The sequence below is a fragment of the Artibeus jamaicensis genome, unplaced genomic scaffold, assembly GCF_021234435.1.
Source record: "Artibeus jamaicensis isolate MK-2021 breed Jamaican fruit bat unplaced genomic scaffold, CSHL_Jam_final contig_240, whole genome shotgun sequence".
Classification (NCBI taxonomy): domain Eukaryota; kingdom Metazoa; phylum Chordata; class Mammalia; order Chiroptera; family Phyllostomidae; genus Artibeus; species Artibeus jamaicensis.
The window spans coordinates 17,531,185-17,603,273 of record NW_026521506.1 but is presented as its reverse complement, the minus strand read 5'-3'; the positions used below and the strand labels follow the sequence as shown (position 1 = coordinate 17,603,273).

Genomic DNA, 72,089 nt, shown 5'->3' with positions numbered 1-72,089 from the left:
CGACAGTGAAGCAATACTGGTTGCCCTGGGGTACATGAAGAAATTATGGGAACTATAGAAGAATTGGAAAAGGTGGGGATAATTAGGGCCACCACAGTCCCTTTAAGTACCCCATGTAGCCAGTGAGGAACCCAGATGGCACATGAAGAATGACAGTAGATTACTGGGAGATCAATAAGGTTGTTCCTGCAATACATGGAGCAGTCCTTTCTGTGGTGGATTTGATGGATCAGTTAACTAATGAGCTGGGAACTTACCACTTTGTAGCTGACCTAGCAAATGACTTTTCCTCCATTGTTGTTGCTCCAGAGAGTCAAGATCAGTTTTCCTTCACACGAGAAGGCTGACAATGAACATTTACAGTGCTACCTCAAGGATACTTACACAGCCTGACCATCTGTCACAGGCTTGTGGTGGAGGACTTGGCTAAGCAGCCAAGGCCTGCAGAAGTGCACCTCTTTCATTGCATAGATGACATTTCATTCACCAGTGATGCTCTTACAGAGGTAGAGAAGGCAGTGCCACAAGTGTTGTCACACCTGAAGTCATGTGGTTGGGCAGTCAATGAAGCCAAACTTCAAGGGCCTGGATTATTTGTCATATTTTTGAGGGTTGTCCAGTCATGTAAGACAAAAGTCATCCCTGATGTGGTGATAGATAAAATTCAGGTGTATTGAGCCCCTACTACTGTGAAACAGCTCCATACATTTTTGGGCTTGATGGGGTACAAGAGAGTGCTCATGATCCACCTCACTCAAGTTGTTCACCCCTTGTATGCTTTGGTTAAAAAGGGAGTGAACTGGGACTGGACCTGACCTTGGAAAAGTGTTCTAAGGAGTGAAGCACATCATTAAGCATGCCCAGGCCTTGCATAGTTTGGATTCTGCTAGACCCTGTGAGCTAGATGTGCATGTGACACAGGAAGGTTTTGGGTGAGGTCTGTGGCAGTGATTGGAATGGCTATATCAACCCTTGGGTTTCTGTTCCCAACTATGGAAGGTAGCAGAGGTGCAGTACTCCTTGACTGAAAAGCAACTGGCTGCAGTGTATGCTGCTCTGTTGGCCATGGAGGCTATAACAGAAACTTCCCCTGTGACAGTAAGGACCACTTACCCCATTGCAGGGTGGGTCTGGGACTGGATGGCCAAGCCTCACAGTGGGACAGATCACACTTCAACATTGGCTAAGTGGGGGGGCTTATCTGCAACAAAGGAGCACTTGGTCGACAAGCCCTCCATGGGCTGTGTTGCAGGAAGTGTTGGGCCCTGTTACCCTTGTAGATGAGAAATCTACTGCTTCTGCCCCTACAGAAGAAGTGGAAGCTAGCCCCTTCCATGAAGGGCAAGCACCTATTACCTCAAATGCATGGTACACTGATGGGTCCAGCAGGGATCAGCCTGCTATGTGGACTGCTGTGGCAATTCAACCAGAAACAGACACAATATTGTTTGGCACTGTAGTAGTCAGAGTAGCCAGTGGGCAGAACTGAGAGCTGCGTGGCTCATGGTTGCCAATGAAGCGCTGGCCCTGATTATTAGCACAGATAGTTGGGCAGTGTACAGGGTGCTAACATTACAGATCTCTACATGGCATACAAATAAGTGGATGATTATGCATATGCCATTGTGGGGACAGGCCTTGTGGCAAGCCCTCTGGGAGTTAGGCCACCAGAAACAAATCACTGTATATCATGTGACCAAGTATGTACCCATTGCTTCCTCTGGGAATGATGAGGCTGATATTCCAGCTAAAGTGTACTGGCTGGAAATGGTGCCTGCTGGCCTGTCAGGAAGGGACATCACCCAGTGGTTGGACTGTTGCCTCCTACATAATGGACAGAAGATTATGTGGTCTACTATAAAAACTTGGGGATGACCTGTCACCTTAGCAGAGGTACAGGAAGCTTCTGAGACCTGTGTTGTCTGCTTGCGAGAGCATCCCTGGAGGCCTGTGGGAACTACTCAGCAAGTGGTATGGGTACAAGTACCTGTGGCCTGAAGGCAAGTTTGCTTGGTTGGACCCCTGCCTAGTTCAAAGAGGTATAAGTATATGGTCACATGTGTGGGCGCTTACCACCTGAATCATATAGTGATGGTTGCTGCACTGGAGCACGTGTGCTGCCTATGGGCAACACTTAATCATTGAAAATGGTCAAGGGATGCACTTTTCTAAAACCAGGCATGGGAAGACTTCCACCAAGATGGAGGCATAGGTGGAAATACCTTGCGTCCGCGCACAACCAAATCTAAAAACAACAAATTTTTAACAATAAAAAACACAACCAAACCACACATAAAATTGACAATACGGAGTCCGAAAACAACAATATGCTCAGCTAAACTGGTAAGAGGGGCAAAGCCAGCAGCAGAGCAGGTTGGCCAAAAAGATCCCTGACTGGGTGGTACGCAAGCAGCCGAAGGCATGGATCCCAGGTGCGGGCTAGCTACGGGAGGACACAGGGAAGAGGCGTGACTGGCTGTCTGCTGTCGGTAGCGCATTTGCATGCAGATAAACCAGCGAAGAGGTGAGCATTGAGACCACACGGCACAGGGCGGCGGGCTCTCACAATTCCACTTGGATAAACAGGCCAAGGTGAGTGATGGGACGGACTAGGCTAGCAGAAAGGACTGCCGTTGCTCCCTCTCTGACCCTGCCCCCACATACAGCATCACAAACCAGCAACCTGGGTGGCCCCGCCCTGGTAAACAACTAAAGCTCCGCTCCTCATACTTAACGGGCGCTAACGGACCAAAAATGGCTCAAGAACAACTCAGAGCCCCAGAGCCGATAAATCTAAGCGATGAAGAAATAGCCAAACTTTCAGATGCACAGTTCAAAACACTGGTGATCAGGATGCTCACAGAACTGGTTGATTTTAGTCACAAATTAGAGAAACATATGAAAGCTAAATTAATTGAAATGAATGGTAATGCACAGGAAGCCAATAGTAATGGAAAGGAGACTGGGACTCAAATCAAGGGAGGAGACCAGAAGGAAGGAAAAAATGACCAAACAGAAAAGAATGAAGAAACAAGAATTCAAAAAAATGAGGAAAAGCTTAGGAACCTCCAGGACATCTTTAAACGTTCCAACATTCAAATTATAGGGGTACCAGAAGGAGAAGAAGAAGAGCAACAACTGGAAAACTTATTTGAACAAATAATAAAAGAGAACTTCCCCGTTCTGGTAGAGAAAATAGACTTCCAGGAAATCCAGGAAGTTCAGAGAGTCCCAAAGAAGTTGGACCCAAGAAGGAACACACCAAGGCACATCATCATTATATTAGCCAAGATTAAAATGAAAGAGAGAATCCTAGAAGCAGCAAGAGATAAGGGGACTGTCACCTACAAAGGAGTTCCCATCAGACTGTCAGCAGATTTCTCAAAAGAGACTTTCCAGGCAAGAAGCGGCTGGAAAGAGGTATTCCAAGTCATGAAAACCAAAGACCTATAACCAAGATTGCTCTATCCAGCAAAGTTTTCATTTAGAATGGAAGGGCAGATAAAGTGCTTCTCAGATAAGACCAAATTCAAGGATTTCATTATCACCAAGCCCTTAATATATGAAATGTTAAAGGGACTTACTTAAGAAAAAGAAGATAAAAAAGATGAACAGTGAAAGGACAGCAAACTCACAGTTATCAATAACCACACCTAAAACAAAAGCAAATTAAGAGGACAGCTAGATCAGGAGTGAACCATAGAAATGAAGATCACGTGGAGGGTTAGCAACAGGGGAGTGGGAGGAGGAGAAGGGGAGAGAAGGTACAGAAAATAAGTAGCATAGATGGTAGGTAGAAAATAGATAGGAGGGAGGGTAAAAATAGTAGGGGAAATACAGAATCTAAAGAACTTGAGACACATGTTCATGAACTAAAGGGGGGGAATGGTGGGGGAGGGGTGTGCAGGGTGGAGAGGAACGGAGGGGGGAATAGAACAAATGTAATGGCATAATCAATAAAAAATGTTAAAAAATAAAAATAAAATGTAAAAAAAAGTTTATAACTGTATTTTAGCTAGAAAAATGCTAAACAAATAAAATGGAAATGAAAGTACCACTATAACATTACCCATTTTTCCAAAGAGTATAGTGTCCTGAATGTCACATGGAAGCTAACTAACAATCCTCCAAATCCAGTTTCTCATTTTTTTATTGAAAGTTTGAGGTAAAAAATTACATAACATGAATCCATGATAAATAATAATCACAATCTAAAAATATTCTTAAAGAATAACTCAACAATGTAAAAAAAACCTCATTCATTGGAACCTTCTCTTTATTCCTAAAATATAATATTTTCAAGACCCAGTGTTTGAAAAACTTAACATGAGTTTTTGTCTTTTCTATGTGATGCTAAGCATCCAGATCAAAATAGAGAAAATATGTTTCTTGGCTACACAAGAGAAAACATTTGCAAATATCCATAGCATTCACTGTTCCAGTCAATTGTGTTTGCGTAGAAAGAGCAAATGTTATGTGCACAAATATGTCAACTATTCAATAATATCCCAGATTTATTTTCTTTCTGAATTAGCATTGTATTCATGAATTTGACAGTGTATCTATTGTTGCTTTCAATGAAAACTCATATACAAATTACTCCTGGCTGAATTTTAAATACAATCCTGAAGCACATTAGAATCGATCATTCATCTAATGGTGGTAAATTCATTATTTTTCTTTTATTTCAAAAATTTACTTTAGTTATAGCATGGTCTTTCCCTCTGAGTCTGTAGGCACATTGCTAATAAATGCTTTTGCAAATATGATTATGCAAAGAACAAATGAATATTGATTAAACTGAATAATGCATTATTTTCTAGGATAAGTATATTGAATTAACTCTCAGTGAACAAACAGCATGAATTAGGCTAGGTAATTTTTTGAAGCTGTAACTAGCTTATTCTACTCTGCTATGAATATTCAGACTGAAGGTTGAAACACTTACACTGCTTTTGCTCTTCTTTTTTATTATAATTTTTTTAAATGTGTATAAGTACTGTAGGTTCCTTAAAGGAAAGTTGGAAGCTGCACATGTGTTGGAAAAAGAAAGAACAGCTATCTCCTCACCAGTCAGACACAAACATTGTTAGTATTTGTGCTTTCTAGTTTCATTGTGGATGACACTACATTTCTTTTTAAACATTTACCTCTTTTTATGCATTAGGATATAAATTTCAAAATTAGGTTTTATCGTTTTTCCAATTTTAATATTTACCTTGATTACAGATACTTATTACTGAGCAAAGTCAGTCAATTAGAAAAGAAATCAGTTATTCCATGACTCCAAGTTTCGGTTATAGGCTAATCTTGTTTGAGGTCATTTACACCAGAGAATTTAAATCTTTAAAAGTGTTTGTAGCAATAAGAAGATAACAAATGGATGGGGGTGGGTAGTTTGAATTGCCTGATGGTTTGGTTATAGGTAATGTAAACATTCAATAACTACTATTAACATGATGTGCCAGGTACTTGGCATGTACCATCCCATTTTACCCTCACAACAATTCTGTGAAGTGGGTAATATTAGCATCTTTATTTTCAAATAAGTAAATGAATGCTCAGACAGTTTGAGTTATCCAATGTCATACAGTTAAGTGGCAGTGTTACATTTTGAATTTAGGCAGTGTAACACTTGAGTGCATTCAAAAACTATGCCATGTGGGTAGAAGGGTGTGATTCCAGGAAGGATGTTCAATGCCCTGAGCATGTTTTGGCCAGGGCCTCCAACCTGTGAACACTAATAAATCTTAAAGCATAGGAGTCCACAGAAGGGATTTTGAAAGCATTATTGTCTCCAAAAATCTACCCTATTACTACTCTACCTGTTAGTTATGAACAGAATCAAATCCTTCATTCTTCCTATACCTCCCAGTCTTGAGAAATCCTGTGTCAACTTATGAAGATACAGCCTCTCTCTGTGGGTCCCCCAACCCCTTCTCCAACCCCATAAACATTGCATTTCTCCAATTCCTGTCAGTCTGATAGAAGTATAGCCCAAAATGCAATATTGGGGCTTGCAAGCCTCCCCACTTATCACTGATGGTTGCAAGTGCTTCCAAGCAATTCAGAATATCAGGGTATAGAACAGACTTAGAGGTCTTAATTGAAAGGTGTTTTTTAAACTGGTCTTTTTTTTATGGCACAGGGACAAGGTCTCTTTTCTATTACATGTCCCAAATGGCCTACAGTCAAGAAAGGATGAATCTTTGTCTCTTGAGAGAGGAAATAAGACACCTTCTATTGTTATAAATGATTATGGTTTCAACATAGGCTTAAGGTGGAGAGGGGGAGGAAGTAGATAAGTTGCTCCTCCTTCACATTAACATCACCAGATGGCATGGCAGCCATTTCCCCTGTGATGGTTGTGGCAGGAACATGACTGCCTGCTCTCCTCACTTGACATTCCCTCTCTTATCCACACTGTACCCAGCAGTCAATGCTCTTTCTCAATACAAATCTGATTATGTAGTGTGCTGTTTAAAACCTCTCAATGTCTTCCCATTGCAACTTTACCTGATCTACAGGCCACTCTCCACATTATTTCCCCTTATACTCCATGGTCCCCCAACCCAGGTCTTCACACATGCTTTCTCCCTGCCAGGTCTTCCCTTCTTCCACTCCCACCTTTCTCATTCTACTTCTACTTCTCTATCAGTTCTTGATGTACATACGGCTGCTTCCAGTATTCTTCCCTAATGTACTCCACCACCACTTATGACTAGATTAGATTTCCTTGCAGTACCTTCCCATAGCACCCTGCACTTCTCCTTCGAGGTGCTCATCCTACTCTATTCCCATTACTTGTTTGCTGTCTAAATTCCCTGGCTAGACCATAAGCTCAAGGAGGGCATGGGCCAGGTGTCTATTTTCATTCAGGGAAAGGCACAGAACTAAGAAGTATGATTAAAGTTTAGCTAAGTAACAGGGGCAAGAGATGAAGATGAAGTTCTTCAGGGTAGAAGAGACTGCATGAGCAAAAAGTTGGAAGTGGGAAATCACTGAGTAGGTGCAGTGGTCTGTATCAGAGTCCAATACCATTAGATATAAATTACCTGGTAGGTAGTGAGTGGAAGCCCCAGAGGGCTTATGAAAGTGTGTGTGTGTGTGTGTGTGTGTGTGTGTGTGTGTGTGTGTGGCTTATTCTGAGGAGATCAATAGTTTTGATTACAATCTCAAAAGGATTAAGGAGGGACATGTGGAGACAGATTTTCAGATCTGCCAACTCATCCTCAAGCATATTCATGTACCCCAGTTAAAACCCTTTAGGAAACCTGTGTTGCTACCACAAGCCACAGACCACAGCTGAAATGGGATATAGAGTGTGTATATTTTTGTTCATTATTTAATCCTCAGTACATAGAATAGATATCTCAAGTGTAATATGGCTTATGTCAAATTCATGGATTTCTATAACACACCCCTACCTCTGGTAATGACTCCACCACTCATAGTTCCTCACACCCTTGATTCTTTGCTTTTCACCACTCCCAATAAATGAGCAAATCCTGAATCCATCCATCTGTCTCTAGTCTGAGCAACATCCTTTCCTGTCAGAACTATCTACTTTGATGGCTACCTGGCCAGTCACCTTGCTTTCTACTAATTTCCTTCTGTCCATTCCTCATGTTTTGGCTAGATTGTGTGAATCCCTCAAACCCTCTAGTTTTCTAAGGCCCACAGAATAAAATTCAAACTCTCTATACTGGTCTCTAAATCCCTCTATATCTGGCCCTTGTCCAGCTGTTGGATCTCATCTTCTTCCATTCTTCTTTCTTCATTCACTACCATCTGGTCACATTGTCCTTTGAACACTCTATCTTCATATGGAGCTCAGTCCTCCCTTAGGGCTTATGCCCTTGCTACTCCCTCTGCCTGGAAACTCTTCCTCCTTGTCTATCAGGTGGTTTCAGCTCAATTGCCTCCTCCTCAGAAAAGTTTTCCATCTTTTATTGTCTTTCTAACACTTATCTCTATGGGAAATTAACTTATCAATGAAGGTTTTGCAAATTATTTTATCCCTTCTCTAGAATGTTTGTGCCCCAGGGCTTACATGTTGGTGGCTTTTTAAAAAATTTATTTTTAGAGAGGAAGGGAAGAAGAGAAGGAGAGAAACATCAATGTATGGTTGCCTTTCATGCACCCCCTGCTGGGAACTGGCCTACAGGGAACCGGCCTGCAACTTAGGCATGTGCCCTGACTGGGAATTGAACTGCCATCGTGTGGGTTGCAGGCCCACACTCAATCCACTGAGCTACACCAGCCAGGTGTTGGTGGCTTTTATTGTTATTCATCTGTGCATCCCCTTCTCCTAGAACAAGTCTAGTGGTTTGTGGTTGTTCAATATATTTGTTGAGCTAATAAATATATTTTTGAAACATTTTTGAGACACTAGCAGGTACATACCATTCACTGTGACTTTGAGTATGTCCTTATACCTTTCCAGGCTCCAAATTCTTTATCTGTAAAATGTGATTAATCATAATTATTCTTCCCTATGGTGATGGCTTGAGATTGAAAGTAGATACCACTCCTAACTGTGTACTGCATTCTTGGAGGAAAGCAGCTATAAGGACTGAACCCAGAGGGGCTGTCTCCAGGCACTGGCTCTCACAGACGCTTGGGATTTCTCAGAGGCAGCATGAAGTGGAGGACAAATTGAAAGACACACTCTACATAAGGCCACCTGGAGACTGTGGTCCTGAAGCCTGGTTTGCCAATTGCCCAATTCTGTCAGGCAAGCCTCTTCTCTGTCAAGGGCCCTGGCATAATTTTTCTTTACCCATCCATTTTTCCTACCATTTCTGCTTTGAGTAGTTATCTAGCTTGTTCTGTCCTAGGTTTTTCCTTTGGGAAGAAGGAAGAATAAAAGTAGAAATATTTATGTTTTCCAATTCACAGAGAGCTTTTACATATATCATCTTGTTTAACCATCCCCAAAAACCTTCGAAGATGGCTTATTCTGATTTTACTGAAGAAGGTGAGTCTCAGAGAGGTTGTGTAACACACCTAAGGTCACAATGTTTGAAATCAGTAAAACTAATATTTACCAGGTCTGCCTATACACTTTGCATAACACAGCACTGGATTTCCTGTGTGTCGCAGTGTTGGGCTCTTGAGGTGAAATTCTGGTAAAAGTTTCCCTTCCCTCTCCAGAGTCCTCTTTCTGCAGCTCCCAGTGTGATATGGCAGCAGAGTCTGGGGCTCTCATGTTGTTGGGAAAGACAGCCCCAGGCTGCTGGTCACATCTAGCTAGAGGTTTATCTAGGAGCAGGTCCAATGTGATGCACATGGGGATCCACCACAGGTAGAGATGGGCATTTCTTTGGAGGTCTGTTAACATATTTTAAATACAATAAAATGATTATTTCTAGTAAATTGCCCTAAGGCATGCATTTTGTGTTTTCACCTTTTTGGTCGGCTGCTAAGACCATGACCTACGTGGTCACCAGTGAAAGGTCTGGCCAGTAGCTGTCCCTGGAAAGTTGCACAGGCCTGTGCAAACAATATCAACAAAGATGAGTGTTTATTTTATTTTATTGTAGTTTAGTTTAGTTTAATTTTTTTAGAGAGAGGGGAAGGGAGGGACAAAGAGAAGGCAAGAAACATTGAATGGTTGTGATTGGTTGTCTCTCATACAAAGCCTGACTGACCAGGAATCGAACCCCAAACCCAGGCATGTGCCCTGACCAGGAATCAAACTGGCAACCTTTTGCTTTGTGGGACACTGTCCAACCAACTGAGCCACACTGGTCAGAGCCATGCATGTGTATTTAAAATCTATATTTTAGGACTCCTTTGAGCAGGGACAGAAGCTATTTACATTTTGCCAGCTGTGTGAGGAAAACATAATAAAAACATGAGGTAACTAGAACAATATTTTGATTCATTCAAGGGCATTTGGTGTTTCTTCAAAATTATTAGGTGGCCAAGAGGAATAGGGCCAACATCAACATCTGTAATGACACCCTGGGGGATTCTCTCTTTATCCTGCTTTTCCAGATTTGAACTTAAGAGCCTCTTCACCTCAGGCTGCAGCTAAGTCTCCAATAGTTGTGCTGAACACATGACCCCTGAGACCATATCTTCCCCAAACCCCACAGCACCAGCAGCCTTCATCTTGTATGCTGTCTCACTCTCTAAGCTTCCTGGGTCTTACAAAAACCCAAATAACCTTTTATCTGGCTTCAAGAGAAGCTCCCTTACAGCATCAAGGCCACTTCTCCTTGAAAGCCTTTAGAGCCTTCCTTACCTTCTCCAACTCTCATCCAGACTGGGTGAAGGTCCCTGCTCTGGGTTTCCTGAAGCCTGTGTCTCTCTCAGTGTGGACTGTCATTATCCCACCACTTGACAATTTCTGGTCCTGGACATTGGTTCTTTGAGGCCTGTGGTCTTTCTCCCTGCTTCTGGTGCACAGCACAGACCAGATGATTTGTAAATAATCATTTACTGAATGCATTAATGAGTATAGTAACACATAATCACCATGGAACATTTTTTAAAATATATTTTACTATTGAGCGCGGGCCTGCAAACCAGACAATCGTGGTTCGATTCCCAGTCAGGGCACATACCAGGGTTGCAAGCTGGTTCCCTGCAGGCCAATTCCCAGCAGGGGATGCATGAAAGGCAACCATACATTGATGTTTCTCTCCCTCTCTCCCGCCCTTCCCCTCTAAAGATAAATAAATAAAATCTTAAAATATATATATATATATATATATATATATATATATATATATATATTTTACTGATTATGCCATTACAGTTGTTCTATTCCCCCCCTTCATTCCCCTCCACCCTGCACACCCCTCCCCCCATTCCCCCACTTTAGTTTATGACCACGTGTTTCAAGTTCTTTAGATTCTATATCTCCTCTACTATTCTTGCCCTCCCCCTTATCTATTTTCTACCTACCATCTATGCTACTTATTTTCTGTACCTTCTCCCCCCTTCTCCTCATCCCACTCCCCTGTTGCTAACCCTCCATGAGATCTTCATTTCTATGGTTCTGCTCCTGATCTAGCTGTCCTCTTAGTTTGCTTTTGTTTTAGGTGTGGTTGTTAATAACTGAGTTTGCTGACCTTTCACTGTTCATATTTTTTATCTTCTTTTTCTTAGATAAGTCCCTTTAACATTTCATATAATAAGGGCTTGGTGATGATGAACTCCTTGAATTTGATCTTATCTGAGAAGAACTTTATCTGCCCTTCCATTCTAAATGAAAGTTTTGCTGGGTAGAGCAATCTTGGATGTAGGTCTTTGGATTTCATGACTTGGAATACCTCTTTCCAGCCCCTTCTTGCCTGTAAGGTCTCTTTTGAGAAATCTGCTGACAGTCTGATGGGAACTCCTTTGTAGGTGACTGTTCCCTTAGCTCTTGCTGCTTCTAGAATTCTCTCTTTCATTTTAATCTTGGCTAATATAATGATGATGTGCCTTGGTGTGTTCCTTCTTGGGTCCAACTTCTTTGGGACTCTCTGAGCTTCCTGGATTTCCTGGAAGTCTATTTCCTATGCCAGATTGGGGAAATTCTCCTTTATTATTTGTTCAAATAAGTTTTCCACTTGTTGCTCTTCCTCTTCCCCTTCTGGTACCCCTATAATTTGGATGTTGGAGCCTTTAAAGATGTCCTGGAGGTTCCTAAGCCTCTCCTCTTTTTTTGAATTCTTGTTTCTACATTCTTTTCTGTTGGGTCATTTTTTTCCCTCTTTCTGGTCCACTCCTTTGATTTGAGTCCCAGTTTCCTTTCCATTACTATTGGTTTCCTGTGCATTTCCATTCATTTCCATTAGTTAGCCTTCATATGTTCCTCTAATTTGTGACTAAAATCAACCAGTTCTATGAGCATCCTGATCACCAGTGTTTTGAACTGTGCATCTGAAAGTTTGGCTATTTCTTCATCGCTTAGATTTATCGGCTCTGGGGCTCTGAGTTGTTCTTGAGCCATGTTTTGATCTGTTCATGCCTGTTAGGTATGAGGAGCAGAGCCTTATCTGTTCACCAGGGCGGGGCCACCCAGTTTGCTGGTTTGTGATGCTGTATGTGGGGTCGGGGTCAGAGAGGGACAATGGCGGTCCCCTCTGCCGCTTCCTGCCACTGGGGCCTGCATGGTCTGTCTCACTACACCCTCTTTCACCAGTTTATCTGTGCACAAATGTGTGACCATGGTCAGCCTTCAGTGAGTTCGCTGCCTTGCACCCTCAGTGGGTCCACCCGCTTCTCCACACCTGGGATCCACCTACAGCTGCTGGTGTGCCTGGGTCAAATGCCCGGGTCAGTCTGGTGGATCTTTCCTGCCCAACCCCGCTCTGCTGCTGGCTTTGCCCCTCTTACTGGTTTGGCTGAAGTGTTCATTGTTGTCAGACTTCCGTGAAGTTCAATTTTCTGTGGTTTTGGCTCTGTTTTGTTGCTAAAACTTTGTTGTTTTTAAACTTGGTTGTGGGAGGAGGTACAGTGCTTCCATCTATGCCTCCATCTTGGCGGCAGTCCTCCATTTTTAAATTATGGATTTTTTAGAATAGCTGTTGAATGGACGGGTGTATTTGTATTCCCTTAGCACTGATTACACTTTTGGAATTCTATTTACTTGTCTCGCTCTTACAATAGATGACTCTGGATTCTGTGATCAATGATTTATTTGCCTTGTTCTGCATCACCTGAATGAATGGTGCTTAATAAATACCCGATGAGTAAATGAATGAATGAATGAATGGGGAGAGGAAGAGGTCCCCAAAGATCACTCTTTTTTTTTTAGTTTTTTAAAAATTTTATTTAGTTATTTTTCAAGTACAGTTTTTTGTCTATTTTTCCCATCCCAGCCTCCCCCGCCCCTTGCTCCCCACCTCCCTCCCATTTCCACCCCCCTTAGTTCTCACAAAGATCACTCTTGCACAGTCAAACTTAGTGGAGGACTGTCATTTGTTGGACTCATGTCTCAGACTGAATTATAAACTGCACAATCTCAGGAGCTTAACTCTGAGTACCCTGAAGTCTTGGAGATCATCAGAGATATTGGTAAAGAAGGGCATGGCACCGTGGAACTAATCACACTGTTCATGCCACACTCTGACTAGAACATTGGCTGGGAAACTTAACTCTGTGACCAAAAATCATAGGCCTGAATGCTAGCACTGGAGGCAAAGAAAAGGAGTGGAGTTTTTTTTCCAATTTGTTTTCTCACTGAATTCAGTTTCAGTGAAGTCTGCTGACATCTGGAGTTCAACAATTTCTGCTTGTATTTGTCAAATGTGTTTAACTGCAGTTATGAACAACTTAAGAAAGTCAAACTTCATAGATGGAGTGTGAAATAGGCCATCAGTTTGGCCCAATGAACAAATGAAAACAAGGAGATAATGGAAAGTGAGTACTCAGTCAGGTCTCAGAGACTTCTGTGTTTGCTGGGGGTAAGTTGGGGACAGGAGAGTAAAGTGGTTAGTGGCACTGGTTTATTGAGTTCCTTACTTTGACACAGGCTGTGTGTTTTGGGGCAAGTAAATGAACTTCTCAATACCTTGACTTCTTTATATGTAACTTATTGATAATAATATCTATTTTACAAAGATCAATTACTGGCAAATTCAAATAGTGCATATAAAACAGCACACAGTCTAAATGCTCAATAAAGTTAGCAATTATTATTATCTAATGAAAAACCTTATGTTATAGCATGGTAAACTTTATGGAATGGACCTTCGTGGCTTAAAGAGATTGATAAGGTCTCTGAGAATAAGCTTAATTATTCCACTGCTGCCTGCTCCATATTCTGCTGAAGGGAGAAATGTCAGATTATGTAAGATATTTGAGAATAGCTAGGGAAGATTTATAAAATCTTACCAAAACTTAGAAACCCATAAGTTCATATTTAAATCAATAAATAAATAAGGAGAAAGAAAAGCTTTCCCTTATGTAAAAAAACTACTAATAAATGTTTTAGGGATGATTGAATTAGAAGATTACTATTTGGAAACCATCATAGTAATAATTAATTCAGCCAAGAAACATTAATGGATACTAAAATTGGTGAGTGACAGTTTGATGAGGAATGGGATATTGGCGTAGTCTCGGAATACCTCTTCTCCCCACAGAATACCTATTAATTATAAAGGGAATAACTTTACAGTAGTGAAGCTTGGCACATACTGCCACTTTAATAAAGTGACCAAAGTGAAGATCATTAGTAAAGAGGCAAATTTAAATCATGGGCCACCTGATAGGATGTGATAAGAACAAAGCATCACTTTTGTGCTATTCCTACAAAAGTTGTATAACTTGAACTTAATAATGAGGAAAAATCAGACAAACTTAAATCAGGAAACATTCTACAAAAGAAATGGTCTGTACTCTTCAAAAGTGTGAAGATCATGAAAAGCAAGGAAAAACTGAGGAACTGTTCCATACTGAAGGAGACTAAAGAGATATTAAAATTAGATGTTACTTATGATTCTGGATTGGATTCTTTTGCTGTATAAAACAGTATTTAGACAAATATGAATGGAGTTTGAGGATACATAGCAATGTTGTATCAGTGTGAATATCCTGGTATTAATGGTTGTATTGTTGTTATGTAGGAGAATGTCCTTTGCAAGAAACACTTGTACATACCAAAACCTTCAAGAGTGATGGGACATCAGGTTGACAGCTTAGTATGAAATTATTCTTAGAGGAAACATATTGCTAATATTCTTGCAACTTTCGTGTGAGTTGAAAAAAATTAAACACATATTTTTGCATTTTACATAATCTTATTGAAATGTATGCTCTAGTTACAATTAATAGCGTAAGAGGTGGAATTACAGATATTGTGCCTATGTATTGGTAGTGCAAGTTGTAGGAAAAGAGGTAATGTGTGGCCAAACACAAACACTTAAATCCCCACACTCACATGAGGCTCATATCTGCTTCAGGAGTTAGGAGAGGACTGGGGCAGAAAAAGAGGATAAGGCATTATTATCCCCATTATATAGCTGGGTAAAATAAGGTTTCTCAGGATACAGTATAATGGTAGATTGAGCTAGAAGTCACCACCATATTCTTTAATGGATAAAAAAGTTAATTAAGGAACTCACAGAATTTGCCAAGACCTTATAGCCATGGCAGAAAGAGAATCCAAAGGCCAATACCACACTGCTCCCACCAAACTATGTCTCATTAAAAATACGCGATCTGGAAAAAATTGGAAGCATTTCTAGAGTACTTACTATTTGTTATCTTAATGCTTACAATAACCCTGTGATATGGGTATTCATGTATCTCTATTTTACAAATGAAGGCACTGAGAGTTATAGGTTAAATAGTTTTTGTAAGATCACACATCTGGTAAATGGTATGTGAATAATAAATTTATAGAGGGTCTGGCACAAATAATGTTCCTTTTTATTACAAAATATTTTATTAAAAATCATAAGCATGTAATTATGTAACATAACAATATCACACTCAAGCATACCATATGACAGTTTAGGTAAAATGTTCAAATTAAAACTATAAATTATTACACTCATATTACTATCCTACAACTATGCTCAAGCATGTGTTGCTTCTGCCAGACCCTGTATGTGTGTTAATTTTATTTGTTCATAATACTATCACGTTTTAGTACATTTAGTCATAGAAATAGTTGGAATAAAATAGAAAAATTCAGAGCAAAAACACAAGAATAAGGATTTTGTCCACTTTTGTTCACTACCATGTCTCCAGGCTAGAAAAGTACTTTGCATATTGTAAGTGCTCTATGAAGAATTGTTGAATCAACGAATGTTGTGGGGCAAAGGGTCAAAAGTAAATCTTTTAGGGAAAAAAGTAAATAATCAGGGAAATTATTTGCTCACCACTACAAAGCCTCAACTGTTTTTTTTTTCCCTCCAGGAGATCATATTTATAACCCCAGGCAAAACTGGCCATGAGAACTACCCCAAGGGAAACTGCAAAACTTTCTACAAAGATGAAGGTGGTTCTGCCTACAGATCTACATCATGGTTGGTTCTCAAGCCTTTGGGAGCTAGCTTTCCCACACAGGTAATATCCTGTGATGTTCTTAAATGCATGGTAACTGGAGCCAAATTGCCCATGTTTATTTGAATAATAGCTCTACCATTTACCATATTTGTGATCTCAGACAAGCTACTTAACCTGTGACTCTCAGTTTCCACATTTGTAAAATACAGATAATAAGAATACTCATATCACAGGGTTGTTGTGAGGGTTAAGCTAGAATATAGTAAGTACTGTAGAAGTGTGTACAATTATTTCCAGATCACTGAGAGCTTGTTTAAGACCAGCCTTTAGTAAAGTTCCCCTCAGAATATTCTCCTAGACTCTCCTCTAGCACATCCACCATAAATGAGTCCTGCTTGCCTAGCTTTCAGGGGCAATGTCAAAGGAGGAGATATTTGAAGTATGTAATGATGGATGAGTAAAAGTTCACAAGATGGAAAAAGAAGGCATTGGAACACTGCTCAAAGAGTGCCCAGTGAGCCAGAGTCTCATAAGAAACATCTCCCCAGCCCCGTGTGGCCAAATCTTGGGCTGAAAGTCACTTATGAAGAATGCATTCTACTGTCATCATTTCTAGCTACTCACTGCTCTGGCATACTCTACAGTTAGCAGTTTGATGTGATGTAAAATGGAACTTTGAAAACCTTTAGAAGCCAAACTAGTGAAGTGACTCAGAGACAGCATAGTGCAGTAATTTGAGGATGGACTGCCTGAGGAAAAATCTTCCTAGTTGTGTAACCTTGGACAAGTTCATTAATCTTTCTGTACTCCAGATGTCTATACTGTCTTTACCCCACTTCAGTGCACAGTCTGAGGGTGGAGTAGGGGGATAAAAACTCTCTCATTACCAAAAAGACAGAAATAAGTTTAAAGTAAATTATTAATCACATATTACCAATCTAAAAAAACACAACCCGGCCTAGCTGGTGTGGCTCAGTGGATTTGCTCTGGCCTATGAATCAAAGGGTCACTGGTTCGACTCCTAGTCAGGGCAAATGCCTGGATTGCAGGCCAGGACTCCAGTTGGGGGTGCACGAGAGACAACCACACAGTGATGTTCCTTTCCTTCTCTTCCTTCTTTCCCCTCTCTGTAAATACATACATACATACATACATACATACCAAAACCAGAGTGGGAAATGTTTTTATTGCTTACAAATGTGAAGACTCATCAGTACAAATAGGTACTGATGACTAACTCATTTTTATCTCTTTGCAAGCAGCATTTTAGAAACCCCAGCACTGAGCAGAGAAAATACTTTTTTGAAAGATTTTATTTATTTATATTTAGAACGAAGGGAAGAGAGGGAGAAAGAGAGGAAAAGAAACATCAATGTGTGGTTGCCTCTTGTACACCCTCTACTGGTGACCTGGCCTGCCACCCAGGTATGTGCCCTGACTGGGAACTGAACCAGTGACCCTTTGGCTCACAGGCTGGTGCTCAATCCACTGAGCCACAACAGCCAGGGCTCATTGTTTCCTATAAAAAAAATTAAAATGAAAGGAATGGAAAACTAAAACCCACTAAATGTATTTTTACCACCATCATTACCTTTAGGGAGAGGAAAATATTTCTAGTGATCAGTATGGTATGAATAAACACCTACTTCATTTACTTATATACTCCTAGGATAATCCAATGTAATTCAAGATGCTGTGAATTCCGGCACATTTCTGACTGTGCTGTTGGCCTCCTGAAGCTGCTAGACAAGGCTCCAAGTTTTGTTTTATGCCCTCCCAAGTTGATTCAGATTAAAAGTCACTGAAGCACAGCAGGAAGGACTGGGATGTATGAGCTGACTGGCAGCTTTTGCACAGCTTTTCTGGAACACTTGGTTGCCTGAGGAACTACACACTGAGTAAGTGACAGGCACGATTAGGAAGACTCTGAAAGTCAAGTTTTAAAGGCACATGCCAAAGTGCACCTACAAACGGGTAAACTCTGTTGTAGCTCTTTGCAGATGTCACCCAAATGCAAAAATCTTGGAAGAGTTTTCTTTCCAAAGCTGGCAGAGTTATCAATGGTATCAATTGTTCTGCCCATAAAAATGATAAAATGTCAGTTAATGTGAGTCCTTTGGTAAGACCAATAGCTGGAGCCTCTGTGCTGGCAGAAGGGGGTGACTTGTATAATCAAGCAGAGTTTAACTCTTATGAGCATGAAAATATGCACCTCTCAATACATTTGCTTGTAAGGATGCGTTCATGCTGCACTAGGACATCCCTTTCCCTGCTACAATTATACAGCCCCACAAGGAGTCCAGGCAACTTTGTTGTGTAGGATTTGTGGAACCAGATTTGTACTTTATGGTCACATCTGTCTCAGTTTCATTGTGCCAATAGTAAGTATTATGATGCGGAAACCAAGTTCATCAAATTACAAAGATAAAAAGATGGAACTGCTAGTGAATTTTTATTCTTTAGTGCCTCCCTACTCCACAAAGAGTGAGAATTCACAGGGTAATGCATGAGGATGCTGTTGCCAGGTGTACATTGATATCCAACTATGAGTGTTACAATTATTATTACTTAGTAGATTCTCAGCAAGAACAAACCAAAAGAGACTTATAAATCTCTAAATGTTTAATAGCCCTGAGGCTACAGTAAGTCTGTATAATCTTATTAACTCTAAATAATATTTTAATTTATTATAGTCATTTGAAAATCAGTTGGGGTAGTAAATATTGTGTTCATTCTTCCTTTCATCATCTCACTTCTTAGAAAAGTTGTATATATTTCCTGCCTTCACTTCCTTAATCCCTTGTGATTTAGCTTCTGCCCTCACCATTCTACTCAAAGTTCAGTCAGTGTGTTAGTTATCTGTAGCTGCATAGCAAATCGCTCCAAAATTTAGTAACTTAAGACAACATACATTTATTATCTCAGTTTTTGTGGGTCAGGAAACTGGGCATGGTATGACTGAAGCCTCATGCTGAAGGTCTCTCACAGATTGTAATTAAGATGTTAGTTAGGGCAATACTTTTCTTAAAGCTTGTCTCAGGAAGGATTCCTTGCCAAGCTCTGTTATGTAGTTGTTGGCTGGATTCAATTTTTCATAGGCAGCTGGACTGAAGGCCTCATTTTTCTTACTGATTGTTGGCCAGAGGCCACCACTAGCTCCTTAACACATGGGTTTCTCCTCAAGTTAGCTTATAACATGGCAGTTGGATTTATCAGAGTGAACAACTGAGAGTGCAAGAGAGAAAGAATGTGAGTTAGATAGAATTCACAGTCTTTTAAACTTAATCTTAGAAGTAATATCCCATCAATTTCACTATATTCTTAGAAGGTATTGTATTTGTTAGAAGCAAGTCACTAGGTCTAGCCCCACTAAAATGGAAAGGGTTATACAAGGATGTGAGTACCTGGAGGTCAGGATCATTGGGGACTGTCTTAGAAGTCTGTTTATCACATAAAGATCACTTAGACTTCGTTGCCAAATCCCCTGAACTCTTTCTGTTTTATCCATTCTGACCTTTCTGGAGCCTGTCATTTATGCCAGATACTCAGCTTGAAATGCTCTCTTCACTGATATTGCCCTTTAGTTTCCCATCTATTAGTTCTTTCTCATTCTCATCTCTGTCCCTCTTCCTCCTCCTGCTCACTAAGTATGTGGCCTAACTCAAAGTAGGCACATTAACAAAAATGTGAACATTGACTGACTAAGTATTGAAAGAGTGTCTCAAAGGGTCAGTCCTTGACTTTCATGACCATATCTTCTTCTTTTTTTATTTTACTGTTTTTGCCATGGCAATACCATCCTACTTTCCCCCATTTAATAATATCTCTTCACTTATAATCTTTATAGAAATGTCTTAAATCTTCGTCTGCAACTTTGGTGACTCTTCTTGAGCCATGCTTACACTATCTAACTGCTTGTGATATATTCAAAAAGATGGTGTCCTGGGATTTCAAAATCAGCATATCTTTCCCCCACCTTCACTACACCCTGCTCCTCCACTATTTCCCAATTTCTGACATTGCCATTTACTCAATCACTCAGGTCTAAAATGTCAACATTATATTTGATTCTTCTTTTTCCTTTATTTTTTACATTTAGTTAATCACTAAATTTTGTCTTTTCTAACCCTGAATCATCTGTCCTCTCCTTTCTGTCCCCATAGACTATGGTTATTGGTCACCCTGCCTCTAGACTCTATCCCTCCTCATCTATTCTGCACATTATTTTCAAATGAATCTTCCTGAAGCACACCTGTGATCATTCCGCTCCTTGCTCACACACTATCAATGGTTGCTCATTGATTTATAGAACAATGTTCAAATTCCTTAATTTGTCTGTCATTTAAGCTTGCCACTATTTGCTCCTCTCCATGATCTCCACTCATTTAATGTACTGTGTCCTCCAATCATGTGGAATCTGTATCTGTTGCTAATCTAGCTCTCATAATTTTCTGCCTCCATGGCTTTGTTCTTGTTCTTTCTTCCCTTAGCCTGAAATCATATTTGCACCCCTTACCATAGTTATCCAGAGTTAGCTCCTACTTATTCTCCATGGCTTGCTTCAAATGACATTGGCTAAACAGAAGTTTCCCTGAGTATTCAAACTTCTGCAAAATCTGACTCGAAGGAAATAATTCTGTGCTGTGAAATCCTAGAGTCTTTTACCTATCTATTTTATGGCTATTGACCTAGGTATTTCTGTTCAAATGTGCTCTTTCCTACTAGACTGAGAACTTATTGATGGTAGAGTATATGTTTGATTCCTTTTTGTCCTCTTCAAACTTATACATACATATCAATTTAAAATCTTTTTATAGTACTCACATTAAATATGTATGCCTATTTGCCTCAGGGTCACAGAAAAAATAGGGCAGATTCAGTTAATATAGTGGTATTATTTACAGTTTAATATTAGGGTTGGGTGATAAGTCATAGCTCATTATTTTCTTTTATGTTCTCCTTGATTACATCTCAATTATCTCCAAGGATAAGCAAAGGCATGTTGTGACCCTAAGGAATGTGTTTACATTTTCCTGTTGCAAATACTAATAAATGTATGAGTCACATCTTTTCATGTGAATACAATTGTAGTATTCAGTTCTACAAGTAGTCATCAGGCATCTACAATGTACAATAGAGAAGTAATACCTCATTCCTCCTTGGAAGATCTTTCAGTGGGGAATGGGAGTATAAGACAAGGCTACAAGTAATAGTACACTTTGAATATCTCCCCTGCAGTGAAGACATCAATTAAGGTATATAAACTAATTTGCTACAATATGGGAGAATCTCAAAGCAAAAGTTAATTAATTACAGAGGTATGTGCAGTAACTCCCATGATTAACTTGAGTTAGCTTAGAGCGTTGGTTTTTGGTATGGTGCCTGGACCAGCACCATCATCACCTGGGAGTTTACAAGTAATACAAATTCTTGGGCCCAACTCAAGACCTGCTGAACTGGACATTTTATTGGTGGAGCCAAACAATCTGTGTCTTAACAAGCCCCCCGCCCCAGGTGATTCTTGTTCACATTACTTTTAGAAAGTACTCACTTAGGACCAGTTTGAAATTCCCCTTCTTAAGGAAACCTCATTAATCTTCAAACTGAGGTCTGTGTTTTCCTGTGAGTACATGAAGACTTTCTGTGAAGTTTGAAGTGAACCTAGTTCCATATCCTCAATTTCAACTTGTATATTTTTCCATAAAATTTGTCTGCTTGAGAAAGTGTCCATGGTGGGGGCAGCAAGCCAGTTATATTTTACTAGTTCTCCTCTCACCACAAACCTTTTCAAATTCTGCTAAAGAACAAAGAATGGTGTGAAATTAAAACATTATCTAAAGGTTTATGGCAGGTAGTCATGTCCTAGACTAGAATCTTCTCTGACAAAGGTCAATCTTTATTTTTTTGTCTTTTTAAAAAAGATTGTATTTATTTAGTTTTAGAGAGAGGGGAAGGGAGGGAGAAAAAGGGAGAGAAACAGCAATGTGTGAGAGCTACATGGATCAGTTGCCTCTTACACACCCCCAGCCAGGGACCTGGCCCACAACCTAGGCATGTACCCTGACTCAGAATTGAACTGGTGACCTTTCAGTTTGCAGGCCAGCACTCAATTCACTGAGCCACACCAGCCAGGGAAGAAAAGGCAATCTTTAATTATGTTAGTGTATTTGTATTTTTGCATCTACAATATCATACCTTTGGAATGTTAAATTTCTTTTTTCTGGACCCCATAAAGCACATACGTCACACAAAAGGGACACCCCATATCCCCTCATTGTTATTGATCTCACGTTAATTGTTGATTGTTAACTATCCTGTACCCAGTTATGTAAAAGAAGTATGTGTCTGTCATTTTCCTTTTAATCCACTCCCAGAGGTTTCTCTGCTTTGCTTTCTTCCACCTCCCTAACCTATCACCAGTGGATTTCATGCAACCCACTTATGTCTTCTCTTTTGATTGTAATATGTAAAATAAGGTGCAAAATTGCCATTTTCTGGAGCATTTTCTCAATCAATTAAGATTTTGCTTCCTGGCAATTGTTCTCAGTTTAGCTCAAATAAACTCACAAAATTCTCTCTCTCTAAAAAAAGCTAACTTTCACCCACCTTAATTCTCACTATGGTGCATTGCCCCATGGATATAAATACCTCTGGGAAAACAAAGAGACAATTTGAAATAATGTGCTAGTGTTAAAAAAAGTGGATGACTAATCAAGACTGGGTAACAAATCTCTTTGCAAGTAGGCAATATCCATTTTTTTGCATTCAACAATATTGAAGACTGATTAAGCATTAAAAGTATTTTTCAGTGGAACTCTTGTGCATTGCTAGTGGGAATGTGAAATGGCATAGCCACTGTGGAAGATAGTATGAAGTTCTTCAAAAAAAATTAAAATAAAGTACACTACAATCCAACAACTCCACTTCTGAGTATAAACCCAAAAGAACCGAAAGCATGGACTACAATATTTGGATACCCATTATTTACAATAGCCAAAATGTGAAAGAAGCATTATTTACAATTGCTAAAGGGCAACTGAACTGTCCATTAATGGATAAGTGAATTAAAAAAATGTAGACTATACATACAATGGAATATTATTCAGCCTTAAAAAGGAAAGAAGCTCTGACATATGCTACAACATAGATTAACCATGAAGATATTATGCTAAGTGAAATAAATTGGGAACAAAAAGACAAATGTTATATGGCTTTATTTATCTGAGGTACCTACAGTACTCAAGTTCACTGACACAGAAAGTAGAATGGTGGTTGCCAGGGGTAGAAGGAAATAGGGAGTTATTGTTTTGTGAATATAGAGTTCCATTTTGGGAAGATGAAAAATTTCAGATATGGATGGTGGTGATAGTTGCATAACAATGTGAATGTGCTTAATGCCACAGAACTGTATACTTAAAATGGTTAAAGTAGTAAATTTTCTGATGTACACTTTACCACAATTCTTAAAAATTCTCATTGATAATCATTATGGGATTTGAAGGACATGGAACATGAAAAGAGTTTTTAAAATATCAGGTGACATTGCCCCAACAAAACTCTATTCCTTCTTCTAGTACAATATACTTATCTATGTAAATAAGGTTTCTTTGCACTTAACATCTATAAAAATGTTGAATCCTGTCTCATTTGAGCAATAAGTAGTACTTATCTTAGGTACATGAACTAATCAGGCAGAAAAGCCTCATCAACAAATATTGGGAAGGCTGTGGATAAAAGAAAACCCTTTGTTCACTGTTGGTGGGAATGTAACTTGGTGCAGCCATTATAAAAACAGTATGGAGAGTCCCCCAAAAATTTGAAAAGAACTACCAATTCATCCACCAATTCCACTTCTGGGTACAGATCCAAAGAAATTAAAATCAGGATCTCGTAAAGATATTTGCACTCTCATGTTCATTGGAGCATTATTCACAATAGTCAAGATATGGAAACAACCTGAGTACCCACTGATGGAAGAGTAGATTATTCGGCTATGCAAAAGAAGGAAATTCAACCTTTTGCAACAAAATTGATAGACCTACATAATAATATTTCACTTATTATGCTAAGAGAAATAAGCCAGTCAGAGAGAGACCATACTGTAAATTCTCATTTATATGTGGAACCTAAAAAAGCTAAAGTCATGAAATAGAAAGTATAATGATGGTTGCTAGGGGAATAGGGAGATGTGGGTTAAAGGGTACAGATTTCTACCTATAAGAAAAATAAGTTCTAGGGATCTAATATACAACATAGTAACTATAATGAACAATAATGTATTGTATTATATACATAAAAGTATTTAAAAGAGTAGATCTTAAGTGTTACCACCACAAAAATGTGTATATATAATTTATATTTATATTTATATTTATATTTATATTTATATTTATATTTATATTTATATTTATATTTATATTTATATTTATATTTATATTTATATTTATATTTATATTTATATTTATATAATATTATACCCTAAACTTATATAGGTTGATTCCTGGGTTCTTTGTTCAGTTCCATTGATCTATCTGTCTGTTCTGGTTCCAGTACCAGTCTACTTCTAGTTCAGTGGCCTTTTAGAATAGTTGGATATCAGGAGTTGTGATATCTCCAGCTTGGTCCTTCTTTTGCAAGATTGCTGAGGCTTTTCAAGGTCTTTTTTGGTTTCATATAAATCTTTGGAGCATTTGTTCTAGTTCTGTGAAGAACTTTAATTGGTATTAAAATACCAATGACCATTGGTATTTTAATAGGAATTGCATTGAATGTATAGATTGCTTTGGATAGAATGGTCATTTTAATGATGTTATTCTTCCAGTCCATGAACATGGTATCTATTTCCCCTTATTTGTATCTTCCTTGATTTCCTCCTTCAGTGGCCTATAGTTTTCCAAGTACAGGTCCTTTACGTCTTTGGTTAAACTTATTCCTGGACAAAGCCCTGGCTGGTGTAGCTCAGTGGATTGAGCGTGGGCCTGTGAACCACACAATCGTGGTTTGATTCCCACTCAGGGCACATGCCTGGGTTGCAGGCCAGTTCCCAGCAGGGAATGCACAAGAGGCAACCATACATTGACGTTTCTCTTCTTCTCTCCTTCCCTTCCTCTCTAAAAATAAATAAATAAAATCTTTAAAAAATTTATTCCTGGACACCTAGCCCTGGCTGGTGTAGCTCAGTGGATTGAGAGCAGGCCTGCAAACCAGACAATCGCGGTTCGATTCCCAGTCAGGGCACATTCCTGGGTTGCAGGCCAGTTCCCTGCAGGCCAATTCCCAGCAGGGGATGCATGAAAGGCAACCATACATTGATGTTTCTCTCGCTCTCTCCTTCCATTCCCCTCTAAAGATAAATAAATAAAATTTTTAAAAAAAGAAAAAAAAATTATTCCTGGACACCTAATTTTTTTTTGTTGCAAGAGTAAATGGAATTATATATATATTTTAATTTATTTCTCTTTTAAAAAATTTTTATTTATTTATTTTTAGAGAGAGGAGAAGCAAGGGAGGAAGAGAGGGAGAGAAACATCAATGTATGGTTGCCTCTTATGCTCCCCACTGGGGACCTGGCCCACAACCCAGGTGCGTGCCCTGACTGGGAATTGAACCAGCAAACCTTTGGTTCTCAGTCCAGTGCTCAATCCACTGAGCCACACCAGCCAGGGTTTAGTTTCTCTTTCTGATAGCTCATTATTGGTGTATATAAATGCCATCAATTTCTGGGTATTAATTTTGTATCCTGCTGCTTTGCTGAATTCATTTAGTAGGTCTAGTAATTTCTAGGAGGACTCTATAGGGTTTTCTATGTATGATATCATGTTCTCTATGAATACTGACAGCTTTACTTCCTTCTTTCCAATTTGGATACCTTTTTTTTGGTTCTACATGTCTGATAAACTCATGCCTGTATGAGCAATTGATATTTGACAAAGGTGGGAAAAGCATAAAATGGAGCAAAGACAGTGTCTTCAATAAATGGTGTTGGGGAACCTGGACTGGTACATGCAAAACAAATGAAACTAGACTTCTGGCCAAGATGGAGGTATAGGTAGATACACTGTGCTTCCTCACACAACTAAAAGGACAACCACAAATTTAAAAACAAAAAACAATCAGAACTACCAGAAAATCAAACTGTAGGGAAATCTGACAACCTAAGAGTTAAAGAAGAAACATTCATGCTGACCAGCAAGAAGGCAGGAGATGAAAAGTCAGGGTGCAGAGGACTCACGGCAATGTGGCAGCTGGAAGATTGGGGCAGGCATCAGTTGGGAGACTGGGAGAGGCAGTGGCTGGCAGAGCAGGTGGTCCCACATTGACATGTAGACAAACTGGGAGGAACAACTGGGGAGCAAGGCAAATGGAGCAACCCAGGTTTCCAGCATGGTGAAATAAAGCCTCAAAACCTTTAACTGAAAAAACCTGTGGGTGTTGCAGCAGTGGGAGAAACTCCCAGCCACACAGGAGAGTTCATTGGAGAGATTCATAGGGTCCTAGAACATACACAAACCCACCCGCACAGGAATCAGTACCAGAAGAGCCTAATTTGCTTGTGGGTAGTGGAGGAAGTGACTGAAAGTTGACAAGAACTGAGCAAGCAGCACTGTTGCCTCTCATACCCCTCCTCCACATACAGCACCAAATCATAGCAATGTGTGTTGCCCCACCCTGGCAAATACTAAGATTTCACCCCTTAGTACATAATAGGCACACTGAGACAAAAAAAAATACAGCCCAAATGAAACGACAGGTCAAAGCTCCAGAAAAATTACAACTAAGCCCTGAAGAGATAGCCAACCTATCAGATGCAGAGTTCAAAACACTGATAATCAGGATGCTCAGAGAACTGGTTGAGTGTGGCCACAAAATAGAGGAAAAAGTGAAGACTATGAAAAGTGAAATAAAGGGAATATGCACAGGGAATCAACAGTGACGGGAAGGAAACCAAGACTCAAATCAACATTTTGAAGCAGAAGGAAGAAATAAACATTCAACCAGAACAGAATGAAGAAACAAGAATTCAGAAATATGAGGAGGGGCTCAGGGACCTCCAGGACAACTTTAAACATTCCAACATCTGAATTATAGGGGTACCAGAAGGAGAAGAGGAAGAGTAACAAGTGGAAAACTTATCTGAACAAATAATAAAGGAGAACTTCCCCAATCTGGCAAAGAAAATAGACTTCCAGGAAGTCCAGGAAGCTCAGAGACTCCCAAAGTAGTTGGACCCAAGGAAGCACATACCAAGGTACATCATAATTACATTAGCCAGGATTAAAGATAAGGAGAGAATCCTTTTTAAAAAGATTTTTATTTATTCATTTTTAGAGAATGGGGAAGAGAAGGAGAAAGAGAGGAAGAAAAATATCAGTGTGTGGTTGCCTCTTGAGTGCCCTGATTGGGGATCAAACTGGCAACCCTTTGGTTTGCAGCCTGCGCTCAATCCATTGAGCTACACCAGTCAGGGTAATAAAGAGAGAATCTTAAAGGCAGCAAGAGAAAAGGAGACAGTTACCTACAAAGGAGTTTCCAAAAGACTATCAACTGATTTCTCAAAAGAGAACTTACAGGCAGGAAGAGGCTGGAAAGAATATTTGAACTCATGAAAGGCAAGGACCTACATCCAAAACTACTCTATCCAGCAAAGCTATCATTTAGAATGCTAGGGCAGATAAATTCTTCCCAGATAAGGTCAAGTTAAAGGAGTTCATCATCACCAAGCTCATATTATATGAAATGTTAAAGGAATTTGCCTAAGAAAAACTAGATGATCAAAAATATGAACAGTAAAATAACAACAAACACACAAGTATCCACAACGAGACCTAAAAACAAAAACAAAAACAAAAATACACTAAGGAAACAACTAGAACATGAACAAAATCACAGAAATGGAGATCATATGGAGAGTTATCAGTGGGGAGGTGGAAGAAGGAAAGAGGAGAAAAGATACAGGGAATTAGAAGCATAAATAGTGGGTAGAAAACAGACAGGTGGAGGTGATAAATAGTATAATAGAGAAGCCAAATAACTTATATGTACAACCCATGGACATGAAATAAGATGGGATGGGGAATGGTGGTGGAAGCGGGAGTGCAGGGTGGAGGGGAATGAAATGGAGAAAAATGGTACAACTGTAATAGCATAATCAATAAAATATATTAACTGAAACTGGACCACTAACTTACACAACACACAAAAATAAAGCCAAAACTGATAAAAGACTTAAAAATGTAAGCCTTGAAACCATAAAAACCATAGATGAAAACAGAGATAGTAAAATCTCAGATATTCAGCATAGAAATATTTTTACCAATATATATCCTAAGGCACTTAAATGAAGCAGAAAATAAAGAAGTGGTAGTACATCAACCTAAAAACCTTTTGTACAGCTAAAGAAATCATCAGCAAGACAAATATAGAACATTTTTGCCAATAATAGATTTAACAAGGACTTAATCTACAAAACATACAATTAACTAATACAACTCAATGCCAGGGAGACAAACAACCCAATTAAGAAATTGGCAAAAGACCTGAATAGACATGCATCCAAAGAGGACAGACAGAGGGCCCATATGAAAAAAAAATGCTAAGCATCACTGATCATCAGAGAAATGAAAATTAAAATCTTGATGAGATATTACCTTACACCTATCAGAATGGCTAGTATCATTAAATCAACAAACAAGTGTTGGCGAGGATGTGGAGAAAAGAAAAGCTCAGTGCCCTGTTGGTAGGAATGCAGACTGGCGCTACCACTGTGGAAAACAGTATGAAGTATCATTAAAATTTTTTAAATGGGGGCACAAAATGGTGGAGGAGTGAATGGAAGCCACTAACCTCCTCCCAGGACCAATCTGGATTTACAACTAAATTGGTGAGATATCACCCAGAACAAACAACTGAACAATAGAGAGAAGCCTCATAACCTCAGACAGATGGAAGAATCAGCTTCAGCACTAACTGACTGATCAGGAGTGTGATGGAGACTCAAGAAGGCTGGTTGAGTGCCCATAAGTGGCAGAACAGGAGGGATAATTATGCAACTGGTTGAATCCCCCTGAGAAGAAGTGTGGGCTCTAAACCCTAAGCTGGGATCCCCAGCCTAGAGCACCAGAGCCAAAAAAGTACACATAACAACCAGCAGTGAAAACCAGCAGGATTGTTCTCTGCCAGAGACAGATGATTGGAGATGCAAAGAGCCATTTAAAGGGCCAACATAAAAATTTTTTTGTTAGAACAACTCAGCAAAATAAAATTCTGGTTTATTGTTGGACAACACTGTTTTACACATACATCAAACAGGCAAATAAATAAATAAATAAATAAGCAGCAACTTCACAGACAAAAAGGGAAAAAAGCAATCTTTTATCTTTGGCCTGTTTAACCATGTCATACAAACCAATTACTTATAGTACAGCTAAATACATACACAAAAAGTAACTGGAATGCTGGGAATAAGATTGTTTTTCTCTTGTTGCTTTGCTTTTTTTTTTACAAGTTTTTTTTTTCTCCTTTGAGATTATAATGAACATGGTCACACCACAAGTAAAGTCGGAAGTAGGACAGAGAACGCTCTGTAGTCTGGTTTGGTCATGCTAAGATGATTAAAAATGGCGGACCACTAACAATATGTATGAAAATATAAAATGTAAATAAAAAATACAAACAAGTTTTCCTTTTTAAAGGACTTTTAAGAAAAAAATAGGGCCTTGGAAGTTTTGTTTTCTTCTTCCCCAGTTGCAAATGCACATTGTGGTTTTGGTTGGGTGACAGAGAATGTATGTGATCTGTGAGTGGTGCTGCCTACAGTGGGTGGGCGGGAATCTCTACTTGCAGGTGACCACGTTTAAGTGCTGAAACGGGGAGTGGAGGGTGAATAGATCACAGTGGCCTTTTTCTTTAAGTTTAACTTTTCCTTTTCTGCTTTACAGTCATTCTCATCGGTCTTCTGCTTCTTGCTCTCAACATTGTTATCCTCATCATCTTTAGCTGTCCATTTGCCAATGGCTGCCTCAGCCTCCTCATCTTCATCTCTATCCTCTTTCTCACCATTACCTTCCTCCTCCTTTTTCTCCTCCCCCCTTTCTTCTTCCTCTTCTTCATCTACCTTCTTGTCAACCCCCTGCTCCCCATTTTTCTCATTAGCATTGCCATTAGCAGGTGCATTCCTTCCATTCTCTGCCTCTTCCACAACTTCCTTCTTCTTTAAGTCCTTGGTGGTGATCTTGGAGCTAATATCCAAAGTCAAATCTGACATTGTGGGCATACCAGTGATTCTATGCAGCAGACTTTTTAAAAAGTGAGACTTTGAGGACTCTGGCAAAAATGCTGTGGGAGTCCATGGCGACTTAGGAGGCATGTGGCAGAGGTGGCTGCAGCAAGTGGAAAAGCAGAAACAGGAACAATGCAAAGATGCCTTTTCAGAGTGGCTGGTCTCAACATAAAAATTTTCACTTGTGGCCACTTACCCTGGGCTTTGGCAAAGGCAGGGGCAGAGTGGGCTAGAGATGCCTGAGGAGGGAATGGAAGCTTTGAGGAGAGAACTGAGAGAGTAGCCATGGGATCCTGGTGCTAAGTCATCACCCCTATGGCAGCAGCCATACTGCTCAGGCAGACCACTCCCCTTTGAGCAGCAGCAGCCTGAAGGGAAACAATAGCCCTGACCCAAGAATAGACTCTACCCCACCTGTGGTGCTTAAGCCTAGCTGCTGAGTGCAGAGTAACTAAATTAACAACTGCAGGAGACAGCCACAGACAGTAGATCCCTGGCAGTCTTGGAGCAGGCTGCCTAAGGTCAGATGGAGTCACCATCTGACATCACCATAGGAGGATCCAGAAAGAAAAAAAACAGTGGTAAATACTAAAGGCTACTGAGACAAAATCCATTGTGGTCTTCTCCATGATTGGTGATATTTTCTTCCCTGCATAGCTTTGAACATCCATTTCTTGTCCATCAAGTTTGTGCCTATTAAGTTACTAGATTTTATACTATAGTTTATTTCTCTCATTTCTTTTTTTTGTTGTTGTTGTAACATGTTTTTTGTTTCATTCTTTCCTTCTTTTTTTTAATTTTATTTAGTTATTTTTCAAGTACAGTTTTTTGTCTATTTTTTCCCATCCCAGCCTCCCCTGCCCCTTGCTCCCCACCTCCCTCCCATTTCCTCCCCCCCTTAGTTCTCGTCCCTGTGTCCTTCCTATTTGTTCCTCCAAATCCCTCCCCCTTTTTCCCCTTAACTTCCCTTCCTTCTCCCCTCTGGTCACTATCCCCTTGTTCTCTATTTCAGTGTCTTTGTTTTTTGGGGTTTTTTTTTCTGCTTACTTGTTTGTTTTGTTGTTTAGCTTCCTGTTAAAGGTGAGATCATATGGTATTTGTCTTTCAGCACCTGGCCTATTTCACTCAGCATAATGCTTTCCAGTTCCATCCATGTTGTTGCAAAGGGTAGTAGCTCCTTCTTTCTCTCTGCAGCATAGAATTCCATTGTGTATATGTACCACAATTTTTGGATCCATTCATTTACTGATGGGCACCTAGGTTGCTTCCAACTCTTGGCTATTGTAAATTGTGCTGCTATGAACATTGTGGTGCATAGGTTCTTTGATATTGATGTTTTAGGATTCTTAGGATATAATCCTAGCAGTGGAATTGCTGGGTCCAAAGGCAGGTCGATTTTTATTTTTCTGAGAAAAATCCATACTGTTTTCCATAATGGTTGTACCAGTCTGCACTCCCACCAACAGTGAACTAAGGTCCCCATTTCCCCACAACCCCTCCAACATTTGTTGTTTGTTGCTTTGTTTATGATAGCCATCCTGACTGGTGTAAAGTGGTATCTCATTGTGGTTTTAATTTGCATCTCTCTGATAGCTAATGATATTGAGCATCTCTTCATGTGTCTCTGAATGTTCTGTATGTCCTCCTTGGAGAAGTGTTTGTTCAAGTCCTTTTCCCATTTTCTAATTGGGTTGGGTGTCTTCTTAGAGTGGAGTCGTGTAAGTTCTTTGTATATTTTAGAGATTAAACCTTTGTCTGAGGTATCATTGGCAAATATGTTTTCCCATACAGTTGGTTGTCTTGCTAATTTAATACTGTTTTCTTTAGCCATGCAGAAGCTTTTTATTTTGATGAGATCCCATTTGTTTATTCTTTCCTTTACATTCCTTGCTCTAGGGGACATATCAGTAAAGAAGTTGCTGCGTGAAGTATCTGAGATTTTCTTGCCAATGTTCTCCTCTAGGACTTTAATGGTGTTATGACTTACATTTAAGTCTTTTATCCACCTTGAATTTATTTTGGTGTATGGTGTAAGTCTGTGCTCAAGTTTCATTTTTTTGCATGTAGCTGTCCAGTTCTCCCTCTCTCATTTCTTATAATAGTTTTAGTGTCTTTACACCCTTATTAATATTGGTTCACTTGCTGTTGATAGTGGGGTGGCCGGAGGGAGTTATCCGCTGTGCCACTAAATCTCACAGGACTCCTACCATAGAAGTTCACACCACAAAGTCAGAGAGTCAAAACAGATAAAATTAAGACACAGAAACAAACAAGAAGAGTCTTAAAAATAATTGGAAGACAAAGAAACACCCTCCCCATTGAAAGGAAAGGAGAAATCCCCAGAAAGACTGCTAAATGAAATACAAGCAAGTCGACTATCAGATATTAAGTTCAAAGCAATGGTTATAAGGAAGCTCAACAAACTCAATGAGAATTACCAAAAACTACAGGGAAACTAGGAGTAACTTACTGCAAATTATATCAGCATGAAAAAGGACATAGAAATTATCAACAAGAGCCAAGAGGAAATGAAGAATACAATTTATGAATTGAAGAACACAGTAAAAGGAATAAAAAGCAGGCTAGCTAAAGCAGAGGATTGAATCAGTGAGTTGGAGGACAAGGTAGAAAAAACTCCCAAAGAGAGCAAGAAAAAGAAAAAAAGGCTCTAAAAGAACAAAGGGGGGGTTAAGAGAACTGCAGGACAATATGAAACATAATAGTGATACCAGAAGGATAAGAAGAGCAAGGGATAGAAAACCTGTTTGAAAAAGTAATGATGGAAAACATCCCTAATTTGATGACAGAAAAAGCCACACAAGTCCAGGAAGCAGAGAGGGTCCCAATCAAGAGGAATGAAAAGAGGCCCACTCCAAGACATATCATAATTAACATGACAAAATTTAAAGACAGAGAATCTTAAAGGCAGCAAGGGAGAAACAATAAGTAACATGCAAGGGAGCCCCAATAAGGGTAGCAGCTGACTTCTCAACAGAAACACTACAAACCACAAGGGAATGACAAGTAATGAAAAGCAAAGGCCTGCAACCAAGACTATTCTATCCTATGAGGCTTTCAATTAAAATGGGAGGCAAAATAAAGAGTTTCCTGGACAAAACAAGGCTGAAAGAATACACAACCACCAAACCAGCATTACAAGATATGCTAAAGGGGCTGCTTTGAGAGGAAGAAGAAGAATTAGAGAGAGAAGATGAATACAAAGAGAGTAAAATGACAATGAATACCTATCAATAACAACCTTAAATGTAAGTGGATTAAATGCTGAAATCAAAAGACATAGGGTAGCTGAATAGATAAGAAAACATGATTCTTACATATGCTGCCAAGAAAAGATCTAACTCAGAAAAAAAGACCTACAAAGACTGAAAGTGAAAGGTAAGAAAAAATATTCCAAGCAAACAGACAAGAAAAAAAGAAAAGCTAGGGTAGCAATACTTATATCTGTCAAAATAGATTTAAAAACAAATCCATTAATAAAAAGACAAAGAAGAACAATTAATAATACTCAAGAGAAGAATGAATCAAGAAGACCTAAATATTATAAACATATATGCACTCAACATTGGAAAACAAATATTTAAGGAGAATTTCCCCAATCTGGCAAAGGAAATATACTTCCAAGAAATCCAGGAATCTCAGAGAGTCCCAAAGAAGTTGGACCCAAGAAGAAACACACCAAGGCACATCATCATTACATTAGCCAAGATTAAAATGAAGGAGAGAATTCTAGAAGCAATAAGAGATAAGGGGATAGTCACCTACAAAGGAGTTCCCATCAGACTGTCAGCAGATTTCTCCAAAGAGACCTTACAGACAAGAAGGGGCTGGAAAGAGGTATTCCAAGTCATGAAATCCAAAGACCTACATCCAAGATTGCTCTATCCAGCAAAGCTTTCATTTAGAATGGAAGGACATATAAAGTGCTTCTCAGATAAGATCAAATTCAAGGAGTTCATCATCACCAAGCCCTTAGTATATGAAATGTTAAAGGGACTTATCTAAGAAAAAGAAGATAAAAAATATGAACAGTGAAAGGACAGCAAACTCACAGTTATTAACAACCACATCTAAGACAAAAGCAAACTAAAAGGACAGCTAGATCAGGAGCAGAAACATAGAAATGAAGATCTCATGGAGGGTTAGCAACAGGGGAGTGGGAGGAGGAGAAGGGGGGAGAAGGTACAGAAAATAAGCAGCATACATGGTAGGTAGAAAATAGATAGGGGAGGGCAAGAATAGTATGGGAAATATAGAATCTAAAGAACTTGAGACACATGGTCATGGACTAAAGGGGGGAATGGTGGGGGTGGGGGTGTGAAGGGTGGAGGGGAATGAAGGGGGGGAATAGAACAACTGTAATGGCATAATCAATAAAATAAAAAAAAAGAAAAATCTTGGAGGGAATCAATAAAGATATACAAAACAACACACTTATACAAGGGAATTTTAACACCCTACTGTCAAAAATGAATAGATCTTCCAAACAAAATATCAACAAGGATATTGTGGCATTGATCAATGTCCTAGATCAAATGTACTTAACTGAATATAAAACCTTTCACCCCAAAGAAACAAAATACATGTTCCTTTCAAGTGCACATGGAATATTTTCAAAGATAGAGCACATGATAAGACATGAAAAAAACCTCAAAAAGTTCAAGAAAATTAAAATCATATCAAGTATACCCTCTGACTGCAAGGGACTGAAACTAGAACCCACACTCAAGGAAAACAACTCAAAAACACTCAAGTTCATGAAGATTGAATAGCATACTATTTATTAAATAGTGAATGGGTTAATAGTGAGATTAAGGAGGAAATCAAAATGTTTCTGGAAATAAATAAAAATTAGCACACAACAGTCCAAAACTTGGGACACAGCAAAGGCAGTCCTGAGAGGGAAGTTCATAGTGATATAGGCCTACCTAAAAAAGAAACACTTCAAATAAACAACCTAACCCTACATCTACAAGAACTGGAGGAACAACAACAAAGAAAGCCCAGAGCAAGTAGAAGGAAGAAAATAACCAAAATCAGAGCAGAATTAAATGACACAGAGACTGAAAGAAGAATTCCAAGAATCAGTAAATCCAGGAGCTGGTTCTTTGGAAAGATAAAGAAAGTTGCCAAGCCTTTAAACAGACTTATTAAGAAAAACAGAGAAATGACCCAAGTAAACAAAATCAGAACTGAAAGAGGAGAGATTAGAACTCATACCACAGAAATACAAAGGATTGTTCTAAATTATAAAAAACTATATGCCAAAAAAGTGAAAACCTGGGTGAAGTGGACAAATTTCTAGAAAAATATAATCATCCAAAACTGAATGAAGAAGAAGAAGCAGAAAGCCTGATCAGACAGATAACATCTCGTAAAATTGAATCAGTAATAAAAAATACTCCCGACACACAAAAGCCCTGTACTGGAGAGTTTCACAGGAGAAATCTAGAAAACACTTAAAGAAAAGCTAACCCATATTCTTCACAGGCTATTTGAAAAAATCCAAGAAATGGGAAGACTCCCAAACTCTTTTTACAAAGTCAGCATCATCCTAATCCCAAAACCAGATAAAGACACAGCAAAGAGAAAACTACAGGCCAATATCACTGATGAACATAGACATTAAAATCCTTAACAAAATATTGGCAAATCAAATACAGCAATGCATCAGAAAGATCATACACCATGATCAACTGGGACTTATTCCAGGAATTCAAGGATAGTACAACATTCACAAATCAATAAATGTGATTCACCACATAAACAAAAGGAAGGGAAAAAAACATGATTATATCAGTAGCTACAGAACAAACTTTTGAAACAATCCAGCACCCATTTTTGATAAAAACTCTCAGCAAAGTAGGAATAAAGTAAACATACCTAAACACAATAAAGGCCATATATGAAAACCCACAGCCAACATCATACTCAGTGGGCAAAAACTACAAGCATTCCCCTTAAGATTGGGAATAAGACAAGGATATCTGCTTTTATCTCTCTTATTCAACATGATACTAGAAGTCCTATTCACAGCAATCAGACAACAAGAAGGAATAAATGCCATCCAAATTGAAAAGGAAGAAGTTAAACTGTATTTACAGATGGCATGATACTGTACATGAAGAACCCCAAAGATTCCACGATGAAACTACTACAACTGATCAATGAATTTCAGCAAAGTGGTAGGATACAAAATTAATATCCAGAAATCAGTTGCATTTTTATGTGCCAATAATAAACTAACAGAAAAAGAAATGAAGAAACCAATCTCATTCACAATTGCTTCAAAGAGAACAAAATACCTAGGGATAAACCTAACCAACGATGTAAAAGACCTGTCCTCAGAAACTTATGATGCTGGGGAAGAAATTGAAGAAGATAAAAATAAGTGGAAGCATATACTGTGTTTTTGGATAGGAATAATTAGCACTATTAACATGTCCAAACTACCCAAAGCAATGTATAGATTCAATGAAATTCCTATAGAAATTTCAATGATGTATTTCACAGAACTAGAAAAAATATTTCAAAAATTTATATAGAGCCATAAAAGGTTATGCATAGCAACAGTGATCCTGTAAAAGAAGAACAAAGTTGAAGAAATCACAATACCTAATATCAAGCTAAGCTACAAGGCCATAGTCATGAAAAGAGCCCTATACTGGTATTAAAACAGACACATAGATAAATGGAACAGAATAGAGAGGCCAAAAATAAATCTACAGATTTATAGTTTATTAATATTTCACAGAGGAAGCAAGCACATACAGTGGGCTAAATATAGTTTATTCAATAAATGGTCTTGGGAAAATTGGAGAGATAAGTGCAGAAAAATGAAAACTAGACCACCTTCCTACACCACACACAAGAATAAATTCAAAGTGAATTGCCCTAGCCGGTGTGGCTCAGTGGTTTGATTGCTGGCCTATGAAGCAAAGGGTCACCAGTTCAATTCCCAGTCAAGGGATATGCCTGGGGTGCAGGCCAGACCCCCAGTAGGGGGTGTGTGAGAGACAACCACACAGTGATGTTTCTGTTCCTCTCTCTCTCCCTTCTCCTCTCTCTAAAAATAAATAAATAAAATCTTTTAAAAATGGATTAAAGATTTTCATATTAGACCTAAACCAGAAAAATAGTGGAAGAAAACATAGACGGTAAAATCTCAGACATTGCCGGTAGAAATATTTTTATCTGATATATCTCCCCAGGCAAGGCAAACAAAAGAAAAAATAAACAAATGGGATTTCATCAAACTAAAAATTTTTTGCACAGCAAAGGAAATTATCAAAAAAATAAAAGGAAAAGCCACAGAACGGGAGAACATTATCCCTCATATATCTGATAAGGGATTAATATAAAAATTTATAAAGTAATTACAAAATTAAGACTAAAGAAACCAATCCCAATTAAATATGTGCAAATGCAATAAACATGAAACATTTTCAAAGATAGATCACATGACAGGACACAAAAGAGGCCTCAACCAATTCAAGAAAATTGAAATCATATCAAGCAATTTCTCTGACCACAAGGGACTGAAACTAGAAACCAAATTCAAGGAAAACAACTCAAAAACACTCAAATTCATTGAGATTGAATAGCATGCTATTAAATAATGAATGGGTCAAGAATGAAGTCAAGGAAGAAATCAAAAAGTCTCTGGAAACAAAAAAAAAATGAACTCAAAAAAGTCCAAATTTTATGTGACACAGTGAACACAGTCCTGAGAGGGAAGTTCATAGCAAATATAGGCCTACATACAAAAGATAGAAACACTTCAAATAAACAACCCTAACCCTTGTATAAACAATTCTAACCCTACATCTATGAGAACTGGAGGAACAACAACAAACAAAGCCCAGAGCAAGTAGAAGGAAGGAAATAACAAAGATCAGAGTAGAATAAAGTGACATAGAGACTGAAAGAACAATTCTAAGGATCAATAAACCCAGGAGTGGGTACTTCAAAAAATAATCAAAATTTACAAGATTTTAACTAGACTTTTCCAGAAAAAAAAACAGAGAGAACTCAAATAAACAATCAGAAATGAAAGAGGAGAGACAACAACTGATACCACAGAAGTACAAAAGATTATAAGAAATTACTACAAAGAAGTGTATGCCAAGAAATTTGAAAACCTGGGTGAAATTGACAAATTGCTAGAAAAACATAATATTCCAAAACTGAATGAAGAAAAAGCAGAAAGCCTGAACAGCTGATGGTATCAAAGTAGTCATCAATAAACTCCCAACACACAAAAGCCCTGGACTGGATGGTTTCACGGGACAATTTTACAAAACACTTAAGGAAAAGCTAACCCCTATCCTTCACAGACTATTCCAAAAAATCCAAGAACAAAGAAGACTCCCAAACTCTTTTTATGATGCCAGCATCATCCTACTGCCAAAACCAAATAAAGACAAAGAAAGAAAACTACATGCCAATATTGCTGATGAACTTAGATGCTAAAATCCTCAACACAATATAGGCAAACTACATCCTGCAATACATGAAAAAGATCATGCACCATGACCAAGTGGGATTCATCCCAGGGATGCAAGGATGGTACAATATTTGCAACTCAATTAACTTAATGCATCACATGAACAAAAGGAAATACAAAAATCACATGATCATATCAATAGATGTGGAAAAAACATTTGATAAGGTACAGCACCCATTTATGATAAAAACACTCAGCAAAGTGGGACTAGAAGGAGCATTCCTCAACATAATAAAGGCCATATGCGAGAGACCTACAGCCAACATCATACTCAATGGGCAAAAACTAAAAGCTTTCCCACTAAGATCAGGAACAAGACAAGGATGTCTGCTTTCACCACTTCTATTCAACATAGAATTGGAAATCTTAACCACAGCAATCAGACAAGAAAAAGAAGTAAAGGGCATCCAAATTGGAAGGGAGGAAACAAAACAGTGATTGTTTGCAGATGACATGATAGTGTACATAGAAAATCCTATAGACTCCACCAAAAAACTACTTGACCTAATAAGTGAATCTGGCACAACAGCAGGATACAAGTTAATATTAAAAACCCAAAGGCATTTTTGTACACTAACAATGAAATATCAGGAACAGAAATAAGAAAAAAATTCCATTTGATATAGCAAGAAGAAAAATAAAGTACCTAGGAATAAACCTAACCACGGAGGTAAAAGACCTGTACTCAGAAAAGTATACAACACTGAAGAAAGAGATTAAAAGGAAGACACAAACAAATGGAAGCATGTACCATGTTCATGGGTAGGAAAAATAACATCATCAAGATGTTTAGCCTTTCGAGCCAGCAATTCCACTGCTACGATTATATCCTAAGAATCCTAAAACATCAATATCAAAGAACCTATGCACCACAATGTTCATAGCAGCACAGTTTACAATAGCCAAGAGTTGGAAGCAACCTAGGTGCCCATCGGTAAATGAATGGATCAAAAAATTGTCATGGATGGAACTGGAAAGCATTATGCTGAGTGAAATACGCCAGGTGTTGAAAGACCATATGATCTCACCTTTAACAGGAAGCTAAACAACAAAACAAACAAGCAAGCAGAAAAAAAAAAAACAAAGACACTGAAATAGAGAACAAGGGTACAGTGACCAGAGGGGAGAGGGAAGGGAAGTTAAGGGGAAAAAGGGGGAAGGATTTGGAGGAACAAATAGGAAGGACACAGGGACGAGAACTAAGAGGGGTGGAAATAGGAGGGAGGTGGGGAGCAAGGGGTGGGGGAGGCTGGGATGGGAGAAATAGACAAAAAAACTGTACTTGAAAAATAACTAAATAAAATTAATTTAAAAAAGATGTTCATACTACTCAAAGCAATTTATAGATTCAACACAATCCCTATTAAAGCACTACTGATATATTTCACAGATACAGAACAAATATTTCAAAAGTTTATATAGCACCATAAATGATCCCAAATAACTGCAGCAATTTTGTGAAAGAACATAGTAGGAGGGATCACAATGCCTTATATCAAACTGTATTACAAGGCCACTGTCATCCAAACAGCCTGGTATTGGCATAAGAACAGACACATGGATCAATAGAATAGAATAGAGAGCCCCAAAATAAACCTAAGTCTCTATGGTCAATTAATATTTGACAAACAGGGCAGAAGCATAAAATGGAGTAAAAATAGCCTCTTCAACAAATGGTGTTGGGAGAGCCACACAGCTCCATGTAAAAAAAAAAAAATGAACGTCGATTACGAACTTACACCATACACAAAAATAAATTCAAGGTGGATAAAAGACTTAAATACAAGTTGTGACACCAGAAAAGTCCTACAGGAGAACATAAGCAAGAAAATCTCAGATATTCCACAGAGCAATATTTTCACTGATATGTCCCCTAGAGCAAGGGACATAAAGGAAAGAATAAACAAATAGAATCTCATCAAAATCAAAAGCTTCTCCATGGCTAAAGAAAACAGCATTAAAACAAAAAGAGAACCAAACATGTGGGAAAACATATTTGCCAATGATACCTTGGACAAGGGCTTGATCTCCAAAATATATAAAGAACTCACATGACTCCAATCCAGGAAGACAAACAACCCAATTAAAAATTGGCAAAGGACTTGAACAGACACTTCTTCAAAAAGGACATACAGAGGGCTTGACTGAGAGGCAAATGAAAGGATGCTCAGCATCACTAGCCATGAGAGAGATACAAATTAAAACCACAATGAGATACCACTTTACACAGGTTATCCACAGAATGGCTATCATAAACAAATCAACAAACAAGTGTAGGAGAAGATGTGGAGAAAAGGGAACCCTACAGTAGTGTTTGTGGGAATGCAGGCTGGTGCAGCCACTGTGGAAAACAATATGGAATTTCCTCAGAAAACTAAAAACGGAATTGCCTTTTAACCCAGCAATTCCACTGCGGGGATTAAACTTTAAAAATGCTGGAACACCAATCCAAAACAACCTATGCATCCCAATGTACATAGCAGCACAATTTACAATAGCCAAGTGCTGGAAGCAACCTAAGTGCCCATCAGTAAATGAATGGACTGGAAAACTATGGTACACTTGCACAATGGAATACTAAGCCACAGAAAGAAAGAAGGAGCTTCTATTTTTTACGATAGTGTGGATGGAACTGGAGAGCCTTATGCTAAGTGAAATAAGCCAGTCAGTGAAAGCAAATACCACATGATCTTACCTATAAGTGGAACCTAATTGACATAACAAAGAAGGAAGCAAAATATAACCATAGAAATTGAAATTAAGTACAATCTCACAGTAACCACAGGGGAGTTGGGAGGAGATAATGGTGGGGGAGAAATGGTGAAGGGTTTTCAGGAACATGTATAAAGGACACATAGAAAAAAACAACGGGGTAGGATTGAGGATGGAAAGTGAGGATTGATGGGGTGGGGGGAGAGGTGGGGGAAAAATGAAGACAACTCTACTTGAACGACAATAAAAATAAACAAACAAATAAATAAAAAGTAAAAAAGGCAAGAATCAAAAATGAAAATTAAAATGGGCAAAGGACCAGAATAGCTACTTCTTAAAAGGAGACATACAGATGGTCAATAGACATATGAAAAGATGCTTAATATCACTAGTCATCAGAGAAATGGAAATTAAAACCACAATGAGGTATCATCTCACTCCTGTCAGAATGGCTATCATCAACAAATCAACAAACAACTGCTGGTAAGGATGTGGAGAAAGGGGAACCCTTTTGCAGTGTTGGAAGGAATGCAGACTGGTACAGCCACTATGGAAAGCAGTATGAAGATATCCCAAATAATTAAAAATGGATCAGCTTTTTGACCCAGCAATCCCAGTTGTTGGAATATATCCAAAGGAACCCAAAACACAAATTTGAAAGAACATAAGCACACCTATGTTCATTGCAGCATTATTTACAATCACAAAGATATGGAAGCAGCTCATGTATCCATCAATAGATAACTGGATAAAACAACTATGGGGCATTTACACAATGGAATTCTACTCAGCTGTAAAAAGTCAGAAAATTTTACCTTTTGCAACAGTACAGATGGACTTGGAGAACATGATGTTAAGTGAAATAAGCCAGTCAGAGAAAGACATATACCATATGATTTCACTCATATGTGGAATCTAATGAATGAACTGAACTATCATGTAAAACAGAGACACACTCAGGTGAAGAACAGGTAACTGCTATTGAGGGTGAGTGGAATAGGAACTGAGCAAAAAGAAAAAGGACTAATGGAAATGGACAACAGGTGATTTCTGGGTGGAGGGAGTTATAAGGAACTAAATGGTAATGGAAAAATATAATAAAGATTTTATAAAAATAAAATAAAAAGTTGTGGTACATTTATACAGTGGAATACTATGCAGCAGGAAAAAATAAGGAAACTTTTACATTTTGCAAGAGGATGGTTGGACCTTGAGAAAATTACGCTAAGTGAATTAAGCCAGTAAATAAAAGAAAAATACCTCATGGTCTCATTTACATGTGGAATCTAAAGAACACAATAAACTATTGAACAAAACTGCAGCAGAAGCTTTGATACATAAAACAGACTGAAAGCTGCTGGAAAGGAGGTGGGGAACCAGGATGAAAGATGGTGAAAGGATTTACCAAAGAACATTTATGCACAACCCATGGACACAGACAACAATATGGGAATTGGCTGTGGGTGGGGAGAGTGTGGGGCTGGAGAGAAGTGGGGAGAGGGAGAAAAAGTGGGAACAACTGTAACAGCATAAATAATAAAAATGAAGTTAAAAACTTATACAAGGTATATGTCAATAATATCACAATAAAGCTAGGTGAAATTGTTTTAGAGAAGAATATTGCGCATTATATCCTGATGGCCTAAAAATAAATTTAAAAAAGTAAAATAAGTGTGACAGACACTTATCTTTTCAAAACTATTTATTTTAAACTATATTTTATTGATTATGCTATTATAGATATCCTGAATTTTCCCCCTTTCCCACCTCCACCCAGTACCTGCCACTACCTCAGGCAATTTCCCTACCATTGTTCATATGCATGGGTCATGTGTATAAGTTCTTTAGCTACTCCATTTCCTATACTGTACTTTACATTCCCATGACTATTCTCTAACTGCCTATTTGTGCTACTTAATTCCCTACTTTACTCATTCTCTCTCACAACCCCTCCTATCTGTCAACCATCAAAATGCTCTTCATTTCCATGATTTTTCTTTGTTCCTGTTTGCTTAGTTTTTTTGTTGTTGTTCAATGGTTGAGAGATTTGTATTTTTTTTGCCAATTTATTGTTTACGGTGTCAATCTTCTTTTTCTTAAATGTCTGTTTAACATTTCATATAGTAATGGTTTGGTGTGATGAACTCCTTCAGTTTTTGTTCTTGTCTTGGAAGCTCTTTATTTGCACTTTATTTCTAAATGATAGCTTTGCTGCGTACAGCAATCTTGGCTGTTGGTCCAAGCTTTTCATGACTTTGAATATTTCTTTCCAGTCCTTTCTAGCCTGCAAAGTTTCTTTTCAGAAATCAGCTGACGGTCTTATGGAATCTCTCCTGTAGCTACCTAACTTCTTTTCTCTTGCTGCTTTTAAAATGATCTCTTTATCTTTAACCTTTGACATTTTAATGTCTCTGTGTCTTGGAGTGGGCCTCCTTGCATCCATCATCTTTGGGAACCTCTGTTCATCTTGGACTTGCATATCTATTTACTTCACAAAATTAGAGAAGTTTTCTTTCATTATAATAGATTTCTAATTTCTTGCTCTTTCACTTCTCCTTCTGGCCCCCCTATGATGTGAATGTTGGATCTCTTAAAGTTGTCCCAGAGGCTTCTTATACTATCCTTGTTTTTTTTTAATTCTTTTTTCTTCTTATTGTTCTGATTGGTTGTTTTTTGCTTCCTTATATTCCAAATCATTGATTTGAATCTCAGCTTCTTCCACTCTACTGCTGTTTCCCTGTAAATTGTTCTTTATTTCAATTAGTATATCCTTCATTTCTAACTGGATTTTTTTATGCTCTTGAGGTCCTCACTCAGTTCCTTTTAACATCCTTATAACCAATGTTTTGAACTCTGCATCCAATAGAGTGCTTACCTCCATTTTATTAATGCTTTCTCTGGAGTTTTGACCTGTTTTTTTTTTTTAATTTGGGCCATATTTCTTTGTCTCCTCATTTTGGCAGCCTCCATGTTTGTTTCTGTGTATTAGGTAGAGCTATTTTGATTCTGTGTCTTGTTAGTGTGTGCCTAATGTAATAGGTGCCCTGTTGGATCCAGTGGCACAGTCTCCCATATCACCCAAGCTGGGTACACAAGGGATGCCTTTTGTGTGGGCTGAGTACACCCTCTTCTTGTAGTTGAGCCTTGGGTGCTGGTGACAGATCAATGGTAGAGATTCACCCAGGCTAGTCAGATGCAAGGACTGGCTATGACTCCTGCTCACCAACCTCTGCCTTCTGTGGAGGATTGGCTGTGCAGGAACAGAGTGGTAGTACTCCAAAGTGGTCTGTAGCTGTTCACTGGGTGCACTGGTCCCAGGGTTTCCTGGGTGGTGAGGCCAAGGTGAGGCCCCACCTGTGTTTCTTCTGAGGCCACCTTTCTTGAGCTATAAAGCAATCTGAGATGGCTGTTACTTGTGCTGGGCTTGGAGATTCCCAGGAAAAGCCAAGCTGTGAATCTAGTGTTGACACTGCTGGGCCTGGGGGCTCACTAAGGCCAGCTGTTGCTTGTTTGAGAGGATTTAGGAAGCTGTGCAGCATGAGCCAAGATAAGCCATTCATATGGAAAAGCAGCTTGGGTGGGCCTGTAACTTGTGTGGGGAGTCTCTGGGGATTTCCAAGGTGGGTCAAACAGTGTTAGACAGGTTGATGGAGTCTCAGATATGACACCAGTTTGCCAGTTTCAAGGGGGGAGGGTTTAGAAAAAGACCATGGCCTTTGCTCACCTTGATGGCAGACACTTGTTTTTCCCTGTATACCATTGGTACCTTTCAAGCTGCTACCCTGTTGCTGGAGCTTGGAGGGAGTGAGTCTGAGTAGGTGAGTTCTTGTGTAGGTTCTTTAAGAGGAACTGCTTAGGGTTCCAGAAGTTTCTTCCACCTACTCAATCCCTGCTGGCTTTTGCAGTGAAAAGTTGTGAGGATTTATCCTCCTGGCACTGGAACCCTGGGCTGGGTGGCCTGGTAAAGGCCTGGACTCCTTGCTCCTAAGATATCCTTCCTGAATTTTTAGCCATCACACTTCAGTGAAGGACCAGCCTCTTCCATGTCTGTCTCCCTCCTACCAGTCTGGATGAATGTGGTTTCTTTAATCCTGTACTTGTCACACTTCCCTTAAACTCAATTTCTGATGGTCTGAGTGATGATTATTCTATATTTTAGTTGTAATTTAATGTAGTGGTGTGAAGAAGTGAGCCATTTCTGCCTACACCACCATCTTGACCAGAAGTCTTTTCAAAATTATTTTAGAAGGGTACAGGGGCAAAAAACTGTGAACATCTTTGCTTCGAGTTCTTGAAGACTTATCCTTAGTCACACACTATGCACTCCCAGTCCAAGAAAAAGTTATTTTCCCCAGTTTCCTCTACCCAAGGAAAAGCTGAACACCAGGCATAGCTTTTGATTTAAGATTGAAACTACTATTCTCAGGGAATCTCAGTGAAACTCCTGGATTTTGGTAGAGGTGGTTTTCAATAAGGAATGACTTTGCCTCCCAGGGGACATTTGGTGTTATCTAGAGATATGTTTGGCTGTTACATCTTGGAGAGGTCTGCTTTAGGTATCTAGTGGGTTCAGGCTGGGGATGCTGCTCTAAACATCTTGCAATTCATAGGAAGACATTCCACAACAAAAAAATTGCCTGTCTCAAAATATCAATGGTGTTGAGGTTGAGAAAGCCTGTAAGACATGCATTCTTGAATGAATGGAAAAATGAAAGAATTATTACATAAATAAATAAATGAATCAATGAATGAATGTTAGCTAGATCAAGTTGTGTCTTAAATCAATCCTGTGTGGCAGGTACTATGCTAGGCTCTCAGAATATATTTATGAACATGACAGACCCAAAGCCAGCTTTAATGAAGTTTAGAGTACCAGCCCAACACAATGTCTTTTCTAGGCTCATAGCACCTTGCTCAAATAGCAAAGGTTCCACCTCTATCCAGTCCTACATTCCTCTTGACTTTAGGGTGCTTTAAAACCCTCAACTTTTCATTTGCTTGAGTTAGAGTCTTGTATGCCCTGTGTTGAATCACATTTCCTCAGATAATTACCTGAAAACTCTCATCTCCATAACACTTCCTCTTCTTTTAAACATCTTCTTGACTCAACAGCATGACTCCTGAGCAGTTGCATTCCCATCTCTCTGGTTTCTATCAACTAGCCGAGAGGTGAGATCACTGTGATCACCCCAGGGAAGGATCCTTTGCCCCTAATATCTCTTAAGAAATAGTATGTATACTACACAAACTCATTTAAATGCTTTATCCTTGGGTTTTCATCTGTGTTTAACCAGTGGAATCTGAGAATGTGCCTTCTTACAAATAGTTGGCAAAATAAAGTTAGCTGCTTAAACAATGATAACTATATGACCATCACGTTACAATGTCACTTTCAAACTTCTGCCCCACTCTGAGTTCTTAGGGCCTGCAGACTCTGCAGGAGTTTCTTCACATCTGTGAGCCCACGAATCCAAATGTTCAGCAACACAGACTTTTTTTGTAACATCTATAATTAACAGTAGCTAACATTTATTGAGTACTTATGCCAGGCACTGCACTAAGCTCTTTCCAAAGGCCAGCCCATTATAAGTATCATGCAAGATTGATAGACACAGGTAAATGAGATTCTCCTACAGCCCATACATGTTTTGATGATCTTGGACTTTAAGGTTACCTACTATGCCCATAAAACAAATAGGTATTTACCCCCTTCTTCTAAGACATGTTCCTTATTATTTGATGCAGTAAACATTTAGTAGGCAAATTTAAGGTGCCTGCTTACTCATATGCTCTTCCTCTAAGAACTGCTTCTCGCCTATAGTCTCTGATGAAGATATAAGCCTAAGCTGACCAAGTGAACCCATCCATTCTAACTAATTAAACTGAGCCCACCTAATTCAACATGGACTAATAAAATCCTCTTTCTAGAAATACAGAAACAAGGCCCCAGAAAATGGAGCTTTTTAGCCATTTGAGGATGACCATGATACTACATGTACAACCAATTGAGTGATTGAGAAAGCAGATGTGCAGTGAGAGAGGATAAATCAGAGAATCCATGGAAAAGAAACTGAGATTCCATGTAGTGTCCAATTTTTATAGTTTTCCAGCTCCAATGGGGACTGGCTTACTTTGTTTACTGACCTTGGGTTCTGTGACAACTCTTGTGTCTTTTATTTTATTTTATTTTATTTTATTTTATTTTATTTTATTTTATTTTATTTTATTTTATTTTATTTTATTTTATTTTATTTTATTTTATTTTATTTTATTTTATTTTATTTTATTTTATTTTATTTTATTTTTTGTTCAAGTACAGTTTTCTGCCTTTTACTCCCATCCCAGCCCACCCCCAGCCCTCCCCACCTCCCTCCCATTTGTATCATTAATTTTTTTTTAATTTTTTTTTATTTGGTTACTTTTCAAGTACATTTTTTTCTCTCCCCCCCCCCCCCCGCCGGTCTCCCCCCTCCCTCCCATTCCCCCCCCAGTCCTCATCTCTGTGTCATTCATACTTGTTCCTCAAAATCCCTCCCCCTTTTTCCCCCTTAAGTTCCCTTCCCTCTCTCCCTCTGGTCGCTGCCCACTTGTTCTCTATTTCAGCGTCTTTGTTTTTATTCTGTTTGCTTGTTTGTTTTATTCTTTAGCTTCCTGTCAAAGGTGAGATCATATGGTATTTGTCCTTCAATGCCTGGCCTATTTCACTCAGCATAATGCTTTCCAGTTCCATCCATGTTGTTGCAAAAGGTAGTAGCTCCTTCTTTCTCTCTGCTGCATAAAATTCCATGGTGTATATGTACCACAATTTCTTGATCCATTCATTTACTGATGGGCACCTAGGTTGCTTCCAACTCTTGGCTATTGTAAATTGTGCTGCTATGAACATTGTGGTGCATAGGTTCTTTGAAATTGATGTTTTAGGATTCTTGGGGTATAATCCTAGCAGTGGAATTGCTGGGTCAAAAGGCAGGTCAATTTTTATTTTTCTGAGAAAATTCCATACTGTTTTCCATAATGGTTGTACCAGTCTACAATCCCACCAACAGTGAACTAAGGTCCCCTTTTCCCCACACCCTCTCCAACATTTGTTGTTTGTTGCTTTGTCTATTATAGCCATCCTGACTGGTGTAAAGTGGTATCTCATTGTGGTTTTAATTTGCATCTCTCTGATAGCTAATGATATTGAGCATCTCTTCATGTGTCTCTGGATATTCTGTATGTCCTCTTTAGAGAAGTGTCTGTTCAAGTCCTTTTCCCATTTTTTAATTGGGTTCGATGTCTTCCTAGAGTGGAGTCGTGTAAGTTCTTTGTATATTTTGGAGATTAAACCTTTGTCTGAGGTATCATTGGCAAATAGGTTTTCCCATACAGTTGGTTGTCTTTTTAATTTAATACTGTTTTCTTTAGCCATGCAGAAGCTTTTTATTTTGATAAGATACCATTTGTTTATTCTTTCCTTTATATTCCTTGCTCTAGGGCACATATCCGTAAAAATGTTGCTGCATGGAATATCTGAGATTTTCTTGCCAATGTTCTCCTCTAGGACTTTAATGGTGTCATGGCTTATATTTAAGTCTTTTATCCACCTTGAATTTATTTTGGTGTATGGTGTAAGTTGGTGCTCAAGTTTCATTTTTTTGCACGTAGCTGTCCAGTTCTCCCAACACCATTTGCTGAAGAGGCTATCTTTACTCCATTTTATGTTACTGCCCCCTTTGTCGAATATTAATTGACTGTAGAGAGTTGGGTTGATTTCTGGGCTCTCTGTTCTGTTCCATTGGTCTATGTGCCTGTTTTTATGCCAGTACCAGGCTGTTTTGATTACAGTGGCTTTGTAATACAGTTTGATATCAGGTATTGTGATCCCTCCTACTTTGTTCTTCTTTCTCAAAAGAGCAGCTGCTATTCGGGCTCGTTTATGATTCCATATAAATTTTTGAAGTGTTTGTTCTATGTCTGTGAAATACGCCATTGGTACTTTAATAGGTATTGCATTGAATCTGTATATTGCTTTGGGTAGTATGGACATTTTGATGATGTTAATTCTTCCAATCCATGAACACGGTATATGTTTCCATTTGTTTGTGTCTTCCTTGATTTCTTTCTTCAGTGCTGTGTAGTTTTCTGCATACAGGTCTTTTACCTCTTTGGTTAGGTTTATTCCGAGATATTTTATTTTTCTTTTTGCTATATCGAATGGGATTTTTTCCTTGATTTCTGCTTCTGCTGATTCGTTGTTTGTATACAAAAATGCCTTTGATTTCTGGATATTGACTTTGTATCCTGCTGTTTTGCCAAATTCATTAATTAGTTTGAGCAGTTTTTGGGTAGAGTCTATAGGATTTTCCATGTACACTATCATGTCATCTGCAAACAGTGACAATTTTGTTTCCTCCTTTCCTATTTGGATGCCTTTTATTTCCTTTTCCTGCCTGATTGCTGTGGCCAAAACTTCTAATACTATATTGAATAGGAGCGGTGAAAGTGGACATCCTTGTCTTGTTCCTGATCTTAGTGGAAAAGCTTTTAGTTTTTGTCCATTGAGTATGATATTGGCTGTAGGTTTCTCATACATGGCCTTTATTATATTGAGGAATGTTCCCTCTATTCCCATTTTGCTGAGTGTTTTTATCATAAATGGGTGTTGTACTTTATTGAAAGCTTTTTCTGCGTCTATTGATATGATCATGTGGTTTTTGTCTTTGCTTTTGTTTATGTGATGAATTACATTTACTGTTTTGCGAATGTTGAACCATCCTTGCATCCCTGGGATGAATCCCACTTGGTCATGGTGTATAATCTTTTGGATATATTGTTGGATGCGATTTGCTAATATTTTGTTGAGGATTTTAGCATCTATGTTCATCAGCGATATTGGCCTGAAGTTTTCTTTCTTTGTTGTATCTCTATCTGGTTTTGGAATTAGGATGATGCTGGCTTCATAAAAGGAGTTAGGGAGTTTTCCATCCTTTTGGATTTTTTGGAATAGTCTGTGAAGAATGGGGGTTAGCTCTTCCTTAAATGCTTTGTAGAATTCTCCTGTGAATCCATCTGGTCCAGGGCTTTTGTGTGATGGGAGTTTTTTTGATTACTGCTTCAATTTCTTTTGCTGTTATTGGTCTATTCAGGTGTTCTACTTCTTTTTCATTGAGTTTTGGGAGATTATATTTTTCTAGAAATGTGTCCATTTCCCCTAGGTTCTCAAATTTCTTGGCATACAGTTCTTCATAGTAATTTCTTACAATCCTCTCTATTTCTGTGGTGTCAGTTGTAATCTCTCCTCTTTCATTTCTGATTGTGTTTATTTGTGTCCGTCTCCTTCTTTTCTTGATGAGCCTACTTAAAGGCTTGTCTATTTTGTTTATTTTTTCAAAGAACCAACTCCTGGATTCATTGATCTTTAGAATTGTACTTTTAGTCTCTATGTCATTTAGTTCTGCTCTGATCTTGGTTATTTCCTTCCTTCTACTTGCTTTGGGCTGTTTTTGTTGTTGTTCCTCGAGTTTTTGCAGGCGTAGAGTAAGTTCATTTGTTTGAAATGTTTCTGTTTTCTTTAGGTAGGTCTGTATTGCTATAAACTTCCCTCTCAGGACTGCCTTGGCTGTATCCCATAAGTTTTGGGTTGTTGTGTGATCATTTTCATTTGTTTCCAGAAACTTTTTGATTTCTTCCCTAATTTCATTCTTGACCCATTCATTGTTTAATAGCATACCGTTCAGTCTCCATGATTTTGGGTGTTTTGGGTTTTTTCCTTTGGGGTTGGTTTCCAGTTTCAGTCCCTTATGGTCAGAGAAAATGCTTGGTATGATTTCAATATTCTTGAATTTGTTGAGGCTTGTTTTGTGCCCTATCATGTGATCTATCTTTGAGAATGTACCATGTGCATTTGAAAAGAATGTGTATTTAGCTTCTTTGGGGTGAAGAGCTCTGTATATATCAGTTAGGTCCATTTCATCAAGGGTGTTGTTTAATGCCGCAATGTCTTTGTTGATATTTTGTTTGGAAGATCTGTCCATTTTTGATAGTGGGGTGTTAAAATCCCCCACTATAATTGTGTTGCTGTCTATATCTTTCTTGAATTCCTCTAAGATTTTCCTTATATATTTTGGTGCTCCTATGTTGGGTGCGTATATATTTATGATGTTAATGTCTTCTTGGTGGATTCTTCCCTTGAGTATTATGAAGTGACCTTCTGGGTCACTCTTTATGGCTCTTTTTTTGAAGTCTATTTTGTCTGATATGAGAATTGCTACCCTAGCTTTTTTTTCTTGTCCATTTGCTTGGAAAATTTGTTTCCATCCTTTGATTTTTAGTTTGTGATGGTCTTTTGTCCTGAGGTGGGTCTCTTGTAGGCAGCATATGTGTGGGTCATACTTTCTTATCCATGACGCTATTCTGTGTCTTTTGATTGGAGCATTTAATCCATTTACATTTAAGGATATTATTGATAGGTACTTATTCATTGCCATTTTTGTACCTGTGTTCCTCTCTGTCTGTCTCTTTTCCTTCCTTTCCTTAAAGCAGACCTTTTAGTATTTCTTGTAGAGCTGGCTTGGTGGCAGCAAATTCTTTTAGACTTCTTTTGTCTTGGAAGCTCTTTATTTGGCCTTCTATCTTGATTGAGAGCCTTGCTGGGTAAAGTAGCCTTGGTTGTAGGCCTCTGTTTCTCATTACTTGGAATATTTCTTGCCAATCTCTTCTTGCTTGGAGTGTTTCCATTGAGAAGTCAGTGGCTAACCTTATTGGGATGCCCTTGTATGTTATTTCTTTTTTCTCCCTTGCTGCCTTTAAGATTCTCTCTTTGTCTTGGAAGTTTGCCATTTTAATGATGATGTGTCTTGAAGTGGGCCTCTTTGGGTTCCTCTTGAATGGGACTCTGTGAGATTCCTGGATTTGTGTGACTTTTTCTTTTGTCAAATTAGGGAAATTTTCTCTCTTTACTCTTTCAAATATGTTTTCTATCCCTTGTTCTTCTTCTTCTCCTTCTGGTATTCCTATTATTCGGATATTATTACGTTTCATATTGTCTTGCATTTCTCTTAATCTCTCTTCATTCTTTCTGAGCCTCTTTTCCCTTTCCTGTTCTTTCTGTGAGATGCTTTCTACTTTGTCCTCCAATTCACTAATCCGATCTTCTGTTTCATCCACCCTATTTTTAATGCTTTCCACTGTGTTTTTTAATTCAGAAATTGTATTCTTCATTTCCTCTTGGCCCTTGCTAATAATTTCCATTTCCTTTTTCATGTTGATATAGTTCACAGTGAGATCATTGTAACTTCCCTGTAGTTTCTGGTAGCTGATTGTGAGCTCTTTGAACTTCCTGATCACCAGTGCTTTGAATTCAGTATCTGATAGTTGACTTGCCTCTGTTTCATCTAGCATTCTTTCTGAGGATTCCTCCTTTCCTTTCATTTGGGGATTGTTTCTTTGTCTTCCCATTGTTTGTGAGACTCTTCTTGTTAGCCTCAGCTTCTTAGATTAATCTGTTTTGACACCCTGGGTTTATGGTATGAACTTTTGTGGTGGAATGCCTGTGAATTTCAATGGTGCAGCCTCTTTTGGTTATCCTGTTGTTCTCTGCTTCCACCTACTCAAATATGCAGCAACTTGTGGCTTCTCTCCTAGAACAATGTGCAATTTGTCTCTCTGATTCTACTATTGGGAGGCCTCTTCTATGGGTCCAGCTCTGGTCTTTTTATATTTTCAAGTTGATTGTGACTCTTGTGGGTAAAAGAAAGAAATGATAAGGAAAGAAATAAAAGGAAGAAAGAAAAAATGGTAGGGGAATGTAAGAGCAATAAGTTTAGAAAGAAAAGAAAAAGAAATAAAACAGGAAATCCGGGAAAAGAGGACAAAAGTATGGAAAGAAGAAACAGTAATAAGGTTTAAAAGGGATATCAGATTACTTTAAAAAAGCAAAAAGATAAAGAAAAGGAATGGAGAGGGGAGAAAGGTAAATAAAGAAAAAAGAAAGAATAAAAATAAAATAAAGAAAAGAAAAGAAAAAAAAACAAAAAAACGCACCAAAATAATCTCTCAAAAAAAAAAAAAAAAACCCTCAGAAAAAGGAATGTCACTTGTTGGCTTCAAACTAGCCGAACCGGTTTTTCTGGTTGCAGTTGGCTGAGGGTCGATTGTCGTGATTTTTTTTTTTTTCAGCCAGCCCCTCTCAGGATCCAGACACTTGGCGCCTCTCCCCCAGCTCCCTACAATGGGGAGCTAGGACTTTCTCGCAGGGCTCCCTTCCCAGAGTCTACCGGATTCAGTGCCCCAGGCTGCACCTCTGAGTTCTCCTGGGCTGGCAGCCACAGAGTCTTTGGTTGGGGCCCTTTGTCCTCCGCACCCTCTCTGTAAACTCTATCAAACAAGTCTCCTGGCCCCCCCTTGCTTGGCCGGAAAGGGAGGGGGTTGAGGGTCTCAGCTCTTTTCCCAGGACCCCTCAGCGTCCCGGGCTTCCAGATAGTCTGAGGGGGGGAGACTGGAAGCCGGGAGCCGATCTGAGGACTGGGCGCAGACCTAAAAACTCTGTGTGCTCGTCATGGCACGCTGCGTGGTGTGTATCCCTTCTGCTCCTGTGTTTGTCTGGGTCCCCTGGCCAACCTCGGGCACACTCCCGGGCTGTCCGGGACTGGGCAACCAGCGCTTCCCGGTCCCGCGCCGGCCCGGCCCCGAACCCTTCCCGGTCCGCACCAGCCCCAGCACCTCCCGACCCTAGTGGCGTCAGCCTAGAGTTCTCTGCGCCCCCCCCCCGCGCGAAACCGTCTGGCGCTAGGACCAGTAGCCCCGGTTCAAAGAACCCTGCGCCAGTGCGCGCCAGAGTCCGTCTATGGGTGCGAGCAGGAAACCGTCAGGGAGCGTCTTTGTCCTGTGGCGCCTCTCTGAACTCTCTGCGCCGCGAGCTCTCCTTCTGGGACTGGCGTAACCGGCAGCGGCAGCGGGCTTCCCAGTCCCCTGGAGTTGGCTCAGAGGCCTCCGCTTCCAACAGACCTTCTGGGACCCGGAGTAACTGGCAGGGCGCTTCCCATTTGTGTGGCTAGTCCCCAAAAGCTTCCACTTTTCCCCTGGCTCGCTGCCAGGCCGGATAGGAAACAAGCCAATCTGCCTTGGCAGGAGAACACCTCAGTCCACTTTCAATAAAACAAAACAAAACAAAACTTTCCGGACATCCTGTCTCTCATTCCTTCTCAGTCCCCAACCAAACCCGTGAGGCTAATGCGTCTCTGGATTCCTCCCAGGCTTGCAATCACAGAGTCTGCAGTTGAACCGGGCCCTGTGTCTTTGTACCCCTCCCCAAAAATGCAAGCCGGCAAGCAGACAGGTCTCTACCTGGTGTTGTCCAGTTTTGCTTATACATGAAGCAGGGGAGCTGCTGGCCCACGCTGGTGGCCACTGGAGCCGCTGGGTGCCCAAGCTCCTGTGGTAGACCTCTCTGGTGTTGGTCTCAGACCGATGGTTCTGGACCCCGGCTGTAGATGCAGCACCGGGGCCACCTGGCCTGGGGCACCAGCCCCCGCCGCTGCTTTGTCTTTAAACGGGTCCCCAAAGCCCCACTGACCTGCCGCTTTCTGGTGTTTCAGCGTCCAACAGAGTCTCTGTTCTTTTAGTTTCACAAATGCTGGATAACTGATGGATTGGTGCGCTGCTTTTCTATAGATCTGCCAGGATTTTCACCCGCAAGTGCGGGAGCTAGAATCCGCTCCCTCTTACTCGGACGCCATCTTCCCCCTTCTCATCTGTATCATTAATTTTTAATAAACTCTTCTTTTTAAAAGTATTTCATTTATTTATTTTTAGAGAGAGGGAAAAAGAGGGAGAAAGAGAGGGAGAGAAACATCAATGTGTGAGAGAAACATCGATCAGTTGTCTCTCTCATAACCCAGCTATGTGCCCTGACTGGGAATCAAACTGGCAACCTTTTGGTCCATGGGACAATGCCCAACCCACTGAGCCACACCGTTCAGAGTTAAATTTTTCTTCTTTTGTGCTAGGTTGGGTGAGTGTTTGTTCCTTGCAACTAGTGATTCATGGTTAAAATAAAAACCTTAATTGAGAGGTTACTAGACAATAAACACCTTACTAAAGGTAGAGTATCCTAATCCATAGTAATTGACTATCTAAAACCCTATAATACTTATGTCTAAAATTCTACAATCTAGTAGTAAATTGTCTACTATTTTCATTCATTCATGTAGTCATTGAACATGTATTGGGTGTCTACTATGTGCCCAGTGTTCAGCAGATCACATAAGGACAAAATATGACCCTTGTTTTCAATAAGCTTAAAAATACACTAGGAAACTGAGAAATTGATCCATTCAGGGCACTTGAGAGGGGCAAATATAGGATGTTTTTCTATCACATGAGTGTCTCTCTCTCTGTGTCTCTCTCTCTCCCCCTTCCTCTCTCTCTAAAATCAATAAACATATCCTCAGATGAGGATTTAAAAAATAATGTCTAATAGGTCGTGCTCTAATTTAGCACAGGTTAGATTAGCCACTACCTTGGTGGATGGCCTCAGTGTATTTAAGGTCAGATTCTATACTGCAATATAGTTTCTTCCAGTTAAGAGTCTTTTTCTTGCACCAATCACAGGGTGGCTGGAGGGAAACAGACCAGTCTATTCATTTTTCAAAATGCTGTTGTAGACCTGATGGATGTATTGAGAGACTTCAGGAGCTCTAAACTTCAGCAAGAGCATATAATTGGGGTTTTCTGGATAGATACATAGCTCAGCCAAAATCCAAATGCCATTAGCAAACTTCAGAGATTAGTAGAGCATGCCCTGCCCTTCCACATACGTCTTGGCAATAGGATAAATGTTGTTTTGCAACTTGATGGAAACAGTGTTGGCATTTAAATGATATTCCTTAACCTGAAACTGAAGTTCATTTTCATTTGGGAATATCCTTTCAAGTTGTGAGGAAGACCTGGCACTCCATTTTGCCATGTTCTACAAAAAACACAATGAGTAGGATGAGGAAAGCTAAAGTAGAAGTTATCAAAATTGTTTTTTACAGCTGTCTGCAGGATATTCAGAGATTCCATCTTTATGAGTGGGTAGAAGGTGTTGAACACAGGGAGAAATCAATGCTCTGGATTGGCATCAGTGGTGTATGGATGGCTAGAGGAATGCTGAAAATGACATGAAAGCTTTTCTCGTTAAACTGGATTGCAAATTCTGCCATGTGCTATAAAGCTTTATTGGTGAAGTTCATTTCCATATAGATGTGCTCCTGACTATGAGTAAATGTTCAAGAAATCTCCAAGCCTTTAGCCTTTACTACAGGCAGCCAAACAGCCTGGGGAACTATGTGCTATGCTTATCCCTGTAGAGAGTTCAAATTGATCGTTGAGACCACTGCTGATCAAAACAGGAGTAGGTGCAAAGGTTGCAGGCACTTATGATGTGATGAAGGGCTGTCTCACTAACAGACTTCCTCCAAAATTACTACCACAGTCATTGCCAAGCAGACTATCCAATCCTTCCCTCTAGAGATCCACTGCTCACACATGTCTGGAAGTTACCTGTGGCACATTGACTGGAAGACCAAAGTTAATATTTCAAAAGTCTAAAAGCACAATTCTAAGGATCAATAAATCCAGGAGTAGGTTCTTTGAAAAGATACATAAAATAAACAAAACTTTAAGCAGACTCATCAAGAAAAAAAGAGAGAGAACTCAAATAAACACAATCTAAAATAAAAGAGGAGAGATTACAACTGATACCACAGAAATACAGAGGATTGTAAGAAATTACAAAAAGTGTATGCCAAGAAATGTCAAAAACTGGGTGAAATGCACAAATTTCTAGAAAAATATAATCTTGCATTTAACTGGAACATAATCAACAAAAGAAAAAAGCAAACAAAATATAACCAGAGACATTGAAGTTAAGAACAATCTAACAATAGCCAGAGGGGAGGAGGGAGGGGACACTGGGGGGAAGGGTTTTCAAGAACTACTATAAAGAACACATGGACAAAACCAAGGGGGAGGGTGGAAGCAAGGGAGAAAGGGGGGGTTGGCTTAGGTGGGGGAGAGTGGTGGTGGGAAAATGCAGACAACTGTAATTGAACAACAATAAAGTAATTAAAAAAAAAAACAAATGAAGAAGAAGCAGAAAGCCTGAACAGCTGATGGTATCAAAGTAGTCATCAATAAACTCCCAACACACAAAAGCCCTGGACTGGATGGTTTCACGGGACAATTTTACAAAACACTTAAGGAAAAGCTAACCCCTATCCTTCACAGACTATTCCAAAAAATCCAAGAACAAAGAAGACTCCCAAACTCTTTTTATGATGCCAGCATCATCCTACTGCCAAAACCAAATAAAGACAAAGAAAGAAAACTACATGCCAATATTGCTGATGAACTTAGATGCTAAAATCCTCAACACAATATAGGCAAACTACATCCAGCAATACATGAAAAAGATCATGCACCATGACCAAGTGGGATTCATCCCAGGGATGCAAGGATGGTACAATATTTGCAACTCAATTAACTTAATGCATCACATGAACAAAAGGAAATACAAAAAATCACATGATCATATCAATAGATGTGGAAAAAACATTTGATAAGGTACAGCACCCATTTATGATAAAAACACTCAGCAAAGTGGGACTAGAAGGAGCATTCCTCAACATAATAAAGGCCATATGCGAGAGACCTACAGCCAACATCATACTCAATGGGCAAAAACTAAAAGCTTTCCCACTAAGATCAGGAACAAGACAAGGATGTCTGCTTTCACCACTTCTATTCAACATAGAATTGGAAATCTTAACCACAGCAATCAGACAAGAAAAAGAAGTAAAGGGCATCCAAATTGGAAAGGAGGAAACAAAACAGTGATTGTTTGCAGATGACATGATAGTGTACATAGAAAATCCTATAGACTCCACCAAAAAACTACTTGACCTAATAAGTGAATCTGGCACAACAGCAGGATACAAGTTAATATTAAAAACCCAAAGGCATTTTTGTACACTAACAATGAAATATCAGGAACAGAAATAAGGAAAAAAATTCCATTTGATATAGCAAGAAGAAAAATAAAGTACCTAGGAATAAACCTAACCACGGAGGTAAAAGACCTGTACTCAGAAAAGTATACAACACTGAAGAAAGAGATTAAAAGGAAGACACAAACAAATGGAAGCATGTACCATGTTCAACAGTAGGAAGAATTAACATCATCAAGATGTTCATACTACCCAAAGCAATTTATAGATTCAATGCAATCCCTATTAAAGTACCAATGATATTATGGACCAGGCAGTCCCACATTCATGTGCAGATAAATTGGAAGGAACAACTAGGGAGTGAGACAGACCACACAACCCAGGATTCGGGTATGGGGAAATAAAACCTCAAAACCTCTGACTGAAAACACCTGTGGGGGTTGAGGCTGCAGTGGAAGAAACTCCCAGCCTCACAGGAGAGTTTGTTGGAGAGACCCACAGGATCCTAGAATGTACATAAGCCCACCCACCTGGGAATCAGCACCAGAAGGGTTCAATTTAACTGTGGGTAGCTGGGGAAGTGACGGAAAACCAGCAGAGAGTAGAGCAAGTGGAACTGTTTCCTCGAATGCCTCCCCCACATACAGAATCTCAACATGGCAAAATGGGTTGCCCCACTCTGGTGAACACCTAAGGCTCCTCCTCTTATATTTAACAGGCACTGAGATAAAAAAAAATGGCCCAAATGAAAGAATATTTTAAAGCTCCAGAAAAAATACAGCTAAGTGACAAAGAGATAGCCAACCTATCAGATGCAGAGTTCAAAACACTGGTTATCAGGATGCTCTGGGAACTCAATGGGCACTTCAACAGCATAAAAAAGACACAGGCAGCAATGAAGATTGCATTATGTGAAATTAAGAAAAAACTACAGGGAACTGACAGTGACAGTAAGGAAACCAGGACTCAAAACAATAGTTTAGAGATCCATTCAACCAGAACAGAATGAAGAAACAAAAATTCAAAAAAATGAGGAGAAGCTTAGGAACCTCAAGAACATCTTTAAACGTTCCAACATCTGAATCAGAGGGGTGCCAGAGCAGAAGAGGCAGAGCAAAAAATGAAAAATTTATTTAAAAAAATAATGGAGAACTTCCCCAATCTAGTAAAGGAAATAAACTTTCAGAAAGTTGAGGAAGCTCAGACAGACCCAAAGAAGTTGGACCCAAGGGGGAACACACCAAGGTACATCATAATTAAGTTACCCAAGATTAAAGAGGAGAGAATCTTAAAAGTAGCAAGAGGAAAGGAGAGAGTTACTACAAAGGAGTTCCCGTTAGACTATCATCTGATTTCTCAAAAGAAACCTTACAGGCAAGAAGAGGCTGGAAAGAAGTATTCCAAGTCATGAAAGGCAAGGACCTACATCCAAGATTACTCTATCCGGCAAAGCTATCATTTGTAATAGAAGAGTAGATAAAGTGCTTCCCAATAAGGTCACGTTAACGGAGTTCACCAATACCCAGCCCTTTTTATATGAAATGTTAAAGGAATTTATCTAAGAAAAAGAAGATAAATAATATGAACAGTAAATGGACAACAAATTCACAGCTGTTAACAACAGAACCTAAAAAAAACCACACAAAACAAACTAAGCAAACAACTACAATAGGAACAGATTCACAGAAATGGAGATCACATGGAGGGTTATCAGTGGGAGAGTGGAACAGGGAGAGAGGGGGAAAGGGTACAGAGACTAAGTAGCATAAATGATAGGTATAAAATAGACAAGGGTAGGTTAAGAATAGTATAGGAAATTGAGAACAAAAAGATCTTATATGTACCACCCATGGACATGAAGTAAAAGGGGGGAATGTGGGTGGGATGGTGTATGCTGGGCAGAGGGGAATAAAAGGGGGAAAATGGGACAACTATAACAGCATAATCAATAAAGTATATTAAAAAATAAAGTACCAATGATATATTTCACAGATATAGAGGAAATATTTCAAAAACTTATATAGCAACATAGACGATCCCAAATAAATGCAGCAATTTTGAGAAAGAACATAGTAGGAGGGATCACAATGCCTTATATCAAACTGTATTACAAGGCCACTGTCATCCAAAGAGCCTGGTACTGGCATAAGAACAGACACATAGATCAATGGAATAGAATAGAGAGCCCCAAAATAAACCTAAGTCTCTATGGTCAATTAATATTTGACAAACAGGGCAGAAGCATAAAATGGAGTAAAAATAGCCTCTTCAACAAATGGTGTTGGGAGAGCCACACAGCTCCATGTAAAAAAAAAAAAATGAACGTCGATTACGAACTTACACCATACACAAAAATAAATTCAAGGTGGATAAAAGACTTAAATACAAGTTGTGACACCAGAAAAATCCTAGAGGAGAACATAAGCAAGAAAATCTCAGATATTCCACAGAGCAATATTTTCACTGATATGTCCCCCAGAGAAAGGGACATAAAGGAAAGAATAAACAAATGGGATTCATCAAATTAAAAATCGTCTGCACGGTTTGAAAAAAAAAAACGTTAAAACAAAAAGAGAACCAAACATGTGGGAAAACATATTTGCCAATGATACCTTGGACAAGGGCTTAATCTCCAAAATATATAAAGAACTCCCACAAATTCACTCCAGGAAAACAAACAACCCAATTAAAAAATGGGCAAAAGACCCAAACAGACACTTCTCCAAAAAGGACAGACAGAGGGCCCACAGACATTTGAAAGGATGCTCAGCATCACTAGCCATGAGAGAGATACAAATTAAAACCACAATGAGATACCACTTCACACCAGTCAGAATGGCCATCATAAAGAAATCAAGAAAAACAAGTGATGGAGAGGATGTGGAGAAAAGGGAACCCTAGTGCACTGTTTGTGGGAGTGCAGTGTTGTAGCCACTGATGAAAGATAGTATGGAATTTCCTCAAAAAGCTAAACATGGAACTGCCTTTTGACCGGGCAATTCCACTGTTAAGATTATATCCTAAGAATGCTCAAACACTAATTGAAAAGAACCTATGCACCCCAATGTTTATAGCAGCACAATTTACAATAGCCAAGGGCTGGAAGCAACCCAAGTGCCCATCAGTAAATGAATAAATCAAAAAACCATGGTACATTTACACAATGGAATACTAAGCAGCAGAAAGAAAGAAGGAGCTCTGACCCTTTGGGACAGCATGGATGGAACTGAAATATTATGCTAGGTGAAATAAGCCAGTTAGTGAAAGACAAATACCATATGATCTCACGTATAAGTGGAGTCTAATCAACAAAACAACAAGCAAGCAAAATATAACCAGAGACATTGAAATTAAAACAAACTGACAGTAACCAGAGGGGAGGTGGGAGGGGATAATGTGGGGGAAAGGAGGAAGAGTTTTCAGGAACAACTATAAATGACACATGGACAACACCAAGGGGGGGTGGAATCAGAAGATGTAGGTGGGATGGCTGGGGTGGAGGGGAGTGGATGTGGGAAAGGATAGATAACTGTACTTGAAGAATGGTAAAATAAAATAAATAAATCTAAAATAAAAATTTAAATTTGATAAAGCACCCCACAATAAAGATTTTTAAAGTCCCCCAGAAGTTCACCTTGAGAGGGAATAACTTAAGGCTGCTCCAGGTTGGTGGCAGTGGTGGTGCCAACAATGCTGTCACCTGCACTCAATGCTCATATAATGTATTGGCAAAGTGTTTGCAATGGATTCTATGACTTCCTGCCACAAAAGCATTGGGAGGCTTGTGGTGCACAGAGGCCAAAGAACTAATGTGGCAGATTAGCTCATCCAGCAGAGTTGGTTCAATAAGTTCTGTCTTCTCAGAGATCATGGCTTCTCAGACAAGACTACTTCTTTTGTTGTGCCGGCAACTGGTGAAAGAAGCCACCAATAAATACAGCCCCTATCTTGAAAGTCAGCATTATCCTAATTTTGTGTTGCCAAACTGAAGACCTTGTTTACCAGATCCTGTGTTTCTGATGGTTTCTTAAGAAGTAGCTTCATTATGGAAGTAAGCAGAGCGAGCTGCACCTGGGTGCTCTCATCATGAAAACCCTTCAGGAAGCTCTCTAGCAACTCATCTGCATTGTCAATTTGTTCATAATATTCTCCCTCAATCCAAATCATAGCTGCTTGAGCATCTGATTCATCCAATGAATCTAAGTTCTCACACAGAGTAGCAATGATACTTTCATATTTATTGGGGTACTTGCAGAAGATGTCCCTAATAACAACAATTGCATCTTGACCATATAATTTACTTTGGTCTGCTTGATCTCAGGCAGTGTGCTTACACAACATTCTGCAGATTTCTTCACCTTGATGGCACACTGTCTAATGCCCCACACAACTTTGCAAACAAAGTCAACATCAACCTTTGCAGCATATTCCTTCAGTTCTGCCAGAACCTTAGCAATAGTGGTTTGGCATGCCATTCAAATCATGATGTCCAACTTCTCTAGTTTAACATACATGAGATCATTATACTTCACAAAGAAGTCTTTGATTTCCTGCTTTAAGATTTCAGGCCTTTTATGGACAATTAGGTTGATTCCTCGGGGCAATGTACTACACCTCTGGCTCTGAGACTACAAAGTGACAGGTGGAGGGGCTAACTTCTTCAGCAGCATATTGTAGTAGGTAGAGTCTTTGGGAAACAATTCTAGAAGTTTCATTAGGACTTTTACTGCTGGAAGCACCACTGCTGAGTTGGCATGAGATAGCCCAGGAGTGACCTGCTCACAGATGTTCTGAATATCCCAGTCACCTTTAGGGTTCTAATTAGAGAGGCAGTCCAAGATGAAAATCTCACCTCATTTCATGTACTCATTCAGGGCTGTCAGCAGCTTATGAATGTTTTTGTAGGTTCAAATCGAGTAAGTTGCTGTTTGGGTAAGATTCAGTGATTTCAGATAATGTACAACATTAGCTACCATCGTTGGTTTTGAATTTTCCACGAGGTCCTGCAGATAATCCAGAAATCCCTGATCTTCCACCATTTGGGCATTGATATCATGGAGTTTTGCCAAGCAGACAGCTGCTGTTTCCAAAAATAGGGATTCATCTTTGAAACACTTGCAGAGAGGCTCACAGAGATATTCTATAAACTTGTCCACACAGATTCACCCCATGGTTCTGATTGCCAAGGCTCGAATTAGAAAATTGCGATCTTCACAGTACTTTACAAAGCTGCTGTTGTCCATGATGGCTGTGTCTGGCTGACTCTTGGCATAGTTTATCAAGTAAAGATATACAAATATTCTTTACTTCCAGGTTGTCAGACTGCATATAATTCACTACATCTGGAAAGAGGGAGCTAATATCCTTCCCCACAGTCATAGCAACAGTCACTTGCTTCACAGCCTCCTTCCTCTTCTTTCTTTTCATTGAGTTCAGTTTTTAATTCAAAAATTTCTCCTTTGTTATTGGTTGTGGTGTTGGCTCTTTAATGTATACCAGAGGCAAGGGTGGGGTTGGTGGTAGCAGCCAGAGAGCACAGCCTGAGTGGTGTAGTAATGGTTTCCTGTATGTTCAGTAGACAGAAAAATCTTAGACTGATTTGCATTGTCTCCTTTCTGTCCCTAGCCCACCACACACACATACACATACACATATACTTTTCATATCTCCTGGAAACAACTGATCCCCTTTTAGCTCTTCCCTGGTTGAAGTCAGACAGGAAAAGTCATTATATTATCCATTTCTCCTATCCAGGAAAGTTATAGGGAAAGGAAGAGAGAGAAGGAGACATGAATGGCTGGAAGTACTTTCAATTGTTGAGAGTGTTGCTGGAAGCTGGGTTCAAGCCAACCACTAAGCTTCAGATTTGAATTACTTTAAACTTATCCCTCAGATGACAGAAACTCAGTCAATTGGAACAAACACATGTCTGGGTTGAAATGTCTAGGAGAATCATGGGGCAGGTCCAGAGGAAGCTATACTATTCTTAGCAGTCCTCCAACATGACATACCCCTAGTCTCATTTCTGGAAAAAATGGGGCAGAAAAGAATACTTAATGAGGTGCAATGTGATCACCGAGGAGGGAACTTCCCACCAAGGCCCCAACTCTCAACTCAAAGGGCTCTTTTTTTTTTAAAAAATTAAGTTCTCTGGCATAAACCAATGAGAACTCTATGCTTGTGTGCAAGAGACATGCAGGGAGGCAGGTGAAGACCATGAGTGTCATGATTACCCAGCACCAGAGTTGCAAAATGCAGACACTATAGCATTTTAGGAGATTCAGATGCTGACTGCAATCTGCCTTAGCCCAAAGTTAAGGGCTCTGGAAAAACACAGAATTAAAGGGATACATACAGGAAGGAAAACAGAAAGTATTTTCCAAGACATTTGCATTGCCTAAGTGAAATCATCAATCTTTGGAACCTTAGTAAATAAATGATAACAGGAAAAAAATTGAGATATGGAAGGCTATAAAACTAGCATGCATTTAGTTTAAAACAATTTTCCAGGAAATGCTATGAAAAAAGGGACTTGCTTCAAACACTGTCCCGGTGTAAGATGTTCTCAAAAATGTCTGTGATGCTGTTTTGTATTTAAGGCTAGGAGGGTGCTATTCTAGAAAATGGACAGAAAAATAGATAGGAAGGGAATTACAAAAGCTATAGAAAAAGGAATTTCAACACCTATAAGAATCTAAGTGTACTTGACATTTCATATCAGTACAACTGGAAAAATAATGCTCAATTTCCCCAACAATTACATTTAAATAAAAAAATTTCCTTGGCTGGTATGGCTCAGTGAATTGAGCCCTGGATTATGAAGCAAAGGGTCACCAGTTTGATTCCCAGTCTGGGCACATACCTGGGTTGCAGGCCATGTCCCAGTAGGGGGCACATGAGAAGCAACTACACATTGATGTTTCTCTCCCCTTCTTTCTCACTCCCTTCCCCTCTCTCTAAAAAAAAAAATAAACAAAATCTTTAAAATAATTTGCACTCTATTTTTAAAACCCTGAAGTATAAAAATGGTTCAAATCCAGGTACATATTTTGCAGGCAATTACCCCATGGGCTAACTTCATATGGTTTTGTTGCCCCACATTATTTTTCTTCAGGTTCAATAGTATTTTAAAATCTGAACAGCAAAATAAATTGGAGATATACATGAATATGGATATGGACATGGATTTAGACTTAGATTATGTCTCTACAAGTGTAATGGGAAGGTAAAAGAAATATATTCCAAGAATTTTTAAAAATTTCTGCTTCAAATTAATGCCTCCTCCAAAATCAAGTGGTTTTCCATAGAACTACAATGTTATTGTGTTTTATATAACCCTAAAATGGAATGTTCAAATGAATGCAATGAGAACAGATTATAGCATGGACCCTATACTACCCCAGAGTCAATATCTTCTTTCTTTGGTCTTCTAGTACCCTAATACTTCATATTCTACCTCAAGTAATTAAACTACAAATTATTATGACTCTAATATCCTTGAGTTTCATTGGTCATTTTCAAACTATAGATAGAATTGTCAGTTATCCACTAAGTAGCATACATTTATTGTGTGCTACTTCTATGGCAGAAACTATATTATGCCCTGGGGATGCAGCATGATAAAGCCTGAGTCTTTGCTTGTGAGCAGTCCAGAGTCCAGACTGAAAGAACTTCAAGCAGACAGGCAACTCAAATATGGAATAACCAAGGCTGTGGCCAGCAGTACACACTTTGTACAAGAGAAGCAAGTGAGTAGGACAGGGAGCCATGGAAAGCTTCCTCAAAGAAGTGGTATCTACCCTCCACAAAAGCCCAGCCTTTGCCATTGTTGATTGTGATCTCTGTGAGAACAGGGGTTGTCCATCATTTTACCAGTGTGTCTTCAGTACCTAGAAGAGTGCCTAACACTCAGAAAATAAAACTCAGGATGTCTTTCTTTGAAAGATATCTTTCTTTGAAAGATGTAACATCTTTCTTTGAAAATGTTACAAGAAAAGGATCTGCTGAAATATTTCCCCCTCCATTTGCATAGTGGAAAACATACTTGCAATGGATGTGTGATAAATAGATAGATAGATAGATAATAGATAAATGAAAAATGAATATTTAGGAAAGGAGCCACTCAGTTCCGTAACTGTGCACAATAGCAGTTCAGTTCAGTAAACTTTAAGTACCAGACCTAGTACTGGGTGTTAGGGCTACAAGAATGGATAAGACATTGGCCCTGTCTTTAGGGTAGGTGAAATAAGCCAGGCAGTGAGGGACAAATACCATATGATGTCACTTTTTTAAAGATTTTTATTTATTTATCTTTAAAGGGAATGGGAAGAAGAGAGGGAGAGAAATATCAATGTATGGTTGCCTATCATGTGTCCCCTGATGGGAACTGGCCTACAACCCAGGCATGTGCTCTGACTGGGAATCGAACCTTGATCCTTTGGTTAACAGGCCTGCACTCAATCCACTGAGCTACACCAGCCAGGGCTGATCTCACTGTTAACTGGAACATAATCAACAAAAGAAAACAAACAAACAAAATATAACCAGAGACATTGAAATGAAGCACAATTTGACTTCTGGCCAAGAAGGAGGCATAGGTAGATACACTGTACCTCCTCACACAACCAACGAGAGACAACAATAAATTTAAAAACAAAAAACAACCAGAACTGACAGAAAATCATACTGTATGGAAGTCCAGCAACCAAGGAGTTAAAGAAGAAATATTCATCTAGACTGGTAGGAGGGGCAGAGACAGACACCTGGGAAAAGAGGATTCTTGGCAAGGCAGTGGCTGGAGGACCTGGGTGGGCAGGGCTGTGGCTGGCAGAGAAGGCAGTGGCTGCAGACCCAGTGAGGCGGTGGATTGCAGACTGGGTGGTCCCACATTCAAGTGCAGATAAACCAGGAAGAACAACTGCAGAGCTAGACAGACCATGCAACCCAGGATTCCAGCACAGGGAAATAAAGCCTCAAACCTCTGATGGAAAACACAGGTCGAGGTGGCAGCAGGAGAAACTCCCAGCCCCACAGGAGAGATCATTGGAGAGACCAACAGGGTTCTAGAATGTACACAAGCCCACCCACCTGGGAATCAGTACCAGAAGAAGCCAATTTGATTATGGGTAGCTGAGGAAGTGACTGAAAACTGGCAGAGAGCAGAGTAAGCAGCATTGTTCCCTCTTGAACCCCTCCCCCACATACAGTGTCCCAATGCAGCAATTCAAATTGCCCTGCCCTGGGGAACACCTAAGGCTTCGCTCCTTATACATAAAGACAAAGAAATGGACCAAGTGAAAAATCAGATCAAAACTCCAGAAAAAATACAACTAACCAATGAAGAGATAGCTAACCTATCAGATGTACAGTTCAAAACCCTGGTAATCAGGATGATCATAAAATTGGTTGAATATCAGAGGAAAAAATAAAGGCTATCCTAAGTGAAATAAAGGAAAATGTATAGGGAACCAACAGTGACAGGAAGGAAACCAGACTCAAATCAATGGTGTGGACCAGAAGGAAGAAATAAACATTCAACAAGAACAGAGGGAAGAAAAACAAATCCAAAAAAAATGAGGAGAGGCTTAGGAACCTCCAGGATATCTTTAAATGTTCCAATGTCCGAATCATAGGTATACCAGAAGGAGAAGAGGAAGACCAAGAAATTGAAAGCTTATTTGAACATATAATGAAGGAGAACTTCCTCAATTTGGCAAAGGAAATAGACTTCCAGGAAGTCCAGGAAGCTCAGAGAGTCCCAAACAAGTTGGACGCAAAGAAGAACACACCAAGGCACATCATAATTATATTACCCAAGATTAAAATTAAGGAGAGAATCTTCAAAGCAGTTAAAAGAAAAGGAGACAGTTACCTACAAAGGAGTTCCCATAAGACTGTCAGCTGATTTCTCAAAAGAGAGCCTTACTGGCAAGAAGCTAGAAAGAAGTATTCCAAGTCATGAAAGGCAAGGACCTAAATCCAAGATTGCTCTATCCAGCAAAGCTATAATTTAGAATGGAGGGAAGATAAAGTGCTTCCTAGATAAGGTCAAGTTAAAGGAGTTCATCATCACCCACTTCTTATTATATTAAATGTTAAAGGAACTTATCTAAGAAAAAGAAGATAAAAATATGAACAGTAAAACGACAAACTCACAATTATTAACAACCACACCTAAAACAAAAACAAACTAAGCAAACATCTAGAACAGGAACAGAATCACAGAAATGGAGATCACATTGGATGGTTATCAGCCTGGGAGTGGGTAGGGAGAGGGGGGGGAAAGGTACAGAGAATAAGTAGCATGAATGGTAGGTAGAAGATAGACAGGGGGAGGTTAAGAATAGTATAGGAAATGTAGAAGCCAAAGAACTTATATATATGACCCATGGACACGAACTAAAGGAGGGGAAATGGGACAACTATAATAGCATAATCAATAAAATATATTAAAAAACAATTTAGCAATAACCAGAGGGGAGGGGAGAGGGGACAATGGGGGGAAGGGTTTTCAGGAACTACTGTAAAAGACATATGGACAAAACCAAGGGGGTGGGGTGGAAGCAAGGGAGAGATGTGGGTTTGGTTAGTTGGGGGGGAAATGGAGACAACTGTAATTGAAAAATAATAAAATAATTTAAAAAAATTTTTAAAAGATGGCAAACTTTGAAGTATATGAAATATGAGCCAAATTCAGTCCAGAGTTGTGTTTTGTTTAGTCACCACAGCATCTTTTTAAAAGGAAGAAATATTTGAATGCCTTCAGATAGGATAAGCACTCTTTGGTTTGCCACAGCATCTACCATTCCTCATTGGCTTATACTAACCCACCTTACCCATTGATGTTCTCAGGCTGACCTCTGAGAAGCCATTTGGGTATATGACCCCTGATCTGGTGGCTTGTTCCCATTCAACAGCTAGATGAGCGAACGCTTCAAATTGGCACTACAAAACCCCTAATTTTAGGGGAAATGTTAAAGAGCACCGACAGGTTAGCAAATGTTAGCAAGGGAAGCTGAAATTGTGATGGTTGCCTTGAAATATCTGTACTGGAATCTTGCCCTGTCTCCCCAGTGCTCTAAATCTTAGGCCTCTCATTTGCCAGCACTGACTACTTACCACTGCCAAGAAAGCTCAACATACAGCTGGCCAAGGAACCCCACTCCATTCAAAACCTGCTCTATAGTTGCTTCAGGAATAAAAAAGGGTTTTTTTTTTCATTCTTCATTTTACATCTACAGCAACTGTAGAAGCAGAGCAATACAAAAACAGGAGAAGGATAGTACTGAAATTGCTTAAGGGGGACAGGGAAGAGACTGTAATGCACAAAGGTAAAATGAAAATGAGGAAACAAAGCAGGCAAGAGGGAGCCAAATAAGAATTAGAGAAAGTCTCTTCTTAAAGGTATCCACCCCACACTTGTCATAGACTCAGAATATCAGCACTAGAAGGGGCCTAGAGTAACTGTCTGGCCTACCCTTACTATACCAAGGAAGAAAAAGACGTTAGGAAAAAAGGAACTTGCTTAAGATCTCACAGTGAGTGAATGACTTGTTGAGCTGACTCTTGAACTAAGGTTTCCTGCAATTTCCCAAGCTCTTTTCATTCACAATCAAACAATGGTGGGGTGGAGTGCTTGAAGAAACCATTTCATTTTGTATGCCTTTTCCAAAGTCAATGTTTGCTAGGATTGGAGTGTTAGAGGGGGCATACATTTATTCACTCATTTACTCATTAATAACTAACTACCTACTATGTGTCAGGTACTGTAATTGACTCTGGAGCTGTAAAGAGCAAGAAAATATGGTCTGTTCTAGTGCTCAGCACAGAGTAGGTATTTAGGAGCTCTTTCCTAACTTTCTGGAGAGTGCTGCCAAAAAGAAAAAGAATTTGAGGCATAATCGTGCATTATGTGTAATTTTAATTTTCTGGTAGCCCCATTAAAATAAATAGAAACAGCTGAAATTAATCTTAATGATATACTATATTTAACTCATTATCATTTCCACATGTAAAATATTTAAAAAATATTATTGAGATATTTAGCATTGTTTGTATCAGCTGTTTAAAATCGGGTGTGCACTTACCACTTACAGCACACCTCAACTTGGGATACACTTTTAAAAATATTTATCTATTTATTCGTTTATTTATTTTTAGAGAGTGGGGAAGGAAAGGAGAGAGGGAGAGAAATATCAATGTGCAAGATACACATCAATTGGTTGACTCCTGCACTGCCTCCAACTGAGTACCTAGCCTGAAACCCAGGCATGTGCCCCCACCAGAAATTGAAAAGGCAACTCCTCAGTTTGCAGAGCGATGTCCAACCCACTGAGCCACACCAGCCAGGGCTGGGCTATGGTTCTAAATCTCAATAGCCACATATGACTATTGACTGGACAGTGAGAGCCTAATGTAAATGACAGCCCTTGCACCCAAACACCTGACTTTAGTGGAAGCAAAGCTAATCTCTCTGAAACTTCATGATCTATGAGCCCATTGTTTCGACATATAAAGCTGGGAAGTGAAGTGGAGAGCACAGAGATTGGCAGGTTCTAGAACACAGCAAACTTCAGGCCTTTCAGGATTTCATAATTTTGCCTATTCATAATATGTCCTAAGGTAGTCAGCCAGTGATCAAATGCACACCCACAGCTGCATGTGGCTTTGTTGCTTTCAATTTTAGAAGTTTCATGCCAATTAAGAAAGTAATAACAAAATCAGTAGTGACCCTACTCTTTATGGTAAACAAATCTATTATATACTCTAGGCAGAAACAAGAAAACCCAATCCAGAGTTTTTAAGTCAGTATGAAAATTGCTCATCAGAGGAAAACCAAAACTTCACTCTGGGTTGAAAAAGACCTGAGGAACACAAGTCCATCTACAAAAGTGACACTGACATTCTCGAATCTGAGGATTCCCAAAAGTTTCTAGACTGAGCCTGGGGGATGTTGAATACACTTTTTAAAAAAAGATTTTATTTATTTTATTTTTAGACACAGGGTAAGGAAAGGAGAAAGAGAGGGAGAGAAATATCAGTGAGTGGTTGCCTCTTGCACGCCCCCTACTGGGGACCTGGCCTGCAACCCAGGCACGTGCCCTGACTGGGAATCGAACCAGCTCCCTTTGGTTTGCAGGGCAGTGCTCAATCCACTGAGCCACACTAGCCAGAGCAATGTTGAGTCTGCTTTAACTTAAATTATTTGGGCCTAGTTCCAAGACCTCAGCGTTTCCATTGGGAAAAGTGCCTTGGTCTCTGGCTTTTATTCCCCTCATGAATTTCTACGTATGACTCATTTGCAGTCTGGATTTAGCCTGAGAGCATCTCAGATTCTACTGTTCCCACCATGCAAGATCAAGTGTTCTCAGAACAGCTCTCAGCTGTACAATGCAAAAAGTTAGCACTACAAAGTTAGAAGCATTGCTTGCTACCTTCATCCCTGTCTGCGTGTCACTCTTTTAGAAAACACAGTTTGAGAATCCTAGAGTATGAGGATTAAGTTCTATGTAGACCCAGATTTCATTTTTGTTCTCAGAATCACATACTGTTAGAACAGGAAGAAACTTTAGAGATGATATAGTTCCATTTGAACTTCTTTATATCACAAATGAAAGAAACTGAAACTCAGAAAAGGGTAACTTGCCTA

The 72,089-nt window shown here is 39.2% G+C and overlaps 1 pseudogene; it reads right to left on the bottom strand.

Moving 5' to 3' along the window:
* Positions 1-56,088: 56,088 nt before the first annotated feature.
* Positions 56,089-63,896, bottom strand: LOC119043151 (AP-1 complex subunit beta-1-like; annotated as a pseudogene).
* Positions 63,897-72,089: the final 8,193 nt, after the last annotated feature.